The 72089-nt window shown below is 33.0% G+C and overlaps 2 protein-coding genes and 4 non-coding genes across 6 annotated transcripts; 5 read left to right on the forward strand and 1 right to left on the reverse strand.

Moving 5' to 3' along the window:
* The first annotated feature begins 6133 nt into the window (after positions 1-6133).
* On the forward strand, positions 6134-6231 carry LOC130824708 (small nucleolar RNA Z43). The gene has a single exon (XR_009046800.1). It is a non-coding gene; the product is annotated as a small nucleolar RNA Z43 (small nucleolar RNA).
* A 274-nt stretch (positions 6232-6505) lies between these two features.
* Positions 6506-6597, forward strand: LOC130824705 (small nucleolar RNA snR60/Z15/Z230/Z193/J17). Its single transcript, XR_009046796.1, has one exon. It is a non-coding gene; the product is annotated as a small nucleolar RNA snR60/Z15/Z230/Z193/J17 (small nucleolar RNA).
* Positions 6598-6804: 207 nt separating this feature from the next.
* LOC130824661 (small nucleolar RNA snoR77) lies at positions 6805-6927 on the forward strand. Its single transcript, XR_009046754.1, has one exon. It is a non-coding gene; the product is annotated as a small nucleolar RNA snoR77 (small nucleolar RNA).
* Positions 6928-8149: 1222 nt separating this feature from the next.
* Positions 8150-8265, forward strand: LOC130824683 (U5 spliceosomal RNA). Its single transcript, XR_009046774.1, has one exon. It is a non-coding gene; the product is annotated as a U5 spliceosomal RNA (small nuclear RNA).
* A 15368-nt stretch (positions 8266-23633) lies between these two features.
* Positions 23634-24391, forward strand: LOC130823346 (uncharacterized). The gene is made up of 3 exons (XM_057687964.1): positions 23634-23790; positions 23835-23918; positions 23973-24391. Exons 1-3 carry the CDS (start codon positions 23634-23636, stop codon positions 24389-24391), a joined length of 660 nt encoding a protein of 219 aa, XP_057543947.1.
* A 442-nt stretch (positions 24392-24833) lies between these two features.
* Positions 24834-31298, reverse strand: LOC130824604 (protein LIKE COV 1-like). Its single transcript, XM_057689672.1, has 7 exons — positions 30947-31298; positions 29721-29773; positions 28410-28519; positions 27178-27345; positions 26996-27093; positions 26265-26391; positions 24834-25560 (listed from the first exon to the last, which is right to left on the reverse strand). Exons 1-7 carry the CDS (start codon positions 31103-31105, stop codon positions 25454-25456), a joined length of 822 nt encoding a protein of 273 aa, XP_057545655.1. The 5' UTR covers positions 31106-31298; the 3' UTR covers positions 24834-25453.
* Between the last annotated feature and the right edge of the window lie 40791 nt (positions 31299-72089).

The following is a 72089-nucleotide window of genomic DNA, read 5'->3' on the forward strand; positions in this document are numbered from 1 at the left end:
ATATTCATCATGGCATGTGATTTTGACACCTCAAAACCTCTCTGTGTGGATGTGGCACGAATTAAAAGTCTTTACAGTTCTTCGCACTAAACACATTCTGTTGGATCAATAAAGATGGGAATCCATGTTGCATGCTGGAGGGATGCTCTATACCATATGCGCACTATCAGGTGCAACTTGATAATGTTAAAGCATATGAGTGGTACAATGCTCCTCTATGCACATGTAAACATACCCAAGTGCTGAGACAATGCAACATATGTCGGATTCGGGTATAGATCCCAAGCAAACTTTACAAATAACATTAATTAATTCATTTAAAGAAGCAAAGACAAATGTAAATAAAGTGTAAGGAGGGAATGAGATACCTGATCAATTCTCAGCAGATCCAACTGATCACAGTAGAAGCCCAAACCTCCAAACGTGTGTGTCCATGTACGCATCGCAAGCGACCATCTTGTTCCCAATGGAGCATCATCTTTTGGCTCTTGGGGAGAAGTAACAGCACCACAACCAACTGATGGTAATGACTCGCTAATGCATTTGTGTTCCTAAGCCTATAATTGTCACATATAAATGAAAAACTAATAATAATTAATTATGTGACTTAAAAAGATTCAACATGTTAACCTAAAGAAGTACTAGTGGTCCATATATCTTCTTCATGTTCTTTTTTAATGCAAGACATAACCTTTTGCATAGGTAGCCCAATGCGCAAATCCCTAGCTATATGCTTCAATACGCTCCTAGCGTTGATCCAATAAGGTAATACAGAGCATGTGGATCTCAACGCCACTCTTTTCAGTGAAAATATGACACTGATTAGGTAGAATAAGTATGCCTTGGTGTACCTCTCAATAATATTCTCCTCATCTGTACCAATAGGATCCTCAGGTGTCAATTAACCAAGTAAGCTTCGATGCATTACCTCGAGACATATCATCGCAAGGGAATTGTCCTAGTACCCGCTCACTATGTCTTGTTAGCTATGAAGTTGGTGACAACTGTGGACATGACGTGCCTCTTAATATAAAGGCGTGAACAAGGATATCCAACAAGGTGATCGTCGCCTCACCTAGTGGGAGATGGAAGGTATGTGTCTCTTTGCGCCATATCTTAACCAACCCAATAAACAGAGATCGATCAAAATGGTCATACGTGGCTTGATGAAAATCATAGAGTTTGGCTCTATGAAGATATTGGATAATACAACTATCAATCGCCCATGGATCTGAGTCGAGATGCCTACAAAAAGTGTATCTGTGTTAGAAACCTACAAATAATAAAAATGTTAGTATTGTGATTATATGTAATACTAAAGTATATGCAATATATAATATGTACATGGGCATCCCATAATTAAGTTCGCTTGTGGTCTATATGCAATATGAGGACGTTAGGGTCATTGGACCCTGGAGCTGTTGGATCCATCAAGATCTACAAAGCAATTTAATGTTTTCATTTTAGTTTTTACTGGTTATAGATAATGTTAAAGCTATGGTTATCCCATAATCATTGTATTAGACAATCCTACAAAGGCTTTAGCAAGATCATTATCATTATAAAATGCTAGTTTTATAGAACTTGTACATATGTCAATATTCATTCCTTTTCTACCAATACGTAGAAGTGTAAATAAAGAAGCTCTTTTATTCCTTACTGTTTAATTTTCCAAAAGAAAGTTATACCTACAAACAATGAACGTGAACAATTTTTTTACGTAAGCATGACACATAATCTCACTGTTTATTAAACATTTTATCACTACTTACATTCTTCATTTCTAGTAGTTCAAAGTACACCAAGCTCAGTTCAAGCACGTGTTATGTATGTAAAGTTGTAAACATGACTAGCCCATCCCGAAGCAAACCATAACAAACTATCCTTTATTTCTTGATTAATTTTTTAGGCTTATTATTCTTTTAGTTAGAGCCTGGAAGTAGGAACGCTGGGCTGATTCGAGTTTAGAGCTTGCGACTCCGAAAATTTGATCCAACTCTTTAAGCTTAAGAAGTTCCGAATTGGAATTCAATTTGCGCACATAATTATTAATTTAAGCATAAACATACAAATCTTCATTTAATTCTTTCGAGAAAAGCATGGACATTTCTTCATCATCATCATCATTGTCATTATCATCTCAATCAATCTCGCCCAAGGCAAGGTCTCGAGAGGGTGGAAAAGAAGGTAGATCAATACCCTCGTCACGAGTCAAGAGGAGGTTGCGATCGAAGAGAGCCCCTCAACTCGAATATTGCCTGACATATGAGGTCCTCACAAAGGAAAAGCCTACGAAAGAAAACAAAAGACAAAAAGCACAAGAGCTTACGAACATAACATCAACCAGGAAAACAAAACTAATCATACTACAAGCAAATAAAAATGACTAGGTTAACTCTAGAAAAAAAGTACGTAAGAAGATTAATGAGATTCACGTACGCGGATTTGTTCCTCCCACGTTCTCTTAGGTCTCCTTTGACCTCTTTTACAATCAAATATGATGATTTCTATTCTTCTCACTGTATGTTAGCCTTCTTTTGCACATGACTAAACCTCCTCAATCTATCTTCATGCAACTTTGTAGAATCGGAGCAACCCCTTGCCTAACTCTAATAACCTCATTCATGATGCTATTCATCCTGGTGTGACCACATATCCATCTAAGTACACACATCTCGACAACTTCCATCTTTCTCTCATGGGTTTTCTTAATATTTCATCCCATATTACAAGGTGGGCCTACTGCTACAAAATAGAATTTATCTTTTAGTTTAGGCGGGAATTATTTATACCCAAGTAGCTGCCTTGGTATATAGTGAACAAAAATGAATATTATATGTACACATTAAGGATAAAAGGTAGAATTAACAAAAATGATTTGTTCTTCAAGAAACCAATAAAAAATCAATTAAGAAACAAATAGATAATAATGTAGGCGATAATGATAGTCTGCAAGAAAAGAAAAATGTTAAAATGTGACATTCAATAGATGGATATAAAATATCAAATTTTTATCTTGAAATGTCAAAAAGGACAAAAAAATTATATCTTTAAGCAATTGAACTTTGTGCCAGATAAATTTACAAGTGTTAAATTGAAAGAAGATATTTGAGAGCTATGAGAGTTTTTAATGGAGGAAGCGACGATTGCAATTTAGAGAGAAAAATGGGGTACTAGCCTGAGGAAGTGATGAGTATAATAAACCCAATTTTGGTTCCTTTTATGCGTTATAATTGTTATATTTCTTTGCGGTTTTTGTTACATCGCAATCCATTTTCTTGGTTTACATCCCTTTTTGAGGAAAGCATGTGTTTATTCGTGTTTTTATAGGTTTTCCACCTTTTTTCGAGCAAAGGCGTGTTAGGGACGATGCCTAATCCTTCTGAAGTTTTGAGGAAAAACGGATCAAAGCCGAGAAAGAAATGAGGATAAGAGGTGAAAAAGAAGTCAAACCCAAGCGAAGAAGAATTCATTTAAAGAAAGAGTAGTCCATTAAATGGCTCATGGAAGTTGAAACATCAAGAAATTAATAGATCTCTTGGAAGCATGCAAAAATTAGTTTTGTTAGCTTCGAATCGATTGGTCACACGTCGAATTCGAAGTTCTAACGAAGAAGTTACGATTTTTCCAAAATGGCAACGATCAAGCAAAAATAAGCTACGAGGTCAGAGTGTTGACGATTGATCGTTCCATGTGGAACGACTAATCGTTCCCCTCAATCCATTGCCAACCAGAAGCAAAAGAAAAAGACGTTTCTAAGGGGCCTCCAACCTGCGACCCCTAAAATGCATGCAATAGCACCAACCAACTGAGTTCTCTGCATCTTATGATACTCTTGCACGCGGGCTGCATATAGATGTACTTTCTTAGGCCTAATTCAATGGATGACAATCTTCAAAACCAGAAGCAGCGAATAAAGAAGGGGGCTATACCATTTCTTTTAGTTCTTTCTTTCTCTTTTCCCTTTTTACTCTCATGAACCCCATTTTTATTTTTTTAAGTTTATTGTGTTAATCTAATATCTTCCATCAGGATTTTAATTTTATAGTTTATTTTGGTTAGATTTTCTTAATTTTATCCATTGATGGTATTTATTTGAAGCTTAATGCTACTTTCATGGTTGTTGATGATATAGAAATTTATGGTTTTTTTTTTTCACTTCTCTAATCATGTTCATATTTTGTGGGTAACTTATAATCCTTTATTATTTTAGTATTTTATTATTTATTTCTTGATTTGAGTTGATTTATAATATTTCTCTATTTTTCTTGATTATTTCTTTTGTCATGTTCATTTTTAAGTTATTGGTGCTAGAATGGTTTTATTTGTTGTTGATGATTTTGTTAGTTGCGATGTTGATTAGTGAGTAGTTATCTACGGTTAGGGGAATGGATTGATTATGGTGGATAATGGGTCAATGTTGGTTTGATTGTGAACCCAAAAAGTGGGTCACTCCGCTTATTGTGTCAAGGTCACTGAATCGCCTTTCAAGCACCAACAAGAGTTGGGTTTGTTGGAGTTTTGACTTCCTTTCAATGGTCGGAGTTGAGGGTAAGGGATCAACGAGAGTTGAACCTTGCACTCACCTTGCAGATTGGGAGTCTCACCCTTCGCCTACGAGAGTAGGGAGGGATTGACGGGTTGTTGGATATTTGTTGCCCGTGGTTCTTATTCTCGCTCACGAAAGTGAGGGGAATGAGATTCTCGAAGAGCGATTTATCTAGGATTTGATCGCTCTTCGTATTTGAATTCACACCTTTACTACTCAACAATTAACCCGAAGTAGACCCTTAACTTGTCATATGAAGTCTATTGCATGTAAGTCAGCCCCTACCTTGGTGTTTTCTTTCTTTATTTTTTTTAATTACAATCATAGTTTAAACTATCATCTAACCTTACCTTATGTTATCCCAACACCTAAAGAGGCCATAAGTCTCGCATTCCACTCCTTGTGTTCGACCCGTATGTGCTACAACATCGTGCACTTACGGTAACTCACATGTTGAGATAAATTTGTGTGAACAAGACGATAAATGAGTCTGCAAGAAAAGAAAAATGCCAAAATGTGACATTCAATAGATAAGTAAAATATCAAATTTTTATCCTAAAATGTCAAAAATGACAAGAAAAATTATATCTTGCAATTGAAGTTTGTGCCAGATAAATTTACAAGTGTTAAATTGAAAGAAGATATTTAAAAGCTATGAGATTTTTTAATGAAGAAAGTGACGATTGCAATTTAGAGAGAAAAATGGGGTACTAACTTGAGGGAGAAGAAGCTTGGCATTTTGTAGCATATGGGGTACTCATAGTTGGTGATTAGTAAGCTAATTTAAAAGTCAGCTCAATAATCTCCCGTTGTTACAAACAACAGTAATTATTAAGATGACTTTTGACTCTGTTTAATAATTGGTTGCTGTTATTAACAACGGACAATGTCTTTCCGCAAGCTCGAGTGAAAGATGCTTATATTGATCATAATATTGTTTGAACACTTACTTTTTTAATTTTTATTAAAAAGGGGTTAGATTTTGTTTAGTTTTTCAACCAGTTTTGTTTGATATCGCCGTCTTGTGTGAGACTGTTTCACCATGATATGGACCCATACAAGCATCCTATATCCTTTATATTTCAAAAAACAAATAAAAATTAGTTAAACTTAAAAAGCAAATAATTGTCGTAATTTACTCTAAACTAATTTTTAATAAATTAGAATTGGACCAACCCATATTAAGCCATCTCAACATGAGATGATCTTGATAAAAATTTGTCATAATTTTTTTTTACAGCCTAATGACTTGCTTGTATGGACTCATTTCATGATGAGATGGTCTTATACAAGACTTGCTGATGTCCCTAATCACGTTACACAATTGGGCCAAACTTTTAAGACCCGACAAAGCCCATCATCAGGAAGAAACCCTAAGAATCCTTCTTCTCATCGCTTCCTTATAAACTGCTCATCCACTCTCCATCAATCACCAATAGCATTCTCGTTTTCTCCCCCTCCCCTCCCCTCCTCCCCTCCCCTCCCCTTACCCAATTTTCCCCAAAACAATTGTAATTTTGTATCTATTATTTTTTTCGCAGCGATTTTCTAGAATCCTTCGTTTATTCAATCGATTTATTATGAGGACGATGAAGAACTTATGAAAGGTCTCGTTCGTCGTAAGTGCGATCTTTTTCGCCTTGCCGACCATTCTGGTATATCACCACCCATAAACCGAGTTCTCTTATTATCTCATCAATCCCTTTTCTGTTAATGTTTGTTGTGAATAATTTTTCTTTGTTTTTGGCTGATGATTAGACTTTTACAATAGACAAGCATATGGCTGAATCTATTCATGTTGATCACCTAATCTTCTCTCTGAGGCCTTTTTCTTCAAATCAAATTAGTTTTTTAAATTTCTTTTGACGTACTTTGATTGGATTTGGTTATTATTCAATGGATTTGATTTGTTTAAATTGGACAATTTTTCATTAAAATTAAATAGGAATGATAGTTTGAGGTCAACTGATGATTTAAATGCATAGTTCAGATGATAATCTGTGATTAATTAAATCTTATTAGTCTTTCGCTCCTATCTGATGACCTCTTGAATTAATGTTTTATAAAATTTGAATCCATATTTCAAATTTAGGCAATGATTTCAAATTGATCTCCTTGAACCGTGCTTTGATTATTCTGACACCTCTGGTATGAGAATTGCTTAATTTCAATTTTAAATTTAGGTTTTTTACTGAGAAGATTAAGCAATTTTCTTAGTCAAATCTGAAATAATTGAATGATTCGAGTGGTTATTCAGGCAACCCCCTAGCACTGTCAATTGATAAGGGAGGTGTTACTCTGCTCGTAAATTGATTCTTCAGCTCTTCAGATTTGCCGACTTTTTGGATGAAGCAAATCTAGTAAAGCTCAAGAAAATTTTATCATTAATCCTTGTATTGTTTATAATATTACCTTGAACAATTTGTTGGCGAAAAGTTGAATCAAAGAGGTTGTCTGATCGGAACTTCGATCAAGAAATGTTGGACTTATAATCGAGACTTGGACAGTTTAAAATATGGACAGTTTAAAATCCTAGTGAATAAGCTTTAAAGTAAGCCACATAAATTTTCTTGTGTATAATCTCAACAATATAATAACCGAAGGGGTGAGGAACTATATTGATGAGATTAGAGCTGTTCAAAACAAACCCGATCCGAAAATCCGACCCGAAATCGAAATTATCTGACCCGAAAAAATGTAAGTTTTTAGGTTTACCGAACCGCAATTACCCGAACCGATACTTCACTCGAACCATTTGATTATCGAAAAGGGCAAAATCGAACTCGAACTGTAACCGAATTTTATAACCGACATATAAACCTTAACCGATGTTACCCGAACTGAACAGAGATCGACCCGAGTCAAATCCGACCCGAATTATGCACGTAACCGAATGTAACCTGACTAAAACCGATTAAGATCGAACTGTTTTTAACCCGAACTGATACAAACCCGATCGATTATTAATCGAATATTTTTTAACCCGAACTGATACAAACCCGAACTGATTGTAAATCGAACTGTTATAAATCCGAATAAAATTTTCATCTAATTTTAGCAAATTAAGTCCAATTTCAGTTTTCGGGTCAGTTTTATATATATATATATATATATATATATATATATATATATATATATATATATATATATATATATATATATATATATATATATATAAAGCTGACCCGACCTGATAACCTGATCTGAAACCGACTCGAAATTAGTGGGTTTAGGTTTAGATTTTTGACCCAATTAATTAAATGGGTCAACCCGACCTGATTTGTTTATTAAATGGGTTAGGTTCAGGTTGAATATTTAAACCCGAAAAAAACCTGTTTAACCCATTTATTAAATTTAAGACGGATCAACATTTGCCAAATACTTCGTCAAACTAAGATAATACCAATTACCATGTATTGAGGGATTTGTCAGCTGAAGATGACTTTCAATAAGAACGGAAGTTGTCCCACATCGGCTAAGCGATTTGTCAGCTGAAGATGACTTTCAATAACAAAGGAAGTTGTCCCACATCGGCTACGAAAGATACTATTAAAAAAAAATCTTTTAAATCACTTTCACAGATCTCATACCAACTTATGCAGTCACGCCGTGAGCACAAAGCAAACTATTCTTTCGCCTTTTACTAAAGAATACCGTGTGCTCGTTGTATTAAGTGGCATACGTTTATTTTTGGAGGAAGCCTTTAATTAAGGTTAAATGGGTCAAATGACCTAAAATATATGTATTTAATGACCTAAAAAAAAAGTAGGTTAAATGGGTCATTAGCAAGTTGATCCGATCTGCTACAGATCAGGTCGGGGTTTCAATTTTGACCCATTAATTAAATGGGTTAGGTTCAGGTTAAGGGTTTATTGACCCATTTATATATGATCCGAACCTGAAAATGACCCAACCCGATCTGTTTGACACCTCTATCTGCTATATCTGATAAAATAATCGGTAATTATTTTTTGTAAGTAAATGAGCATACATCAATTAAAAACCTGACTATTAACTTATTTCGATATTGACCCGATCAATAGTTATCCGTAACCGATAATATACTCGAAAAATAAAGCTCGAACCCGATCTGTATCTGAAAAAACCGAACCAATTAGTAATCGATGACAACCCGAGACCGATTGACACTCGACACGAACTTCAACCGACACCGAACTGATGCTAACCCGTTAGCTTGAATAACCGATCTCTAACCGAACCGTGACTAACCGACTCGACCCGAGTGTGACCCGTTGTAACACACAGCCGAAAAATAACCGATCCGAAATGCAACCGAACCGAATAACACCCGTCCGAAACCGACCCGATCAACCGAATGAACACCTCTAGATGAGATACATAAGGTAAGTATTAGGAGAAAAGGAATATGCATAATTTAATAATTTGTGACTAGTATTTAATTTATTATAAAATATAGTTATGTAAGTTTTTATATATTCTATTGATATATTTAAGCTCAAATATTTTTATTTAATTAGATTGCTTTAAGTTGGACACTAAAGCGATTTCAATGAATTATGATGATATATAAATCTTTATATATAAATGAGTTTAATAGTTTTCCATTTGGGCTATATGTTAAAAATTGTAAAAACTTGTATTATTATAATATTAAAATTGAGCTCAACTATATTATCAAAAACTATAATGTATTAAAAACAAATCTCTTTCATCAATCATATTAGCATAGACCAAAGTGGTCTTTGTTACATTTGTCGTAACTAGATCTTAATGATTATTATACTAATACAAAAAAAATGACATAGATTATGAAGTGAATGTGTAGCATGGAAATAACATGCAATGTGATTTTAACGTGTTCACCATAACATAATCAGAGGCGTAAAGCTAAACTTTATCATAACTTTATTTCTATGTAAAACTTTATAACGAAAATGTTAATACATATGCAATAAATTGAATTTACAAACTCCCACTAAAAGTGAACATTTTCCATAGCAGAATCAACACCCATATGAGCCACAAGCACAAGAAACTTTAATAAACGGATTCGAATTAGAGAGTTTGTACCAATATGTGTAACTGGCAATTCTTTACATTGAACTCTTTCCTTCACAACTAAGATTTGAGAGTCACAAACTTTGACTTCTTCAAACTCTTATTATTATTAAAAAATTTCACAGCGGAATCATGACAAAATAACTTAAGTGGACTTAGAAGAGAATTCACTATACGCAGTCCCGTGACAAAATTGCACAAAAATCTAAGTTAGTATACCTAGTGATCTCAAGTTTATTTTACCTCCTACGTGAGCTCTTTAATATTCTAATCCTAGATTACTTAAATAACGTCCCAACATCATTGTTATGTATGCTATATCTGAACGAGTGCAAACTTGAGCATACATTAAACTTTCTACTGCCGAAGCATATGGAATATTTTTCATTTTCTTTTTTTCAAATTCATTCTTAGGGCACTAAAACAAAATTGAATTTGTCGCCCTTAGCCACAGGGGTATCTCCAGGTTTGCAATTTTGCATGTCATACATTTTCAACACATTTTTGATATAACTCTCTTGTAATAATCTGAGAATCATCTCGATGTGTACCTAATACAAAAGAGGCGTCACCAAGATCTTTCATCTCAAAATTCTTTGATAAAAAGTTCTTGGTTTTGCACAAAAAACTTATATCATTGTTAGTAAGCAATATGTCATCAACATACAATCCAGAAAATGTATTTCCTTCCACTAAACTAGTGGCATATGCATTAATTAAGCAAATTCATCTCGAAACCAAATGAGAGAATCACTTAATAAAACTTCAAATACCATTAACGAGACCCTACTTGAGTCCACAGATTGATTTCTTGAGTTTACATACCATCTTCTTTGGGTCACCCAAAATATTTGACCCAAAATCAATTCGGTAACCCGAATGAACACCTTTAATTGCAACAAGTTCCAAATATATTTTTCGTACGCTTAGTATCCATCATGATCATAGTTAACTTGAAGGAAATCTTGATCATAAAAGACTTAAGGAAAATCTTAAGGTTTATAGCATGGTTGAGCTTCGTCAAAGTATCTCACAACGGCTACGTGCTCAACCTTGTACTCATGAATTTAGAAAGTGTTTTGGATTCCCCAAGTTTTTCAATTTCCTTTTATGTTCTTGGATTTTCTTACAAGACTCTCTTTGGTCTTTCTTATCCAATTTGGCTTTGTTCCTCCCCTTTATGCTCAAAGTTATGTTTTTCGCAACTTATTCAATTTAGCTACTGACTTTGTGTTTGAAAATGTTATACAAATGACCATCCACATTACAGTTCAAAAGGGTATTGGTTGGAAGATCAAACTCATTATTAAAGAAATGTGTTCAATCGCTTCTCCCCATACTCATGGTGAAGGCAAGCTCTTAGCATTTTCTTAAATCTCGACCGAACTTATCTTCATGTTTGAAAACAACTATAGATTTGGGAACACTTGGATTCAAGCTTAAGGATAAAATAACACATTTTTCTGATTTGAGTAATTTGGTGAAGAATCGAATAGTGAAGAGGCTTCACCAGAACGAAACAAAGCTCCTTTAAGTTTGTCAACCATATCACTTGAATCAGAACTTCTTCTGTTTGGGGGTAAAATCAACCGCTTTTCTCTAGGTTACCTTGTAAAGGGAGTACGGGTATGGATTATCAATTACCTTCCCTCACCCGGACCATGCTCTCGAGTGGGATATTAGGTATGATGATAATGATCACTTGAATCAACCAAATGTAAATTTTCACTCCATCTTCTCTTCCTCCATTTCTCTAAGTCTATAAAGTGAACACTATCATTCTTGAAAACATTCTCTTACTTGTACTTTGCTTAAAATCAGGGAATGAAGAGCCACTACCAATTTTAAGAACTTAAGAACCGCTAACCACTAATAATGTTAGTGACTTAAGAATCGCTACCATTGTTTGAAGTTTTCAAGAAATTCCCAAGCCTACGTGGACTCATTTTGGGACTTGATAAAATAGTGGAATCACATTCGAGAAATTAAATAATTTAAGCATTATTTCGATTAAAAATTCTAAACAATGCATTTATCATGAAAGACTGCTAAGGGGTAATATAGAAATTAGTAATAAATAATACTTGTCAATTACTTAAGTTAGGGGGAATAAAATGTAAAGATAATTAGTATAAACAAAGAGGAAGGGAAGGGAAGGGAATTAGGATTCATTTAAGTAATAGATTTAAGTGGAGTTTAATACTTGTTAAGAGAGAATAAGCCTCTCGAATGCTTGTATACTATCTTTTGTAATCGTACTTGTTTACGATCGTTCTTCATTATACAATTATAATTACATTCCATTTCTACAAGCAGTTATTTACATTTTTGCTTTATAATTTGTTACATTCAAACATTGTGTTATTCTGCCATCACCAACATTTTCCCTATGGCTAAGTCAGTTCATGACAATTGGTATCAGAGTGGTACAGTCTCGGGAGGCTATAACGGTGTCGGAAAACCTATACTCACCGATGAGGTTTAAGGGACCGATCCTTTAGATGCATTTTTGGGAGAGGTTGATGAAGGACTTCCACCATTGATGAAGCTGAAAATGGTTGTACAATGCAACATTATTCACTCGTTCAAATTATTTTCCGTGGATGAACTCTATGAAAAATGGAGGAAAGGGATGTGTGAGTTTTGAGATGAAGTTCTTGGGGAAAAGGGAATATCAAGGCACAAATGTAAGCAAAATGGATATTAAATCCTTATCTTTAATGAAGGAAGTGAGGATGAATTGGTGGGGTCAATGAAATAGAAGATCTCAATAGAAGGAAGACAAAGAAGATAAAGAGGACAAAGAAGAACACAAGGCAGTAGAAGAAGACAATGTAGAGGAAAAGGAATCAAGTAGCACGTACTCTGAGATTGTGACTCTTGAGGTGTGTGCGATAATCGAGATTCAAGTTTCGCATCTCGAGGGTGAGAACGAAGAAAAAGATGAATAAGCAAATTCAGAAGTTACAAAATTTGAAGTAGTGGAAGCCGATGATTATACACAAATCGAGGCTCACCGGTGTTCCGATACAAGAACAACTATTGAGATTCAAATTTCAGATTTCGAGATCGGAGATAGGCTGATGAACTTCATGGTTCCACTGAAAACCACGACAACGAGATGGTTTGAAAGAGGTGAAAGGAAAAATAAACAACGGAGGAGATTGGAAAGTCTACGTGAAGGATGGTCGGAAAATCCACCGGAATCCGGTGACACTAATGAAAGACATAGCCAGCGAGGGAAAAAGCAGTCGAAGTAGAAAAGTAAAAAGAAAACGAGAATCCAAAGGACGAGGATGACATTACGTGGTGGTTGGCCGCATTTCTGGTGGTGGCGTTTCAAGATGAAATTTCAGGGACGAAGTAAGAAGCGAGTTGGGGTTGTGGGCGTGGGATTCGATGGAGGTCCTGGTGGTGGAAGTGGAGGAGAATTAGGTGGAGAAGTAGGAAAGAAAAGAGAAGAAGAGAGAGAAGAAAAGGGAAGAGGCTTGGGGGTATCGGAAGTTTGGGTGGCGACAGCGAAAAGGTGGCGGTGGATGGAGTAGTTGCTGGCGGCATCAGCGGCGAGATAATTGGAACTTGGGGTGTCGGCGACGACAGGGTGGTGTAAATTTGCTTGGATGTTAGGCAATTAGTGGTTTTGTTAGAGGCAGTAGAAAGTGGGAAGATGAGACATAAAAGGAAATGAAGGGGGTTAAGATCACGTGGGAATGGGATCCAGGGAAAAAAGTTGTTTAGGAGGGTGATGTCATTGATAATTCCATCTACTTGAGGAAGGCACATGTCGGGGGAAGGATCCGGAACCCTATTTTGAAATTTTCTGAATATGATAAAGGGAGGGAAAATCAATTATTATATGGGAGGGAAGTGAGAGAATGGGCAGTAGATGCCTGGGAAATAGTCTGGGATTTGGAAAGCAAGGTCAAACCTGTGGGTAGCCCCATCGATGATGCAAGCAATGACATCATCATTTTTGTAAGGTTAAATGGAAAGTCATCCAGTTGTGTGGCTTTTTTTTCACACAAGGAGAATTAACCATTTTGGGCTTTTTTATTCTAATTTTGACCCACTCTTTTTCAATATACCTTTTTTTCCTCAAGGCCTTACCTACCCATAATTCTTATATTTCAGTTAACGCAAACCTTTTTATCTTGAGAGTTGAGAACCAACTACTCTGTACCCAATTCAAATGTTTTATAACTCAGCCTTCTTGGCATCAGTTTGTTCTTCACTTCTTCACTTTTGACAAAGTAGAACAAGGTACAATGTGTATTCCCTGCAAAGACATAGATCATAAACCGTTAAGTTCGATAACTCGATGGTCTTTTCTCGGCAGTACCCTATGCTACTTTCCAATTGAAGCTTTGAGCAAAGTATTATTTTTTTTGCTTATGGTCGAAGTTCGTGCCAGCTTTCACCCACCTTGAGGGCAAGGTGGATCTTTGAGCGGTCGGTATGTCATGAAGGGGGTTTTGGGGTTAAGTAACTAATTAAGGGTTTCATAGTAATTACTAGTTAGTTGTTAGCTTAGGGAGCAAGCTACTTGAGGGAGGGGTTTTTATATAAATAAAGATAAAGGGATAGGGAAAAAGGTATTCATGTTGAAATATAGTGTGAAAGGTAATTAATGAATATAGTTAAAAGGTAATTAATGAATATAGTGTGAAAAGTAATTAATGAATTTACCCTAATGTGAATGCATTCAATGTAATTGTGGATGAACTTGTCTATAAATAAATATGGAAGTTCACCATTGTAAAAACTACACCAATGAGAAAAACATCTCTATCTTCTAACTTTTACTCATTCTACTTCCTCCTTATCTCTCTAAGTTTTAACACGTTATCAACACCAGCTTTACCCTTAATAATCAAGAAGGTAATATTTTAAAAAAAATCTAATTAAGCATTTTTTCTTCATTGGTACCCACAAATGGACCAACAATCAAATGGTGTCAACGTCATTATCCAAGGTGTTTCTAACACATTTTTATATTTTATAATTGAGCATAATTCCATACCCTTCACTACAAACCCAGCAAGGACTGATTTAAATCAGCTCCGACATAATAATCCCAATAATACTAATGGTCCACCAGTACCACCAACTCGTAATTCACATGCACGACCAACTAATAATCCACTAGTTCCACCGACTAATATTCCACTGGTACGACCAACAAATAATTCATCAACACAACCAACTAATAATGCCCCAACAACAACAACTGAAAATAAACCCTCACCAAGTAATAAAAGAACAAAAGATGATGAGGGAGAAACAAGTACTAAACGTTGCAAGATAAATTTTAAATGACCCATAAAATAATTTATTGGACAATGCGTCACCTTTACGGATGACAAGGACACTTTATTGCTTTTGTTATTGTTTTATTTTATACTGCCTATATGGCTGGTTAATTGTTTTTCTTTTATCGCCTAAATGGACGGTTAGTATTATTTTTATTCTCGTATATTTATATGTGCATTTTTTTATTTGTAGTATTTGCATTTATATCCATGTGCATTTTTTTATTTATCTTTTACTTTACGTATTTCTTTTAAGTATACATAAATAATATGATATATTGTACAAATTAGGATAACCCTCTATAAAATAGGATTATCCCAATTTTTTTTACCACATACCCCCTATCCTTTCAACTTTACTCTTTACATCAAAAGCCCTCCTTCTCCTTCTTCCTTCCACCGACAATGTACCACCATCACAAAAACAATCCATCTTCTTCCTCTTCCCATACTTTTAGATTTGAAGAAAATTTTGCTAAACTCAAATTATATATCTCCTTAATTATGGGTTTGGTGGTCCTTCTTGTAGCATTAGGAATTATAATAATTATGAAGAAATAATTTATTTTGAAGAAGAAGAAACAAAATGCACATGATTTTCTTTGTCATATTTTCTTTTGTTTGTTAGTGCATTTTGTATTATAAATTATACTAATATATTATGTAAATGCTATTTTTTTGCCCTCTTTAGAATTTATTGTCTTTAATTTTTTTTCGTTCTTCTCCTTGTTATTATTATTATCATTCCTCTTGTTCTTGATTTATTCCTAAATTTATTATCTACAACAAATTCATAACAATAAACCAAGGGGGAGAAATTATGAAATTAAAACATCATAATTTTTCTAATAGTTTATTATTATGAAAATATAAGAATTATTGCATTGTTATATACTTACAAAACAATTATATATTATGTAGCAAGTATTACAGAAATTACCAAAAGACTATTCAACATATTAGACTTAACTGGACAAAAATTCTTAGAATGGAAAGAAGATGCCATCATGAACTTAGAAGCTCAAGGACTTGAACATACTGTATTAGAAGTAAAAGAAAGGGATCCAATAGATGGAACTCAAGCTACCAAAATAAAGGTGGCTACAAATCAAGAAAAGGCCAAAGCCTTAGTCCTCTTGAGGCATCATATTCATGATAGCCTTAAATCTGAATATTTATGTTTAAAAGATCCCAAAACATTGTGGGACTCTCTTGTTGAAAGATTTGATCACCACAAAAGGGTGATTCTTCCACAAGCTAGCCATGAGTGGAAGAATTTAAGATTTTCTGATTTTAAGACTTTCAGTGAGTACAATTCAACATTATACCGAATTGCATCAATGTTGAAATATTGTGAGCACCCGGTGACTGATGCAGAAATGATTGAACTCACATTATCTACTTTTCATCCATTAAACATTATTCTGCAACAACAATATAAAGAAAGAAATTTCAAAAGATATTCAGATCTCAGTGTAGTACTCTCACTGGCTGAACAACATAATGATCTTGTTTGGAAAAATCATAATATGAGACCTATTGGATCTCAAGCTATCCTTGAGACACACTCTACTAAAACACATGTGCCTGAAGCACATGCTGTTGAAAATAAAGGCCGTGAAAATTATAATAATCGTAGTAGAGGACGCGGAAATTTCCGAGGAAGAGGACGAGGACAAGGTCGTGGAAATTTTAATGGACATGGTAGAAAGTTTCAAGGATTCAGCAGAGGCCACTTTCCCCAAAATTATCAAAATGGTCATTACAATAATAATTCTCGAAGGAGAAAACAAGTTGGTTATCACAATAAATTTAGCCATCAAGAAGGAAAAGAAAGTATTTGTTACAAATGTGGCATGACAGGGCATTGGTCACATACATGTCGTACTGCTAAACATTTGGTGGAGCTGTATCTAGCTTCCCAAAAGAAAAAAGGAAAAGGTGTGGAAGCAAACTTTAATGAAGCAAGCACCTCAATGCCTAATGTCGATCCTTATAATAAAGCAAGCACGTCAATGCTTAATCTTGACCTTTCAGACTTCTATTTAGATGGCGATGAAAATGATAAAGAATATGAAGAAGATATTTGAATTTTTCTTAACAATGTTGTGGTGCTTATTTAGTTGTATTTCTTTTTATATGCAATCTCCTTTTTATGTATTGATATCACCTTATGTTAATGAAATTTTATTTTAACTATCTATTTATTTAATATGAAGATATGGATCAATTTGAAAATGGAGTTAAATATCAATGCCTCCTAGATAGTGGAACAACTCACACTATCCTAAAGGACAAAGAATACTTTTCTGAGTTGAAGATGGTGAAAGCAGATGTCACCACAATCTCTGGAACCACTACACTAATAGAGGGATATGGAAAAGCTCAAATAATACTTCCTAATGGGACAAAGCTAGTAATTAATGATGCTTTATATTCGAGTAAATCTCGACGAAATCTCATAAGTTTCAAAGATGTACGCCAAAATGGTTATCATTTAGAAACAATGACCGAAAATCATACTGAATATTTATGCATCACATCTGAAAAACGCGGCAAAAAAAGCATTCATGAAAAATTACCAGCATACTCATCGGGATTATATCGCATTAATATAAAATCGGTTGAGATAAACATGGTGTCTAACAAGAAGTTAGATAATAAAGAAATGATAAATTTATGGCATGACCGATTGGGTCATCCTGGTGTGGGAATGATGCGAAAAATTATTGAAAATTCAATTGGGCATCCAATGAAGAAAATGAGAATTTCCCGACCAAATGAATTATCATGTTCTGCATGCTCACAAGGCAAATTGATAATCAGACCATCTTTAAATAAAATTGCTACTGAAACTCCTAAATTTATAGAAAGAATTCATGGAGATATATGTGGGCCAATTAATCCTGCTTCTGGGCCATTTAGATATTTTATGGTATTGATTGATGCCTCAACACGATGGTCACATGTAAGTCTCCTACAAACTAGAAATGTGGCATTTGCGAAATTACTTGCTCAAATCATTCGATTGATAAATCAATTTCCAGATTATACAATTAAGCGAATAAGGCTTGCCAATGCCGGAGAATTTACATCTCAAACTTTTAATGATTATTGCACGTCAATTGGAATTGACGTAAAACATCCAGTAGCTCATGTTCATACTCAAAATGGTTTGGCTGAATCATTGATTAAAAGACTCCAATTTATAGCAAGACCATTATTAATGAGGTCGAAATTGCCATCATCTGCGTGGGGACATGCAATAATACATGCATCGTCATTGATAAGATTGAGACCAAGTGCTTATCATAAATATTCACCACAGCAATTAGTGCATGGTCGAGAACCAAATATATCATACTTGAAAATATTTGGATGTGCAGTATATGTCCCAATTGCGCCACCCCAACGTACAAAAATGGGTCCACAAAGAAGGATGGAAATTTATGTTGGATTTGAATGCCTATCAATTATCAAATATTTAAAACCAATAACTGGTGATTATTAATGCTAGATTTGCAGATTGTCATTTTAATGAGACAATATTCCCATCCTTAGGGGGAGAGAAAGTGGACCCAAATAAGAAGGAAATAGATCTCACATGAAATGCAATGCACTTGAAAATATATGATCCAAAAACGAATGCTTCTGAACAAGAAGTTAGAAAAATTGTCCATAATCAATATATTGCAAACAGATTACCTGATGCATTTGTAGAAACAAAGCAATTGACAAAATCATATATTCCTACCGCAAATATTCCGGCACGAATTGAAATTCCCACTGATAACAAAACCACTGATAATGAATCTATTGCACGCCGGAAGCGTGGAAGACCACTTGGTTCAAAGGATTTGAATCAAAGAAAATCCAAAAGGTTGAATGAAATGACAAATGTTATCAATATTACTTCTTCAATGAATTGTAAAGAAACAAGTTTTGGAGATAGGATGAAAATCTCAGAGAAGAAGAAAATAATAATATCAAAGATAACAATGAAATTTCGATTAATTACATTTCAACTAAAAGGCAAATAAATCGAAAGAATGTTATTGTTAATGATGCACTTGCTCATTCAATCGCCACCAAAATAACACTTGATGAAAATGATATAGAACCAAGAACGATACAAGAATGTCGGCGTAGAAATGATTGGTCAAAATGGAAAGATGTTATTCAAGCGGAATTAAAGTCACTTGAAAAACGAGAAGTTTTTGGACAAATTACCCAAACACCAAATGGTATAAAACCGGTCAGCTATAAATGGGTGTTTGTAAGAAAAAGAAATGAAAAAGATGAAGTGGTCAGATATAAGGCACGACTTGTAGCACAAGATTTTTCCCAAAGACCAGGGATCGATTATGAAGAAACGTATTCTCCAGTAGTAGATGCAACTACACTAAGATTCTTGATAAGTCTAGCTGTCTCAAACAGTTTGCAAATGCGACTTATGGATGTTGTGACCGCATATTTAAATGGTTCACTTGATACAGTCATTTATATGAAAGTCCCTGAAGGACTTAAGTTGCCAGAAAACCACCAATCACGAGAAATGTTTTCCATAAAGCTGAAAAGGTCACTTTATGGACTAAAACAATCTGGAAGAATGTGGTATAACCGTCTTAGTGAATATCTCCTGAAAGAAGGATTCAAAAATGACCAAATCAGTCCTTGTGTATTTATTAAACGGACTCAATCAGGATTTTCTATAATTGCAGTTTATGTTGATGATTTAAATATCATTGGAACTCCCAAAGAGCTTGAACAAACTGCAAAATATTTGATGAAAGAATTTGAAATGAAAGATCTCGGGAAAAAAAAGTTTTGCCTTGGATTACAAATGGAGCACTTAAGGGGTGGAATCTTTGTACACCAATCAACTATACAGAAAAAGTCCTAAAAAGATTTCATATGAACAAAGCTCATCCGTTGAGCTCTCAAATGATAGTGCGATCATTAAAGCCAAAAGATGATCCATTTCGACCTTGTGAAGAAGACGAGGAGATTCTTGGCCCTGAAGTGCCATATTTAAGCGCAATTGGAGCTCTGATGTATCTAGCTAATAATACAAGACCTGATATTGCTTTCGCTGTTAATTTATTAGCTAGATATAGTAATTCACCAACAAAGAGACATTGGAGCGGAATAAAACATTTGTTACGCTACCTTCGAAAACTAAAGAACTTGAACTATTTTATAGATCAAAGCAAGATGCTACTTTGTTGGATATGCAGATGCTGGATACTTATTAGATCCCCATAAGGCTAAATCACAAAATGGATATGTATTCACATATGGAGGTACCGCAATATCTTGGAGATCCACGAAACAAACACTGACAGCGACATCATCAAACCACGCAGAATTGATCGCCCTTTATGAAACAAGTAGAGAATGCATTTGGTTAAGGTCAGTAATTTGTCACATTCAAGAAAAATGTGGGATAAACTCGATAATAAATTCTCCAACTGTAATTTTTGAAGATAATACCGGTTGCATTGAACAAGTTAGTGAAGGCTTCATAAAAGGGGATAAAACCAAACACATAGCACTAAAAATCTTCTTTGCACATGACCTCCAGAAGTACAAAATAGTAAAAGTCAAACAAATTCAATCAAGTGAAAATCTTGCAGATCTATTCACAAAGTCCCTTCCATCAAAGAGATTCGAGCAAGTTGTATATAAAATTGAAATGTGTCATCTACGAGATATCTGTTGAACTCAGGGGAGAATCATATTTACTGCACTCTTTTTCCATTCGTCAGGTTTTTATCCCATTGGGTTTTTACTGATAAGGTTTTTAACGAGACAGTATTAAATAGAAAATATATATATATATATATATATATATATATATATATATATATATATATATATATATATATATATATATATATATATATATATATATATATATATATATATATATATATATATATATATATATATATATATATATATATATATATATATATATATATATATATATATATATATATATATATATATATATATATATATATATATATATATATATATATATATATATATATATATATATATATATATATATATATATATATATATATATATATATATATATATATATATATATATATATATATATATATATATATATATATATATATATATATATATATATATATATATATATATATATATATATATATATATATATATATATATATATATATATATATATATATATATATATATATATATATATATATATATATATTACATAATTAGTATGCATTCAAGGGGGAGTGTTGAAATATAGTGTGAAAGGTAATTAATGAATATAGTGTGAAAGGTAATTAATGAATTTACCCTAATGTGAATGCATTCAATGTAATTGTGGATGAACTTGCCTATAAATATGAAAGTTCACCATTGTAAAAACTACACCAATGAGAAAAACATCTCTATCTTCTAACTTTTACTCATTCTACTTCCTCCTTATCTCTCTAAGTTTTTATAATTCAAAAGTTAATATACACTTTATATTGAATTTTACACTCATTTAGGAGATGACAAGCTTTTACTAATTGCTTGTGATTATCGTTTATAATTGTCCTTGAAGTGCATCCAACCTTTTCATGTACATTTACATTTTCATATAATTCATGACATTCATATACATTTCTCTTTTGTCATTAGTAAATCAGTCCTATGGCTAAGTCAATCCATGACAATTGGTATCAGAGACGTTCAATTCTTAGTGATCGAGGATGCGTCAGAGACCGAGGACTGTGTGGACGACATCCTACTGGAACTCATCAAGACCTCAAAACTAGCTTGAACAGAGTATTTATTTTAACGGAGGAGCTAACTTAATAATTTACAACAACATAGCACAACATGTTCTGCATAAGAAAAAGGAATCCAGACGGTCTAGCGCGAATCTTGTAAAGATTAGACACAAGATTTTGGAAAAGAAGCAAAAATCAGATGCTCTTTGGAAAAACTATATCCTAACACTACAAAAGTTTTTATAGGAGTTCATGAAAATTCAGTTGCTGTATCACAGTTTTAAGGAGAATTAATTTCCGGTGATGATAGTAAGCCGTCGTTCCATTTTCCTCGTGTTGTGGTCGGCAACTTAGTTGAAGATGAATATATATGGTTTCGGAAAAAGCAAACAAAAAAAAAGAGAGAGCAAGAAGAGACGCCGGCAATGATTATTTAAAAGGTTATCGACTGTTTTTTCGGGTGGCACAACCTATCATCAGTCGATAGGAAGGTGTGGAGTCACTGGCGAAGGTGCGGCGGCAAGGTCAAAGGAAGCTGCGACACTAAGGGCTAATGTTGAGATTGTGGAAATTAGGGATGAGAGGGGCTGGCAGAATATTCTGCAAAGCATGCCTATGACATCAGCAATGATGTCACACTACTCACAGCATTTGTCCAATTTCACCACTTGCTGACATCCATTTAAGTCCTTTATTACAATTTTTTTGAATTTTCACCCTCTGAGTACAAGGTGGATTTTTTAGGGGTCAATATGTCATGAAAGGCTGGTAAGGGATATAATAATTAATACTCCCTCCTATTCACCTTAGAAGTTCCATTTGATTTTTCAAAAATTTTAAGGAGAGTCAAAAGTAGGACCCTAAGGGTAGGAAAGAGAGTGGTATTATGAGTTTTTTAATGTAAGGGAGGAAAATTAGTATGGGTAATGGAGGGTATAATTAAAAATAGAATAAAGCTACTAAAGGCATAAAAGTCAAACACCCATACCAAAAATAGAAATGGGACAATTAAAGTGACTTGACCATAAAAGAAAATGGGACACATAAGCTGAATAGGAGGGTGTAATAAATAATACTTGTCAATTAGTTAGTTGGAGAGAATAAAATGTAAAGATAATTAGTATAAATAGAGAAAAAGGTAAGGGCACTATTATTAGTGACCTAATATTGGGTCACATGACCCAACAATAAGAAAAATAATAGTAATGGTGATCTATTTTTAGGTTGGTTATGAAAAAGGTTGGGTGAAAATGTTTAGGGATAACCCGTTCTTTTGAACAGTCACCCCATTTTTTTTCAAAATTTTGCGCCACGTGCGTTGATTGGGCCGCAAAAAGTGAATGCATCAGCCCCTGACACGCCTTGCAGTTGCATGCCACGTGGCCGCTTCTGATTGGCTATGAAAAAATAGCCGTTTTTTCCCTTTAACGACTATTTTCGTATTAAAATAATTTAAAAAAAAAAATTATACAAACGGTCATATTTTTTCGAGATCTATAAAATGAGACCCATATTGATATTTTTTGACATAACTTTTTTTTACATATTTTGTTCATATTTTCGGTATTTTTTTGGTTAAAAAAATACCAAAGTAATCATTTCAAAAATCCCAAAAAAAAAAATATGGATTCAAATAACCAAATTATGGAAGAAATCCATGTAAAAAAATTGGCTTTTCTAAGTTCAATTTTGTCTCATCCACTTCAAGTTCTTCATCTTCTGATGAAGAGAATGAACTAATACATAATATGGTTGATTATGCCTTTCAATACGCAATTCCTCCCATTTTTTCAACACTACAACCAAGGGTGAGAACAAAAAAAAATGTCGAATTCAAAGAGACCATTCAAAATGTCATTCCCAACTATTTAATGATTATTTTGCTGAAAATCCTACATATTCTTCTCGATTGTTTTGACGAGATTATTAGCCTTTAGTGAAGAACGAGGATTCCCTGACATGATTGGTAGTGTTGATTGCATGCATTGGCAGTGGAAGAATTGCCCGGCAGCATGGAATGGGCAATATCAAGGGCGAGCTGGTGTTGCAACATTAATTCTTGAAGCTGTCGCCGATCATGACCTATGGATATGGCATGCCTTTTTTGGGATGCCAGGTTCATATAATGATCTCAACGTGCTATATCGATCACCTCTTTAGTTGATTTGTTTGAAGGAAGGGCACCACCTGTCAATTTCACGGTGAATGGAAATCAATACGGCATGGCTTACTATCTCACTGATGGCATTTATCCTAAATGGGCTACTTTTATTCAGTCTATTACTGAACCGTAAACAGAAAAAGCAAGGTTATTTGCCCAACATCAAGAAGCAGCAAGAAAGAATGTGGAGCGAGCATTTGGGGTGTTGCAAGCTCGATTTGCAATAATTAAAAAGCCCTCACTTGCTTGGGATGAAGAACGACTCTTTGATATAATTACTTCTTGTATAATTATGCATAATATGATAGTGGAAGATGAAAGAGATACATATACACACTATGCTGATGGTAGAGAGTTCATGGAAGATCTCCCAAAAGGTCAATCAGAAGGTACAAGTGGATTAAATGATGACTTTGAGTATTACACAGATAGAATTGTTGATATCAATCGATACTTGGCAAATAAGGATGATGTTGAAGATCGACAAACACATTTATCCTTAAAAGATGACTTGGTTGAAAATATCTGGCAAAAGTTTGGAGAGAACCGCAATTAATGTATCATTTAAAATTTTAGTTTTTTAATTTGTGTATTTATTTTATGTATGTGCATTGTAATATTTATTTGAAGTTAACGAATTTTTCTTAAATATTAAAAAATATTTATTAAAAATTATATTTATATTTATATTTATTAACAAATATTATTTTTATTAAAAGAATAATTTTTTTAATTATAAAATAGTAGATCTATTTTAATCAAATAAAAAATTATATTAACTTTGTACATGAAAATATTATTATAAAAAATAAAGATAAATGTTAGATAAATTAAGGGAGAGAAAATATGGTGGGGTAAAAAAAAAGTAAAAAAGAGAGGATGATGACCTTTTAAAAGCGGTCATTGTTAATAAAATTAGGTTGAAAGATGAAATTTTAGGAGAGAGAAAAATTAAAAAATAGTAACAAGACCTTTTTATTTAGGTCATAAGTAAGGATGGCCTAAGGGAATTAGAATTCCTTCAAGTGAAAGTTTTAAGTGGAATTTAATACTCGTTAGGAGAGAACAAGCCCTTCAAATGCTTGTATACTATCCACTGTGATCGTTTTTGGTTACAATTATTCTTTGATATACAATTTCAATTACATTCCATTTCTACAAGCAGTTATTTACATTTTTGCTTTACAATTTGTTACACTCAAAACATTTTGTTATTTGGCTATCACCACCATTTTCCCTATGGCTAAGTCAGTCCATGACAGCATCGTGCAAAGAAAAATCTGCACTACCGGGGGTGAAATACGTTGTAATGTTGTAAAAATAAAAATATGAATCAACTGCAGGTTGATTCACAAGGGAGAAGCAGAGTAAAAAGCCTGAGCATAAACAAAATCTACTTGTAAGATTGTGGCTCTACATTGTACAAGACATCTGAGAATACATGGAAAATGAAAGAAGATACAACTTTAAAAATAATTGAATTCTGAAAATTCAGTCTTCTGATTTCTGAAAGATGAATATGAACAGGTTGCATTGCATAAAGTAGTCTTCACACATTTTCAGATTTCTGGTTCACTATCTACTAACACAGGCCATCTATAACCTGAAAAAATTGGTGCTAGCCTATGCTTCTGTTGGATCTAATTCTGTCAAGGTGACCGACAATACGTGTATCCAACGTCGACAGGATCTGTGGCATCGACATCCCACCAGACACTACAATCTCTGCAAGAACAAAATATGTACGAATGAATTTTGTTATGGTATACTCTAATAATTTGATGTTTCGAGAATTAATGACAGCATTAAAGTTTCGAGGGTGGAAGAAATATATATTATACTCCAAAAATCAGTGTAAGTACAAGGGGAACCCACCGGAAGGGACAAAAGTCACTGAAACCCCTCGAAACAAGGAAAATAAAAGGACAAACCCCAAAAGAGCCTAAAGGACCAACCAACCAATACATGAAGGGCTTGATCAATAGGCCAAGCCACACTATACAGCCAGATCACCAAAAGGGAAAAATCAAGCAAAACTAAAACCATACATGAACTAATTCAGACAGGAGCAAAAGAAAAAAGGCTAGGTCTGAGGTAGAAACTAGGGTCTTGCAAGGAAATTGTGGCACTCATTCCTTGACCAAAAAAAAAGTTAAAAATTTTGGGAGAAAAATACATATAGCTTAACAAAACTAGTTTCACCCCCCTTAATGACAAACAAACCGAAAAAGAGAAACAGGATTGCTGGAATTCTTAGAAAGTGATTTTCCTCCTACCCACAGTCCCACACAACCAAGAGAAACGCCAACGCAAAAAAGTGTAAATTCTATCTTGCACCATATCAGAATGTAAACTGGTCATTTGCAGCCATTCACTTACACACAGTGTCTGTGGAAAACATGGAATAGAAGAAGGTGAAAAGCACTTACCAATTCCTTCACGAACTGACAGGTTTGGCCTGATAACATCTTGTGAGTTAACAAGAAAGATATCACCAATGTACAGATGGTTTGTAGGAACATAGACACAGCATAGATCCTCCTCCCCAGAGTAACTCTGGCGTGTACATAAAAGAATATGAAAACACACCCATCAGAATGCCAGAACCAATTTATAATCATCCAGAATAAAGTACAAACTCTACTATTCTAATTTATAATTATGAAAACTGACAAGTGCTCCAATGAAAAAGGAAAATCTCCATATTCCCTCATTAACATCAATTCATACAATTCAGGTAATCACACCAGTAGAATCATGCAAACATTCTCTTCTGAGTATCCTAAACCATCTTCACAAGATCTATTAATGAGACAGAAAATTAATTGGCAGACAGAAGATAGAGCAAGCTCAACTAGGAAGCATGTTTTGCTCCACGTGCACCTATGTGGTAACTCAAGACTCAAGAGTATGTCCAAGCAAATGGCACATTTAAACCACAAAAACTTCATAAAATTCCTTCATTGAAATCCAAAAGAAAGCAGCTTTTAGTCAAATACACAGATCTCTAACAGCCACCTCCATAAGCAAATAAGTTCCATCATATAAATTACAAAAGGCAAAACGTCTCTCTTCCAACTTATGCAACAATTTTGGCTTCAGTATGTGACATGGATAATAAAAATGACGAAGGGACTATGATTTAGGAAAATTTGTATACCTGCAGGGTAAGAGATGATGTAATGAACCCAAAAGCATATTCCCCAACTCGTGGATGTCGAATGATGGCAACTTCTTTAAAGGCCTGTGTGTTCTGGTCTGTATAGTGGAAAGAATCTTCATCAGTATGTTGCCAAATTGATCAACGCATACATGAAACACCAAATTTAAGAAGTAGCATACCGGGAGATATTGCCGAACTAATCTGCTTTGATGCATTGTAGATGTGACGGACAAAAGGCATTCTCTTAATAAACCACTCACCAAGGCCTAAAACAGATGCCCCCAACCATGATGACATGAAGACGCCAACCAAAAATATGAATGCTATTGAAGTTACGAATCCCAGGCCTAGTAAGACGGAGAAAACAGTAATCAGAAGAAAATTCAAATTCAAGTATACTCAATCTGATAAACTATCAAACATGCTCACATTTCATGTAAGACACTGCAATTTTAAGAGGCAGATTGATATCGGACCACAAAATTGAACTGGAGTGGAAGTAATCAAGAAGCTGTATGATCTTATCATATTATTCATTTGGGAGAAGTTCCAAAATTCACTAAAACCCTCTAGGTTATATATCACTGCAAACTTTCCTAACAAAGGCTGATAAAGAACTCATAATGTATTTGTTCATACTTCTAAAGTTTGTGTTTAGCAAGTGCTACTCAAAGAGACTTGCAAGATGTCTGGAGGGAACTTGTCAAACAGAGGAGGACAAAATATACAAGTGGATAACTTAAACATGAAGGAGCAAAGGCATTAGCGGAAATATCATTTAAATTTATTATACACATACACAAGGTAATATAGAATGGACCACCAAGGTACCAAAGGAGTAAAAACTAATAAGCACAAGGCAAACACAAAGACACATACTTTCTATTGTATAGTGTGACATTCTATGCGGGTCATCTCTTCCAAACTCCCCCCCTCTATACGTATTCTTATATACAAGCAACAATTTGAGTTTCACACTCACAAACGCACAACATTATTATCAGCAAAATTCACCATCACAAGGATACACATGGGCTGAAAACCAAAGACCTAATACATCATTTGACAAGTTGAGTTGCTAAAAAGCTTAATAAAGGGCCAAGTGAGATAGGAGAAAGATAACTATTTACCAAAAAAAGCAAATGATTCAGTATATTAGGCGCACTTCTTATTTATCTGAAGCTGCACATGATATTTGCTTTCAATGGTCAATCAGAAACAACCTTTTTTGTTAGTGTTAAATGTTATCACTAACAAGGGTAAGGATGCGTACATGCGACCCCCAAACCCTACCCTATTAGGAGCCACTTAATATCATTGGGTAATGAAATATTGTATTTACGCGAAGAGATTAAAGAGTATATAACCGCAAATTTCAAATAAATGGAATTGCGTGCCAAACGAAACTTACCAAATATATCGATTCCAAGTTGAGCATAGATAGGAGAGAAAAATCCATCCACAAAATGTATGAACCACCAGGTTATGTAAAATGTGACAGCTATTGGAAAAAGGATGACACTGCAATATGACAACAAACAAAACATCAGTACAATACGGAATAATTGCATGAAACAGGGAATGTAATTTCAACCTAGATTCCTCTAAGAAAGCATGTACTCTAAGGACATGAAAAAAAAATGGTGTTCATGCATTTATACGGTTGTAGCACAAACTAATGTTATATTGAATAGAAATTTTAAAATAGTCATGGTTATAAAAGTGAAGTTAATGGAGCATGATAGGTGCCGTGACTAGAAATTTTAAATTAGACATGGTTAACATGATATTGCCATGACTTAGTGACTTAGTGAGATGCAATAGGTGACAAGCTAAGGTCTTATTACGGACAAGGGAACAAGACATAACTTTTAAGGAACAAAAATGTAGCAAAGCAAAATCCATTCTAAGGAATAATGATATTCACTTCATTGCTTTACAAAAGATGACGATGCCATAATAAATGAAGAACTAACAAAAAAGCACTCAGGCAGTTAATTACAAAGACATAATTCCTTATATTAAGATGCTACAATAGTCATCAATGAGTACCATATTCTATGATATAGGAAATCAATTACCAATGTCACTTGCACAATACTTACGTGGTCAACTTAAAACTTTGAACTCCCAATGTTTAGAAAGCTTGAAAATTTTTTAGAGGCCTACACAACGTATCCATCTTAATTCTTATGTTTATCCATAAGAGCCATCGACATCAACTGATCAATTCATCATTCACAAAACGGTTCATGAAATTATGTGCAATTGTGCACTCCTTTATGTGAAGTTATAGATTACGTTTGCAATCAAGGGTTAATAAGAAATAACCATTTTGGGATTATATAGGTAAGGCTACATACATCTTGCCCATCTGACCCAATCAAGGGGGAAGCCGCTTATTGGCATTAAAGTAATCCAACTCTCAAAAGAGACTCCCATCTAAGCCGGCTAAGGAAAGACTAAAATTTAGAATCAAAGACTTAGAGAAGCTAACTCCAAGGAAATAATAAACTAGGTACCGAGAAGTATAAAGGTTAGAAAAGCATCCCTGAATGCAAGCAATGTATACAGAAAAGGAATATCTTGGCTGAGGAATAGGCATCAGAAAGAGTTAGTTTGCAAAGTCAAGCGCACAATGTTTTAGAAAACAATAGATTTAAGAAACTTCACTAAAAATATTTTATGTATAATTCTTGTAGCAAAAGTGAACATGACTTACCATCCTGTCATAAATTTCTTTGAAGCCCAACTTCTGATTATTTTATAAAAAGTCTGCGCATTAAGAACACATACCGAGTTAAGTTTCTCCCATTTATACAAAAAATGATAATGCAACAATATTGAATAAAACACTAGACAACCAGATAGGATTTAGGAAGATCAGTAACACATTAGACCAGTTCTCCTATTCACCTACTCCTACAGCTACTTCATTTTCATAAAGGATATACTAGCATGTAATAACTTAAACTAACAATTCAAAACATTTCACTTTAATTGGTGGATAAGAGATACTATCACATATGCAATCAAAGCAGCACCCTGAAAATCAGTAGTAAGTTCCTACTGCCACATGTTCCCAATGTCTGCAGTTCAGGACAGTGCCAAATGCTAATCATTCTGACCCGACACCAATCATCTACTCCTTACATCAATGATCATCTTCCTCAAATACCAGAGTGCATACTATCAAGGAAAATTTTGCAAGAGTGTGAACTAAATTTAAGTATATTACCAAAAGTAGGCATATTAAGTTCAAGGAAGAAAAAATGGGAGCTAGCTGCTAAGCAACATGATCATGATGTTCAAAACAGCAGAACACCACTATGTAATGAAATCACCACACTTTATGCCTTAAGATAAACCTCATTGGTACTTTCAATACAACTAAAAGAGAAACTAAGCTTATAACTCCCCCTATGTTGTTTGTCAACAGTGCCACCCTACCTTAACAAATGGCACTAACTCAACCAGTATCTACACTAATTGCTCCAGCATCAGTAAATAACTGGTAAAATGGCCCAATGATAGGCAGAATCCATAGCAGTGAACAGATGGAACGAGGTCAACTTTCAATGATACTAACCCAATAAACACATTAAAACATAAAAAGAATTTACCAACAAATAATTTGTGTATCAATATATCAATCAGAGATAGGAAACTAAAAAACCATAACATCTTAATCAATCACCCATACAAAATCCTTCCATATATCATCCCTTAACTTAACTTAACCCTCTAACCTAATAACTTAAATTTATTACCCCAATACCAAAAATATCCCAATTATTGATCAATAACAAATAAAGAAACGCATAACCACTAATAAAAAATCCAAAAATCAAAAATTTCACAGGGACAAATTAAAAATTGAAAGGTACCCATTAAAATTGAAGAAAAATCCAGATAGATCAATCAAAAGAAAAGAAAAAAGAGAACCACCTCACGACCAGAATGATGAGAAGAGGAAATAGAAGGGGTAGGTTTAGCTGAATCATCATGATTAATGGAAGAATCAGCGACTGGTATGAGAAGTTCGCGATCTCTTTCTCTACTGCTATTTCCCATCACCATCGTCGTTGATTTATCATCTCCCATCATCAAATTATGTAACAGTTGTGCAATTACTCCTACTTTAATCAAAGATTTCAGTTCGTTTTCCTATGAATTGAATTGACTCAGTTGCTTGGTCTGAGAAAAAAGAGAAAGAAGAGAAGGACGCTGATAGAGATTGTGCTTTGATTAGCAAAGTTAGTTCTTAATTTCTTTTATTTACAGATATTTAATTTTTTTCATAAAATTAATCACATGATTACTAACGGTGAACGGATGTTTTTCCGTTGTTCGACTTTGATATCCCTCGTCGGTTATCTTCATGAATTTGTAGCATTTTTTTATTTCATATAATAATTTGTATTTTTATTTTAAGAAAAAATTATACCTAAAATTTAACTTTTTCATTATTTATTTTCATAAAAAAAATGAATAACTCAATATTTTTATTGATTTTCAATTTTTCATACATTATTTTTTATTTTATTGATTAATTCTCACCTCAAAAAGATTAAAAGCACTTTTTATCTCTTTTTTTATCCATTCTTTTTAATTTAAATATTTCTTTTTGACATGTAGTCTTCATTTTCATTTTTATTTTTGAGAGATTCCACATGGTAACCCTAAGGTATTGGATTTTCCACGCAATAATTCTGAGCTTTATCAAATTCTTTCTCTACGACCTTTTAATACAGAAAACATAGCTTAGACCTTGTTGTACGTTTATTTATTCGTTTCATTAGATCAAATTGCATAAATTTCATAAATTTCCTCCAAAACATAAACCCTAACTCTACCATCATGCCTCAGGATTACCACGTGAAATTTCTCTTTATTTTTTATTCTTATCAGCAAGTTTAGAATTTTCCTTCAAACTAATTCTTTTTATGGAATTCAAAGTAATGTTTAAATTGACTCAATTACTCAATATAATGTCACTTTTTTTTTAATTTTTAAACTACAATTCACCTATGCTCGGAAATATTCGAAAAAAGTTAATAAAACAAATAATATTTTCTGCCATTATACCTAAAAAAGCTGACAATGTAGCAGTTATTCTTGCCTATTTGAGTTCAAGTAAGGGACAAAAAAGACAAAGGTGGCAAGAAGAATGGTCGTTCATTTGATGGTTATATGGAAAATGGAGGATCAGGAGACACAATAAACTTTTACATTTCGGTAACTTGAGTTATATGATTAACAAATTGAAAAGGATTTTCATTTCTTTCGGTGAAGTACCACTAGTGGAAAAAAACGTATCTGCTATCCTTCATTTGCTGCGGTTTTCTTTAGACGCAACATTATATAGCAAAAAAAAAGCAAAAAAAAATATAATACAAATGTTGCGGTTCACCTGATGCCCGCAGCATATATAGCCCTTATATGCTGCGGTTTTAATTAGCCCGCAACATATAAGCCCTTATATGCTGCGGTTTTTTGTAGCCCGCAGCAAATAGCTAGCACCAGTTATATTTCTGAAAAATTAAAAACCCGTGTTTCAACGTTCATTTGCTCAAAACCCTCATGAAACAGTTGTATTCTCCTTAAACCCACTACTATCTTGTTCTTCAAGTTCTTCAATTTCTTCAAGTTCTTCAAAAATTTTCTTCAAAAACCCACGAAAATCTCTTCAAGTTCTTCAAAAACCCACGACTCTACTGTGTTCTCCTCTTCATTTCGTTCATCATCTTCCAAACCCCACGACTATGTTACTGTGTTCTTTAATAACCACCCATTGCACGAATTTTCGTCTCCATCTCATTTTAAGTTCTTCAACCCACCATTGTTGCTTTTCCTTCAAAAACCCCACGAATTAGGGCTAAGCCTTGTTCTTCTTCAAGGTATAAATTTTTAAATCTTTGTTTAAGTTCTTCAAGAATAACTTCATTGTATTTTATGGATTTAGTCTTTTCTAATACTAATTTTGATTTTGTTTTTCATTGTAGATTACATAATCCTATTGTAAAAACAAAATTATCATATCTAATTACCAATGTATGTATTTTTATATTTGAATGTGAATAATTTACTTATGTATGTACTTGAATATATGAATGTGAATAATTTTAATTAATTAGGATTTTTAGAGTAGATAGTGTTGGTTTTTATTGCCCATGTGTCAATTGTGGCAATGTATCAAAGGTAGATAGTGTTCTATCCTTAGGGAGCACATACTTCGATGTCAGTTTAGGCCTCAATATCATGTTTGGGTCTGGCATGGTGAGGAGAGAGTCTACAAAGAGAAAAGTGTTGTTGAAGATGTCAATAATGTGGCCGATGTCAATGAGGATGTAGTAGATCGTGTTGATAGGTATGAGACAGATAAAGAGAATGTCGATGAGGATGCGAATCGTGTTGATGAGATGATGGAGGTAGTCGAGGATTAGTTAGGAAAACATCCTTGTGTTTTTGACTTGTTGACAGAGGCTTCTCAAAAGCCTTTGTACCCGGGATGTACAAAGTTCACCAAACTAACAGCAGTGTTGACAACTTTCAACATTAAGTCAAAGTTCAATTGGAGTGACGTTAGTTTCACAATGTTATTAGAAGCGTTAGGTGAGATGCTTCCTGAGGGAAATGAACTTCCAAAGTCGACATATTATGCCAAAAAGCTCATGTGTCCTTTCGGCTTAGAGTACCAGAAGATTCATGCGTGTCCAAATGATTGTATTGTATCAGAATGAAAACGATAACTTAGAAGAGTGTCCTAGGTGTGGGTTATCGTGCTACAAGCGTAAAGGGGCTCGGGATGCTAAAGGGCCCCCGACTAAGGTATTGTGGTATCTTCCAATAATACCTAGATTCAAGCGCTTGTTTTCTATAAAGAAAACTGCATTAAATTTAAGGTGCCATGCAGATAGGGTGAAAAAAGGTCACTTGCTCACACATCCATCTGATTATCTGGAGTGGAAGAGTATTGATAAGTTGTATAAGAATTTTGAGGATGAAGTTCGTAATTTAAGGTTTGGACTCTGTACGGATGGAATGAATCCATTCAGCAATCTTAGTTCTCAACATAGTAATTGGCCGGTACTGTTAGTGATATATAATTTGCCACCTAAGTTGTGTATGAAGCGTAAGTACATTATGCTTTCGCTTTCTATCTCGGGTTCTAAAAAAATCTGGCAGTGACATAGATGTATATCTTGCACCTCTCGTTGAGGATTTGAGAAAGATGTGGGATGAAGGCGTTTCCGTGTTTGATGCATATGCTAATGAGGGGTTCACCTTGCGTGCAATGCTTTTATGCACTGTTAATGATTTTCCGGCATATGGCAACTTATCGGGGTATAAGAAAAAAGGGAAGAAAGCATGCCTAATATGTATCGATGACATGGAATCCACGTGGATTCCTAAGTGCAAATACGTATTCATGCACCATTAAAAGTTCCTTCCACGAGATCACCAATATCGTAAGAAGAAGAAGATGTTCAACGAGGAGGTTGAGGACCGTGTAGCTCGTCGACCGTTGACTGGTTGAGGTTTATGAACAGCTTAAGGGAGTCGAAACTGTATTTGGTAAAACAGGGCAAGTGCAAGGGGGTGAAGACTGATTATGGAAAAAAGAATCAATCTTTTGGAAGCTTCCATATTGGAGAGATCTGCAAGTTAAGCATTGTCTTGATGTTATGCATATAGAGAAAAATGTATGCGATACCATACTCGGGACTCTCATGAACATTCCGAGTAAGACAAAGGATGTTAAGGTCGTGCGAGATTGGTTTGAATGTAAGGGTATTCGTCCGGAGTAATGGGCACATGTTAAGGTGAGTAAGAAAAGAAATAGAGCTGATGAAGTTGGTGGCAGTAACAAGGGAAAGGGCGGTAAGAAGAAGATGAGTAATGACAAATTTTATTTGCCTCCAGCTTGCTACAAATTGTCCAACGCAGAGAAGCGGGCATTTTGTGAGTCTTTGTATGGCATTAAGGTTCTGTTTGGGTACTCATTCAACATGAAGATATTTGTGACCCTAAATGGTGAGTCAAAGTTGAAAAGCATGAAATCTCACGATTGCCATGTAATGATGCAAGTGTTCTTACCAATTGCAATCCGTGGAATATTGCCAAAACATGTGAGATATGCTATTACCAAGCTATGTTCGTTCTTCAACACAATTTGTAGTAAAGTTTTTGATCCCTTTAAACTTGATGCTCTTCAAGTCGACGTGATTGTAACTCAATGTAAGTTTGAGATTTATTTTCCACCTTCTTTCTTTGACATAATGGTTCATCTTATTGTCAATCTCATTCGTGTGATCAAGCTTTTGGGTCCAGTTTTTTAAGGTGGTGTTATCTTTTTGAAAGACACATGGGTGTTTTACAAAACAAAGTGAGGAATCCAGCACAACCCGAGGGGAGTATGATTCAAGGCAATGTGAGCGATGAGATTCGTAACTTTATAGCCGAGTATTTGGCCATGGCAATGCCTATTGGACTTCCCATCTCTTGACATGAAGGAAGGCTTGAGGGAAAAGGAACAATTGGCTCCAAATCGATCACACCTCCTCGAGACAATCGTCTACAAGCACGCTTGTATGTGTTGCATCATATTCCTGAAGTCCATCATTTTTTGTGTGAGCATTTAGATATATTGCACGCAAAATATCCTTGTAAAGGGGATAGGGGATTGATGCAGTTGCATAACAAGATGTTTATTGATTGGTTTCATAATCGAGTAATAAGTGAAGAACTCAAGGGTGTATTTGAAATTGTTAAGTGGTTAGCTTTTGGTCCTCGTGATGATGTCAACAAATATAAGGGTTACGATGTCAATGACTTCACATTTTGGACTGAGGGTCAAGATAAGAAGTCATCTTATCTACAGAGTAGTGGGGTTTCTATTTTGGTGTCATCTGCATTTTACGCGAGTGCCAAGGATCAAGCGTCGGTTGATGCTAAATTGGTATACTACGGGCGAGTACATGAAATATGGGAGCTTGACTACTCTACTTTCACTATTGGTCTTTTCAAATGTAAGTGGGTAGATAATAATTGACGATGCGTAAAAAATGACGACCCTTGTGTATTCACTCTTGTAGACTTAGCTTGTTTCAGTGATAGTAAGGAGCCATTCATACTAGCCACACAAGCCAAGCAAGTATTCTACATTGTAGACCCGTCTGATAAAAAATGGTCTATTGTTGTACCGGGAAAAAAAAGTATCCTTGGTATAGGTGATGTTGAGGATAAGGAAGAATATGAAGCTTTTGAAAACTCCCCGCCCTTTATCAATCCAAAATCAGTGGATTAAGAGGATGTAGATGTTGATTATATGCGTGTAGATCATATGGAAGGAATACATTTGAATTAAGTGATTCATAAGGTATGAATTTTAAAGCTTTAAAAACTTTTTTGACACTTTCGCGCATAAAGAACTTGGTTTGTTTTGCATAAAACCTTGCACACAACACTATTTGGTATATATTATTGTATTGAAGTTGGTTAGAATTGAAAATCATAGTTATATGCTAGAAATTACGTGCTAAGTTAAGATTTTAAGGTTTTTTAAGCTTTTTGGCACTTTCGCGCATAAAGTAAACTTGATTTGTTTTGCATGAAACATTGCAAACAACACTAAATTGGTATACTATTGTGTTAACATGGTTAGAATTGTAAATTATAGTCATATTCTTAATTGTTTTAATACTACAAAATTCAGACATTATTATTTTAATACTACAAAATTTAAGCACACAAAACTATTTCAGTATCTTACAATTTAGGTATTATTGTTTAATTGTTTTAATTACCGAATTACTGACAAAATTTTCTTATTCATGAATTTAGTGCGGCTTACGAGGAGTTAAATTCTTGCAAACCACCAATAAAATTTGGATGGTTTTGTCAAGAGTCGATTTCGGGTACTAAAAGTGTAAATGATCCAGATAACGTCAAAGTATACATTGAGACTGCTTTGAATAATTCCTTTGCATCTAAACACACGTTCATTCTGGCTCCATATATGGAAGAGTAAGTTTTTTTTTTGAAATTGAATATATCTTTTGATTTTTAAATTCACATAATCTCAAATTTGTTGATTTTAAATTTGCGTTTATAGTTCGCATTAGATACTTTTTGGTCATATGTCCTTTGTCAAATACTATGCACGTCTTCGACTCATTACAAAAAGCTCAAAGCCCGCCTCGCAACACAAAATTCAAAGCCTTGTTGAATGCGTACGTAATTTTATAAATTTTACCAATTTCTTTTAATTAAGTGTTATATATATATATATAGATATATATATATATATATATATATATATATATATATATATATATATATATATATATATATATATATATATATAGATATATATATATATATATATATATATATATATATATATATATATATATATATATATATATATGTATATATATATATATATATATATATAGATATATATATGTATATATATATATATATATATATATATATATATATATATATATATATATATATATATATATGTGTATATATATATATATATATATATATATATATATATATATATATATATATATATATATATATATATATATATATATATATATATATATATATATATATATATATATATATATATATATATATATATGTGTATATATATATATATATATATATATATATATATATATATATATATATATATATATATATATATATATATATACATATATATATATATATACATAAATATATATATATATATATACATAAATATATATATTTATATATATATATATATAAATATATATATATATATATATATATATATATATATATATATATATATATATATACATATATATATATATATATATATATATATATATATATATATATACATATATATACATATATATATATATATATATACATATATATATATATATATACATATATATATATATATATATATATATATATATATATATATATATATATATATACATATATATATATATATATATATATATATATATATATATATATATACATATATATATATATATATATATATATATATATATATATATATATATATATATATATATATATATAGTATTACATTATTATTATTACATGCATTGATATATAAATAGTTATACTTTTCCCATGCGTTTCAGCACAATGAAGAAAGTGCGTGAAGAAATGAGATCTATATTTAGAGCCACATTTCTGAAATGGACAGCAGTAAAGGTATACAACATTATTCGAAATACGTTTCATTTAAGTGTTTTTTGCACTTTCGCGCATAAAGTAGCTAAAACTTGGTTGTTTTGCCCGAAACTTGGCACACAACACTATTTGGTATATATTATTGTGTTGAAGTGGTTAGAATTGAAAATCATAGTCATATGCTAGAAATTATGTGCTAAGTTGCAATTTTAAGAATTTTAAGCTTTTTTGGCACTAACATCTATTTTCTCTTAGTGCTTTCGACAAGATTATAATACCTTTGATTGCGGCTACGATACTCTCAAATACATTGACGATATCTTACAATCCGTGAAGGAGGTTTGAGTCGAAAACAATGATGCTGTAAGTATTTATTACGTTCTTAAATTATAATATTATATATTTACTACAATTGGTAAAATCTAATGTTTATGTATCATTTAATTTAATATTATATTATAGGTTTTATACAACACTCCAAGGGAAACACACTCTTTGAGAGATATGGAAATGCGCGAATTGAAAGACAAGATTGCCGCGTATCTTGCTAATTTTTGTTCTTGGTAAATAATGTAATTAATTAGTTTAGATTTAGGACTTTAATTTGTATATGTACATATTATTATATATACGATCGAGAGTTTACAAAGAGATTATTGGTGATTATTGGTCATAATTGGTGATTATCATTGGATTATTATATTGTACATTAATCATTGGATTATTTATTAATAAAAAAGAAAAAAAATAATATGCTATATGCTGCGGGCATACTAAAACCGCAGCATATAGTGTTACACTATATGTTGCGGTTTTAGGAGGCCCGCAGCATATAGTCTTACACTATATGCTGCGGTTTTGTTAGGCCGGCAGCATATAGGCTTTTTTTGTGCTTCGGTTTAAAACCACAACATTTCAAATAGGCCATCTGCTGATATCAATAATGCTTGGGGCCTAAACCGCAGCATATTATGGCAAAAAAACCGCAGCAAATGAGCATTTTTCCACTAGTGTACCTATTTAGTTCATTAATAATATATCACTCTATTAGCCATATATATGCTATATTTTTTGCCTTCTCGTCCCATTAGAGGTGAAAGTTATTTGAATAAAATAATAAACCAAATCAATCAAAACCGAATAAGAATTATGGTTTGGACTTTTCATAATGGTTTTGATTTGGATTGAGAATTTCTAAATCGAAATAATGTTGTTTGGATTAGGTTTAAGCCTAGTAACAATCGAAAACCGAAATTTCAAACCGAATTAGAATAGGAATTCACTTGACTTTTAGTAGGCGATACTAAGAACAATTCATGCTCTCTTACAAGATAAGCCTTTAATCAATAATTCAAGTTTTACTTTTTCATTCCTACTTTTGCTACTTTGACTTTTAATTTTTTGTTTATGATTTTGATTTTCAAATTCAATTCGTAGTTTATATTTGTTTTTAAGGAGTAATTTGGTATGGATTGGAGTTTAAAAGTTTAAATTGAATTAATTTGGTTTGGTTTGATTTGGATTCTGACCAAATTTGGTTTGGATTTGGAATGAAAAGCAAAAAACTGAATTCAATTTGATTTATTTAGTTTTTCAAAAAATCAAATTGCAAACCAAACTTTCACCCCTATTTCTCATACTTCCCTATGACCACCTTTCAAATTATTGTAGTTCTCTAATAACCTTATCACCCTTATTCCTTACTTAAGCTCAAAATAAGCAATAGTAAAAACAAAACAAGCAATCATAAGGCAAAATAAGCTATACAAAATTGACATGATTTAATATTAATTTTAGACTTACAAAATATTATTAAATCTGTCTAAAAATATGCAAGCATATTCACATAAAAATAGATAATCATACAACATATCAATATGGGTACAAAAGCGCTCATGGAAGTACTTCCAACTCTACTTAATTCCCTTGCATCGATATATTGTATCTTCTTCTGCTTTTTAACCGACATCTTTGTTTACATTTGGTTTTGTTAAGTCTAACTGATAGAATATGCACTTTATGAAAGGAAGAAACACATTGTAAAACAGAAAACAGAAAGCTACTGTATTATTAATTGAATGAAAGGAACAATAAGGGCTCTTTATATAGGGAGAGCCAAGAAAACAGAAAGAAGGAAGAAAAGCTAGTTATTCTAACTAACTGTACAAAAAATAAAATAACAAACTAAAGTAATGACTAACTAACTAAGGAGGTAGATTACATGGTTACCCCCCCCCCCCCCCCCTACTCAAACATGGTACGTTGGACAGCATGCCAAGTTTGGAACACAAATTATTAAAATGATGAGATCTTGGTCAGCACATCGGCCAATTAATTAGTTGTAGGAAAGTAAGTCAGCTGAATAAGGCCTTCCATTACTTTTTTCCGTGTGAAGTGACAGTCCACCTCGATGTGTTTAGTTCGGCCATGGAGAACAGGATTATAAGCTATGTGTAATGCTGGCTGACTATCACAATGCAAAGTGATAGGCTTGAGGTTGTGTATACCAAGATCTTCAAGGATTTTAATAATCCAAGTGATTTTGGATGCGGTTGTAGCCATGGAATGATACTACACCTCAGATGATGACTTGGAAACTATACCTTGATTTTTTTTTTACTTCTAACAAATTGGGGAATAGCCTAAGAGAAGAAGGTAGCCAGTGACAGAGCGCTTAGTATCTAGACAAGCTACCCAATCCAAATCAGAGAAGGCTTGGAGGGTGATTTGGTCAATAGCTTTAAGGAGGATCCCTTAGTCAGTAGTGGAGTAAACATTGTTAAGGGTATGAAGTAAGGCTTGGAAGTGAAGTTGTGAAGGGTGCTGCATGAATTGGCTTAAAGTCTGGACAGAATAAGAGAGTCCATGTCGAGTATGGATAAGGAAATTGAGCTTCCCAACAAGGGACCTATAGAGATTAGGTTCTGAAAAAGGGATAGGTGAGTCTTTGCACAACTTGCTATTCAAGGGCAAGAGAGTAACCACATTCTTGAAAATTGAGACTCCAGAATCACGTAGAAGTTCATGAGCAAAGTTTCATTGTGTGAGAGCTATACTAGTGGGCGAATAGCTTACTTCAATACCAAGAAAGTAACTTAGGGTGCCAAGATCTTTGATGCTAAAGGTTTCATGCAGATGATGTTTAAGAGTGGTGATAGCTAAGATGTCGTTCCCTGTGACCAAAATATCGTCTACATAGATGGCAACAATAGTGATGAGAGCATTGATAACCTTAGTAAACAGAGAGTAATCTTGCTTAGACTATTGAAAACCCAAATGGACAAGCTCATGATGTAACCGAGCAAACCACTGCCTAGACGCTTGTTTCAGTCCATAAAGCGAATTTTTTAGTTTACAAACCATAGGAGGATAAGAGAGACCCTCTGGAGGTTTCATGTAAACCTCTTCATGTAATTCTCTATGTACAAACACAATTTTGACTTCAAGTTCATAGATTTACCAATGTTTTGAAGCCGCAACTACTATGACACATCAAACAGTAGCCATCTTTACTACGGGTGAGAAGGTCTCAAGATAGTCTACCCCGTACTCTTGAGTATAACCCTTAGCCACTAGTCTTGCTTTGAAACATTCTAAAGAACCATCAGCTTGTAATTTCACCTTATATATCCATCTACATCCAATGGTTTTCTTGCCTTGAGGTAAGGGAACAATGTCCCAAGTATCATTCTCAGCTAAAGCTTTAAGTTCTTTGGACATAGCATCCACCCAGGATTGATCTTTGGAGGCTTGTTTGTAAGTTCTAGGCTCAACCCACTGCATAGATTGATTAAGGTGTTGCTGATTTTTTGTGGGGAAGGAAGAAGCATTGACAAGGTTGCACCGGTGGCTTGTTTGACATACAAAGTCTTGTAAGTAGGCAGGTGGTGTATGGTTCCTGGTGAATCTGCAAAGAACAAGAGGATCAAGGTTTTGGGATAAGTCAATGACTTGGTTAGAAGGAGTATGGGTCGCAGGCATGGGTGCTGCTGGTAATTGAGTAGAGGAGAGAAAAATAGAAGGAGAATCATTAAAAATAGTAGGAGGTTACGTGTGAGTTGTTTTAGCAGGTTAGTAAAAAGTAGAGAAATGAGAGGAGAAATTGTGGTTAAGATGATAAGGGGAATGGTGTTCATGAAATGTCATATCTATGGACACAACTATTTTATTTGTGATAAGGTTGTAGGCTTTATAGGCCTTTTGACCAACTGGATACCCAAGAAAAAAAGCTGCATCTGCTCTTGAATCAAACTTGTTTCTTTCTTGTTTGTTAGTAGAAACAAAACACAAATAGCCAAAAACTTTCATGTACTTATGAATAGGTATCTTAACATACAACTTTTCATAAGGGAAAACAAAATTTAAACATGAAAGAGGTAATCTATGAATGATATATGCAGCTGTCAAAATGCAATCTCCCAAAATTGAGAAGGTAAATTAGATTGAAATTTTAAAGCGCGAGCAACTTCAGGTAAGTGTCTGTGTTTTCGTTCCACAACTTCATTTTGTTGTGGTGTGTAAATGCAAGATCGTTGGTGTTCAATACCATTTTGTTGATATAGGCGCAGAGATTCACCCTCACACGGTTCTTTGGCATTATCAGTACGAATGACAAGAACATGTATGTTGAACTGATTTTTAACAAATGAAAGAAAATGTTGTATAATAGTGGGACACTGACTTTTACTTTTGAGAAAATGGACCCAAGTGGCCTAGTGTGGTCATCAAAAATTGTTAGAAAATAAGTACAACTATTATACGTTGCTTTAGAGTAAGATCCCCATACATCTATATGTAAAGTTTGAAAAGGTCTATTAGTCTTTATAAAACTTGTTGAAAAAGGTTTCCTTGTTTATTTTGCTGTAGGACATATAGCACACAAAAAGAATTCTTGAAGGTAGTAACATCAATATCTGGATACAAAGTTTTAATTTATTTCAAAGATAAGTGCCTCAAGCCTAAGGTGTAAAAGTTTAACTTGTTGTAGACTTAGTACTTTATTAGTCTCTGTGGCTATCATGCAAGAATCATCAACTTTCTTTTAAGCCTTTTTCCTCTGTGTGTCTGCATAAAACAATCCATGTGACAAACTACCAAGAACTATAGTCTCCTTCATTGAGGGTCCCCGGATAACACACTTATTAGTAGAGAACATTAAGGAAACGTTTAAATCTAAGCAAAGTTTAGGAACACATATGAGACTGAATTGAAAATCTGGAACATACAAAGCATTGTGTAAAAGAATGTCTTTAGTTAATTGTATGTCACCTATGCTGGTCACTTTAACTTTTCTGCCATCAGGTACAGTTCTGTGGTGTTTAATACCTTCTACTTTTCGCAAATTTACAAAGAGACTGTGATTGGTACATATGTGGTCCATTGCCCCACTATCAATAATCCATTCAGAAGAAGTAATTTTAGAAAAAAAAAAACAAAATGTACCTGCTAGGTGGGAGGCACTAGCTTGATTAGTAGGTTCTTCTTGCAATTCAAAATCAACCTTGGGATTTCTTTGTTTTTCAAGAAAAGATAAGAGACTTTGAAATTGATCCCTACTCATACCTATGCTATCAAGATCAAAATGAATTGTATTATCCATTGGTCCATGGCTATGCACGTTAGACGCTGATCTTCTCCCATACTTGTGTCCTTGTGGATAACCGTGCAATTTATAGCACTTGTCCTTGATGTGTCCATTGCTTTTACAATAATCACAAAAGAGGAAATTGTACCTTTTGACATTACTACTTTGTCCAGATGCATTATTTCTTTGGTAATCACTATTAAACCCATTCTTGGGATATCTTCTTCTATCAGGGGCAAAAGCTAATGCTTTAGAGGAAACAAGATTGTCATTATTTTGACTTAACTCTTTTTGTGTTTGTTCTTGAAGGAGCATATGGTAAGCCAAGTTGGAGTTGGGTAATTTAGGCATCATATGTTAGTTCTAACTTGGGTATACTGCTCATTTACTTTCATCAAGAAATGCAATAGCCTGTGATCATCCTTTTCCTTAAGAACCTTCTCTGTCAATTTACATGTACATTTCTCACATGTACATGTTTGTGGAGGACTCATATTATCTATTTCATCCCACAAGGCTTTCATCTTGGTATAAAATTGTGCAATGTTCATGCCTGGTTCTTGTGTGGTTTTGAATAGTTCTTCTTTAATAGAATAAAGTTGTGTGGAACTGGTTTTACCAAACCTTTCTTCAAGATTGCTCCATATTTCATATGCAGTTTTTTAGTACATAATGCTTTTTGTTGTCATTCTTTCTAAGGAGGCAATGATCCGGCCTATAACCATGTTGTTACATCTATCCCATGCTTTTTGGGCTGTTTCTTCTGTTGCGAGTCTTGGTAAAGTGTCATCAACAAAAGCCACCTTGTTCTTAGCAGACAAAGAAATCATCATAGAACGCTTTCAATCTCCAAACCCTATACCATCAAATGGCACAGAAACCAACTTTGTGATTGCAAGATCTACAGGATGCAAATAGTATACAAAAGAAAGGTCTTAGGTGTAATCCGAAGAGGCTGATATATTCGTCATTGTGCTGAAAGAAATAAGAACAAGAAAGAAACGATAGGAATCTGGGAGAAGAAGAAAATCAGTAAATTAGATCCCGCTCTGATACTATGATAGAATATGCACTTGATGAAAGAAAGAAACAACTTGTAAAACAGAAAATAGAAAGCTACTGTATTATTAATTGAATGAAAGGAATAATAAGGGCTCTATATATAGGGAGAGCCAAGGAAACAGAAAGAAGGAAAAAAGTTAGTTATAAAATAACGAACTAAAGTAATGACTAACTAACTAAGGAGGTGGATTACATGGTTCAACACTAACTTTTACTTTACATTCGCTAGCTCTTTCTCTGGCTTCTCTTTATCATTTTTGTTGTAGGATGTCATTTTTCAACTAGTTGGCTATGTTTGAATTCTCACATAAAGTAGGAGCAATTCTTCTATTTCACCTCAACTTTATTACGCATAGAGAATGTGTAATACTTTCACCATGAGTTCTCTCCCATAGGTAGAGCCATGTATTGTACAATGAGGGTACTTGACATCACTTGAATTTTCGCTCTTGAAAATCTTTGTGTAGATGTTATGTATAATACAGAAAAAAATAAATAAATAAAATGAAGCTTGTAGAAATGCAAATAGATGATCGAATGCAACAACAGGGGGGGTGAATTGTTGTGTATTAAGCTTAAGATTTTTTCCCTAATTTTGCGGAATTATAACAATAAAATAAAACTTAAACTTACAGTGAAACCTTCTTGGCCTAATAAGAAGGAAAAACCACGACCCCCCGGAATTTCAAAATACTTACTATGTTTTAGGCAATCAATTACAATCACATAAAACAATTTGCTTCACTTGAAGCTTCTCTATTCTAGGCCTGTTTATCTTTCTCTTCTCTTTCTCTTCTCACGCTTCTCCTGAAGCTTCTCTATTCCCCTAGACTTCCATTAAGTCTAGTTACAACAAAACACTCAATTACCCTTACAAGGCCAAATTCTCAAGAGGATAAAAATTAAATAGTTGCTTTAAGAAAAATATAATAAATTAATTGGCATGTGATAGCTGAAAATATTTTTCTTAATTTTGATCTCCCTTATTGGACACTCTTGGATGTAAACTGGTTTAGGCGTAGTTCCTCCTATTTATAGTGGAACAGCCGCAACTTCCTTTGCAAAATAACTTCCACTAACTTACTTGTTCCTAAAGGAGAAGATAGTGGAGAACCAGAAATAGAACCGGTTACCATTTACTAAAAATAGGAGACGATTCCTTCAAGCTAAAAATAGCATAGGAGTTCAATGAAGACCCTAATTAAAAGGAGACCTTTTCTCAATAAAGAATAAGTCTTAGGTTATTTTTAGATGACTAAAAATAGCTTTGCCAACCAACTTATTAATTAATTAAGCAACTAATTTAACTCTTAACCGTTACATCAACTTAAAAACAGAAAATAAAATATTTGCAGCTTTCCAGCCGATGTCTTCTCCAGACTTGCAACGTAGGAACAGTGTACTGTCTCCATCTACAACTTCCGTCAGATTGTCAACTTTGGGAACAGTAGACAGCCTGTCTACTTTTAACGTCCTAAGCATTTATCTAACTTCTTGGATATTTACGACACGTACAACCTCCACGAACCAAGTCATAGACTTCATCAACGATTTTAACAAAATCGGATATTTACCTACAAAACAATCTCTAAAACATGTTTGTTTATTTAAAAGTGAAGTCATCATCAAAACCTAAGAGACCAAAAAATTCCCCCTTTTTGATGAAGACAAACTTATAAACAAACTTAAGTAAAATAGAGTAAAACAAAATTCTTAGAGCATACTAGAGATTAAAGCAACTCTAATTAACTTAGTAAATTAACTTGTTACAATACCATTTACCAAGCACTCATAGTGAAACAGTTTACTCTATATATAAAAACATAATATCAAATATGTAAAAAAAAATAATTAACAGAAATCCATATCCTTAAGTATTTAAAATGTAATCAGAACAATTAATCATATTCATAAACAAAATCAATCAAGATATTCATAAACTCAATCAGGAACGACATGAAGTTTAAACCTAGCATAACCATAGCACATTATCAGAATAACAATCATAATCAGAGTTATATCACATTAACTTAACTGCCATTATTGGAGCAAGCAATATATTATTGGAGCAACCAATATAAATAGAAAGATATGAAAACTGTAGTATTCACAAAACTTCTCTTAAGTTTGTGCAATGTCTTCCCCCTTTTGTCATCGATCAAAAAGAATGAGTATAATCAAACCACAGCACAAATATGAATATTTTGCCATTGAAGAAAATCAGAATTAGTAAATAAAGGCAAGCACCATAAACAGCAATCCAAATATGCATATTGTTAAAATAACAGACCAATATAACCAAAGAAATTGTAGCAGCTGTTTCAACAAAAGAAATACAATTTTGTACCCCAGATGGCACAAAAAAAATTGTTTGATAAATTTTTACTGATAGATAGTAAGGCCAACAAATGTCCAATTCCCATTATTTAATTAATTTGAGTTGACCATATATTAGAAAAATATGGAAAGAAAGGAAAAAAAGAAAAAAAATATAAAACTTGAAAAATGATATTATCATATTATCTTGAAAAAGAAAAAAAATAATGAACACATGCTGCTTTGGTCTGATCAATTCAAAACATGCAATCAAGAAGACATTCATAGTACGTACTTTATTAACTGTATACCTGATCCCTTCAATAATTGATTTTCAATCAAGGTTTTGTGGTTGATTTAACCTTTTCAATTTCATGATGCTTCATGGGGAATTCTTGCTATCAACTTTAATGGAGCTTGATCATACCGAGTTCCAATCTCATCTTTTCATATTGTTCCCTTGGAAGCGGTTTAGTCATGATATCTGCAACTTGCTCATTAGTGTTGACATGCTTGACTATTATATTTTTGTTTTCTACATTGTCCTTAAGAAAATGATGCCTTATATATATGTGTTTAACCCTAGAATGATGCACTGGATCTTTGGATATGCATATGGCACTGGTATTATCACAATAAATAGGAACACATTCTAATTTAATACAAAAATCTCTTAGCTGCTGTTTTATCCAAAGCATTTGGGAACAGCAAGCTGCTGCTGCTACATATTCAGCTTCAGCAGTGGATAATGCAACGGTGTTTTGTTTCTTGGAGCACCATGACACTAAACAAGAGCCAAGAAATTGTACCATACCTGAAGTACTTTTTCTATTTACAAGATCTCCAGCATAATCTGCATCACTAAAACCTTTCAAGTCATAGACATCACTTTTAGGGTAAAATAGGGACAAGCCATATGTTCCCTTTAAATATCTCTGAATTCTTTTTACTGCAGTAAAATGTGACTCTTTGCGGTTAGACTGAAATCTAGCGCATAAACCAACACAAAATGAAATATCAGGTCTGCTAGCTGTTAGATATAATAAAGAACCAATCATGCATCGATACATTGTTTGATCGACATTAATCCCATTTAAGTCTTCATCTAATCTAACATTAGTAGCCATAGGTGTATAATTAGTCTTAGCGTTGTTTAGTCCATATTTCTTAAGAAAATCTTTTATATATTTTTGTTGATGGATGAAAATACCATTTTCAGTTTGTTTAATTTGTAAACCAAGGAAGAAATTTAATTCTCCCATCATGCTCATTTCAAATTTTGTGCCCATAAGGTTGGCAAATTCTTTACATAACAAATCATTGGTGTCATCAGAAATAATATCATCAACATAAATTTGAACAACCAAAATATCAATACCTTTATTCTTAAAGAATAAGGTTTTGTCGATTTTTCTTCTAACAAAGTTATTGTGAATCAAAAACTTTGACAATCTTTCATACCATTGCCTAGGAGCTTGCTTCAAGCCATATAGAGTTTTATCAAGCTTGTAGACATGATCAGGACAAGAGGTATTTTCGAAACCTGGGGGTTGTTAAAAAAAAACTTCTTCATCAAGAAAGCCATTTAAAAAGGCACATTTCACATCCATTTGATATAATTTAAAGCTCATGAATGCAGCAAAAGAAATTAAAATTCTAATAGCCTCTAACCTTGCTACTGGAGCAAAAGTCTCGGTGTAATCAATACCTTCTTGTTGGTTGTATCCTTTGACCACGAGCCTTGCTTTGTTTCTTACAATTATTCCGTGCTCATCTAATTTGTTCCGAAATACCCATTTTAAACCAATTATTTTTTTGTGTTTTGGTTTGGGCTCTAAGTGCCACACTTTGTTTCTTTCAAATTCATTCAATTCATCTTGCATGGCTATTATCCATTCGGAATCTTTTAGAGCTTCCTCGTGGTTTTTGGGTTCAAGTGATGATAGGAACGCAAAGTGTGAACAAAAGTTTCTAATTTGGGATCTGGTTTGTGTTCCCTTATTCATATCACTTACAATCAAATCTAGAGGATGGTAACTTTGATATTTCCAAGGCTCAGGCACAAATTCTCTTGTGGGAACAAAAGCATGTTCTGGTTCATCAACTTGATTGACATTCTGTTCAGTTACTACATCAGCTTGCTCGTCTGTGAGTACTGCTGGATTGGGAACAGTCTGCTGCTCCTGATGTACTGGCAGTTCCTGAACTTGATCAGTTCTTTCTGCATCTTATTGTATTGACTGTTCACCTGCTGTTCCTTGATCTAGCATTTTCATTTCTTCATCATCGTCTTCTAGATGAGCAAGACCTATTTTGACATTGTTGACATCCTGTCCACTTGTTGAAAAGTTAGTTTCATCAAAAATGATGTGAACTGACTCTTCTACACACATTGTTCTTTTATTATAAACTCTGTAAGCTTTACTATGTGATGAGTAGCCCAGAAATACTGCTTCATCACTTCTTTCATCAAATTTGCCTATATTTCGTTTTCCATTTACGTGAACAAAGCATTTGCATCCAAATATACGAAAATAGGAAATGTTTGGTTTAACACCCTTGAGAAATTCATAGGGTGTCTTTGAAGAGATTGGTCTAATTAATAGACGATTCATAATATAACAAGCAGTATTAACAGCCTCGGCCCAAAAATTTCTTGGTAGACCGCTAGCAATCAACATGGTTGTGGCCATTTCTTCTAAAGTTCTATTTTTCCTTTCTACCACTCCATTTTGTTGTGGTGTTCTTGGTGCGGAAAAATTGTGATTAATTCCATGTTCATTGCAATACATTATAAAGTTTGAATTTTCAAATTCTTTTCCATGATCAGATCTTATGTGAATTATTTGATTATTGGTAGATTTTTTTATTTTGTTTGCGAAAGAAACATACTCATCAAAAGCTTCATCTTTGCTTACCAAAAACAAAGTCCAAGTGAATCTACTATAATCATCAACAATGACAAATACATATTTTTTGCCGCTTCGGCTCTGTATTCTCATAGGTCCACATAGATCCATATGAATTAATTCTAGCGGTCTAGAGGTAGTCACCATATTCTTTGATTTAAAAGATCTTTTGATCACTTGTTTTCCTTTAGCACAAGGATCACAAATTTCTTCCTTAAGAAATTTTATAGCTGGTAGTCCTCTAACTAGGTTTTTTGATCTTAATATATTAATGAATGTATAACTAGCATGACCTAGACGCTTATGCCAAAGTAGTGGGTCTTCTTCTATAACACTTAAACATGTTAGACTGGTTTTGGGAACAGTGTCCAGGTCCACTACATAAGTGTTCCCTTTTCTGATTCCCTCGAGCACAGTGTCTCCTGTGTCGTTCCCAGAAATTATGCATCGTTCAGAAGTAAACTTAACAGAGTTACCTTTATCACAAAATTGAGAAATACTTAGAAGATTGTGTTTTAAATTCTCGACTAAAAATACATTGTCAATGGCATGGAAACTTGACATTCCAACCTTTCCTTTGGCGATTATCTCACCCTTCATATTGTCACCGAAGGTTACCGTTCTCCCATCATACGCTTCAAGTGAGAGAAATCTAGATTTGTCACCCATCATGTGCTTAGAACACCCACTGTCGAGATACCATAAGTTGTTCCCCCTCACTTGAACGTGCAAAGCAAATTAACGGTTAGGTTCAGGAACCCAGTTATCCTTGGGTTCCCTGTCGATAATACATGAATCATATTTCTTAATCCATATGCGTTCGACATAGGTTTTATTTGCTTTCGTATGTTATTCCCTTTTTACGCATTGATTTTTCAGGTGTCTAGTTTTTCCACAAAAGGAACAGATTTTACTACTAGGAAGATCTACATAGAGCTTTTTCTTTCTATTATTCTTAACATAACCTAGGCCTTCTTTACTCTTTGTTTTAGCATCTAGAATCCATTTGGGAACTTCATTGATTTTCCCTTTTCCTTTTAAGTTCTTTATATCTTTCAGATATTTATTCTCTTCTTCACAGGATTCTAATTTTAATTTCATCTCTTGAAATTCTGTGCTAAACACGTGAGTGGATATTTCATTTACGTCCCTTCTTAGTCCTAGTAATTTGTATTGATTTATTTCAATATTAAGAATAATAAATTCCAGCTTCATTTCTCCAATGTTTCTCTCAACATTATTTTCTGATCTAGCAAATTAAAAAATCTACTTTGCACATCGATCCTAAATGAATTTAGGTAGGAAACATGATCTTTACTTGAGTTAAGGTCTTTCTTAATTTGGAGATACTTAGTATTTTGTTCATCTAATTTCTCTTGTGTCTCCAAGAGCAACTTAATTAATTTATTCTTGCTGAATTTAAATAGGTGTTTAGGAAATAAGTTAGAAGACATTACCTCCTTTTCCTTAGACTCTTCATCCTTGCTGTGATGAGATGCCATGAGACACAGATTTGCCATTTCTTCTTCTACTGGAGCTTCTTTTTCAGCTTCACTTTCGGTATAACCCAAGGCTGCGATCATAGCTTTACGAAAGTTTGTTTTGAAGTTTCCTTTCTTGGGTTGTCTTCCAGCTTCTCTTGCCTTTCCCTTGCCCTTGTCATTCTTCCATTGAGGGCAATCCTTGATGAAGTGGTCGGTGTTTCCACATTTGTGGCATTCAAAATTTGTCTTCGTGTTAGCAGTTCCTCTTTCTTTGTTATGTATTTGATTTTCATATCTGCTAAACCTAAAGAAATTTTTGAATTTTCTTGCCAACATAGCAGTCTCCTCTTCATCAGTTTCTGATTCTTCATGATCATTTGTTGCTAGAGCAAAGCCTTTATTTCGGGAACTGTCAGTTGTTCCCAAATGCAACTCGTGAGTCATGAGGGAACCACCCAGCTCTTCCAAATTAAACTTAGTGAAATCTTTTGATTCCTGGATGGCTGTGACCTTAACTCTCCAGCGTTCGTCTTGAGGAAGACTCCTAAGTATTTTCCTGACTTGTTCATCAACGGGAATGATCTTACCAAGTGACACAAGTTCGTTTGTTATATTCGTGAACCTGGTGAACATCTCTTGGATGTTTTCTCTAGGTTCCATGACGAACCTTTCATATCTGGACATCAGTAGGTCAATCTTGGAGCGCTTCACTTCACTAATACCTTCATGGGTAACTTCCAACAGGTCCCAAATCTGCTTTGCAGTTTTACAACCCATAATACGATTATGTTCATTTGGTCCAAGAACACAGTGAAGTAGTTTGATAGCAAGAGCGTTCATCTCCATCTTTTGAAAATCTTCATTCTCGTATTCAGTGATTGGTTTTGGAATTGATTCGTTATTGGAGTTGATGGTCGTCACCTCAAAGTCTCCAATTTCAATAACTCTCCATACTTGGTAATTTTCGGCCTTTATGAAGATTTCCATCCTATTTTTCCAGTAGGTATAGAATTTCCCATCAAACATGGGTGGCCTTTGCGTGGAGTACCCTTCTTCCATGCGTTCGTTCATCTTCAACATCTTGCCAGGGAACATGATACTGCTCTCAGGGTTTTCTGATCAAATGAGGAACAAAGCTCTGATACCAATTGTAGAAATACAAATAGATGATCGAATGCAACAAGGGGGGGTAAATTATTGAGTATTAAGCTTAAGATTTTTTCCTTAATTTTGCGGAATTATAACAATAAAATAAAACTTAAACTTAAAATGAAAAGATAAAAGGAGACAAAGATTTTACGTGGAAACCTTCTTGGCCTAATAAGAAGGAAAAACCACGACCCCCCAGGATTTCAAAATTCTTACTATGTTTTAGGCAATCAATTACAATCACATAAAACAATTTGCTTCACTTGAAGCTTCTCTATTCTAGGCCTATTTATCTTTCTCTTCTCTTTCTCCTTCTCTTTCTCTTCTAATGCTTTTCTTGAAGTTTCTCTATTCCCTTAGACTTCCCTTAAGTCTAGTTACAACAAAACACTCAATTACCCTTACAAGGCCAAATTCTCAAGAGGATAAAAATTAAATAGTTGCTTTAAGAAAAATATAATAAATTAATTGGCATGTGATAGCTGAAAATATTTTTCTTAATTGATCTCCCTTATTGGACACTCTTGGATGTAAACCGGTTTAAGCGTAGTTCCTCCTATTTATAGTGGAACAGCCGCAACTTCCTTTGCAAAATAACTTCCACTAACTTACTTGTTCCTAAAGGAAAAGATAGTGGAGAACCAGAAATAGAACCGGTTACCATTTACTAAAAATAGGAGACGGTTCCTTCAAGCTAAAAATAGCATAGGAGTTCAATGAAGACCCTAATTAAAAGGAGACCTTTTCTCAATAAAGAATAAGTCTTAGGTTATTTTTAGATGACTAAAAATAGTTTTGCCAACCAACTTATTAATTAGTTAAGTAACTGATTTAACTCTTAACCGTTACATCAACTTAAAAATAGAAAATAAATTATTTGCAGTTTTCCAGCCGATGTCTTCTCCAGATTTGCAACGTAGAAACACTGTACTGTCTCCATCTACAACTTCCGTCAGATTGTCAACTTTGGGAACAGTAGACAGCCTGTCTACTTTTAACATCCTAAGCATTTATCTAACTTCTTGGATATTTACGACACGTACAACCTCCACGAACCAAGTCATAGGCTTCATCAACTATTTTAACAAAATTGGATATTTACCTATAAAACAATCTCTAAAACATGTTTGTTTATTTAATAGTAAAGTCATCATCAAAACCTAAGAGACCAACAAAGCTATTTCTGTTGAACCCACTAAAGCTTTGGAAAACTGAAAAAAGGATATTGTTGTAGACTTGTAGTGCCACTTGTCAATCAATTTGAAAAGTAAAATATGCTTTGGCTTTTTTGTATCGGATAGCTTGCGGGCTAATATAAAGTAAGAAAAAATTACCTAGAATAATCCAAAATTTTCATGACTTTGATACAATTATCTCATTTATTGATTAATCATAAATAATTTCAATTTTATAGGGTATTTGCCTAGAGCAAACTCATGTGACCGGATGACCTGCTATAGCAAGTTTTATTTTTTTTAAAAAAAGATAAATTAAAATAAATGTAAAAAAAAGTTAGAAATGTTAAAATTCTTTTAGAATTTTTTATGTAAATTTTTAAAATTTTTCTCTAATTTTATATTAATTTTCAATTTACTTTTTTGATAAATTATCTACTATAGCAGGTCATCCGTATACTTTAATTTACTCTAGGCAAATACCCCATAAAGTTGGGATTATTCATGGTTCATCAATAGTTGGGATTATTGTAGGAAAATTATGAAAATATTGGATTATTCTAGGTAATTTTTCCTATAAAGTATTGATTTTCTAAAAAGGTTTTTTTTTTTTAGGAAAAATGGTCATCGTAACTCTATTGTAAAAAAAGGGAAATTTCACGTGGTGACTCTGAGTTTTTGGCTTTTCATAAATATTTTTTAAATCCGCATGGTGACCTTGAGCTTCCAACTTTTCCATGTGGTAGTGAAAATATTATGTTTTTGGTTAAATTAAGTATTTATTTCGACTAAATTTCAAAATATGTGGTAAATTAGAGTCATCACGACGTTTGTTTTTTTGAAAAGAATGTCATTAGTTGGGTAAAAATTGCATAAAGTTAACAAAAAAATTCTTTTTGACTACTACGTGGAAAAATTAAAAGATCAAGATCACCTTGTGAATTTAAAAAAAAGTTTTGTTTACTATGTTGAAAAGCCGAAAATTCAAAAATGCCAAAAGGAATTTCCCTCTAAAAAATTAATCGCTTTACTTTTTTTAGATGAATTAATCTCTTTAGCTTATTCCAAGTGAATTGGTAAATTAAGTTGTAGTCATTATTACGAATTGCAAAATTTTTATCCTATGATATTACTTTATTGTTGACTTTGTATTTGATTTTTTAAACTCATGTAATTAAATTTAGAAAATATTACCTATATATTTTTATTTGGAAAAATTACCCTGAATAATACGAACTTTCACTAATTTTCCTACAATAATACGAACTTTCAATTAACCATGAATAATACGAACTTTGATACATATTTTTCGCTGGCATACCATTTTACCTGTTACCGGTAAACTTACTCATTCCTTTTAAATTTTTTTTTTTTGGCTGATAAAACTAAGTAAGAAAAATTACTCTGAATAATACGAACTTTCACTGATTTTCCTACAATAATACGAACTTTCAATTAACTATGAATAAAATACAAACTTTGATACATATTTCCCGCTAGCATAATGAAGAAATGGGGAATTTACCGTTTCTCCAGGTAAAGAACCGGTCAGGTATGCTAGTGGGAAATATGTATTAAAGTTCGTATTATTCCTGGTTAATTGAAAGTTCGTATTATTGTAGGAAAATCAGTGAAAGTTCGTATTATTCATGGTAACTTTTCCTTTTTATTTTCATCAAAACTTACACTCTTTCTTTAATACTCCCTTTTATTCATCTTAACTGTCTCATTTACTTTATTCACTCTATCTAATGTACTTATTTAATTATTAATAATTCTAATTATGTATAATTAAAAATTATAAAAAGTTGATATCAATAAACTTTACATTAAAATGAATCAAATAAGATTCCATATGACTATATTTTAACTTATAGATTAATAATAAAATACACTTTAAGAGTAATAGATGAATAGTGTCCAAAAAGTAAATGAAACACTTAAGGTGAATAGAAGGGAATATTTCTTATTTACACATTTTTTTTTTTTTATTTCATCGCACATTTTTCTATTTGTTAATAAAATATATTTCACTTTATACCTTTTTATCCTTTACCTTGATTTCCACCAGAAATGTATTTGTTATGAACTCTATGAAAAGCATAAAATATTTTAGGTTACATAAAAATTGAAATAATGAAATCTGATGAGATTGCCTTGGAGGTTCCACCCGTTATGAACAAAGCAATATGAGTTGTCGAACATTCCATGACAACTTATGCTCCAAGAAGATTCGCTGTTTTTGTCATACTCTTACAATTCTTATATTTTTCTTCCCAATAAACAAAACAGAACGATAATGAAATTTATATCTTAATTAACTAATTGATTAAAAATTAGGGGTTTATTATAGCAAATGCTAAATAGAAAGGTTTCTAGTGTTTAAATTACATTGGCTCTGTTTAATTCACCCAATTTTATTAATTTAACTATTTTTTTTATTGATTTTAACTGATTTTTATTGATTATAACTGATTAATTTTGGCTAATTAATTAATATTGATGTTTACTGATTATAATTGATTTTACTGTTTTTTGCAAATTGCTTATTTATTTTTTTGAGGTAAGCTAAACATGGCATTATTGAGAGCATGCAAAGAGTAGATTTACATGTTCGGATAAGTACCAATAATCTACTTAGTTGAGTGATCACAATCATATTCTTAAGAAATACTTCATTCGTTTTTATTTGATATTCCCGATAGCACTATTTTATTTAAGGAAAGAGAAAATTATACATGATTTTCATGTATATTTAACTGTTAAAATATATACATGTAAGGTTTGGTTTTGTTGAATTCATCTAACGCATAAAATTTTATGCACTTTTTCTAAAGAGTTTGGCGATGCTATGCGGTATGCTAACTAGCCAATGTGCTCTACAACTTCATAAGGACCAATAGAAGCTTCCCACGTGCGCCAAAAGGGGTTACACCCTTCACAGGAGAAACTCGCAACAAAACATTATTACCGAACCTATATTCTTTCTCTGGATCAATTTCACCTAATCTTTTATCTGTAACAACATATCAGGGCCAACATAACTACTTATGTGAAGTTGTCCCGATAAACTAGACTTCTACATTGCCTTTCGTACACATCTTTAAAAGGGGCCATTTGAATAGTAGCTTGATAGTTGTTGTAAGAGAATTCCACTTGGCCTATATGCTCATTCCAAGACCCTTGGCACTCCATCCCCACTGCTTGTAACATATCTTAATATATGATTTGTTCTTTCCGTTTGTGCATCTATCATAAAGGGAAACACATTGCTATGCAATAAAGTTGTTCCCAAACTTGTTGTAGAAACTTCCAAAAATATGAAAAATAGCGGGTATCCCCATCTAACACCATCCAAGTGTGTAGTATTTTTTTCGTTGGATTATGAGGCCTTATAAAGGTACTCAATTTGTAATAGAATAGATGGATTAACTTTTATTTTTCGCAACTAATTTATTATGTTAACATTATTATTATCTCTATCAACATAATGTAACCCAAAATGAATGGAACGAACCGCTAGGGACTTAAATAGTCCTTTATTCTACTCGGGTTATACATTATTATGCATATATATCTGGGTTAAATTTACTCAAACCATTACAATTAGTATTAGAGCCAACATTCCGTAAATCGATAGAGCAGGATTTGACCATAAGGAGTGAGGGTAGAACAAGAAAAAAAGTAATAATCTTTGTGATTCTCAAAATGGGTTTTAAATAGTTTTAACGTTTAATAGCTGGATCGAATTGATGTGATTCATTAGTATGTTGTCATTTATGTGAATCAGGAAATATGGACAAAAACAAAGCACCCATGTACCTACAAACCTTTGAGGAAGACATAACTGAGACTAGTTTAGAGTTGGTCACACTATGTAGAGAGAGATTGAGAATATATATGTTTGGAGACCTCGAAAGAATGAGAGTATCCAACACTTCAAAGAAAGGATGGATATGATGCATGTTAAGGTCACAAGGGTATGCCAAGACTTGAAGACCGACTTCGCTAGGATCGCTAAAAGTTAGCAAAAAAAAAAAAACAACAAACTGACCATAATAGGTTATCGGGGGGAAGAGTGAAATAACCCCCTCAGATGATACACCCACCCATAACCCATCTTAAGTGGATCGAAGTAATGAACAAAACCCTAATTCTAAACCTGGAGAGCAGGAAATACTTTTGGTAGGAAATACTAATGACGGGGTGGTTGAATGTGAAAGGATGAGACAATGTTAGAAGATGGGGAAATGTTTTATAATGAAAATTGGGTTAACGAATATGATTTAGGAGGTGACAATGAAGTCGAAGATATGGGACCTATTTTGAGGGCCGCAGACTTTCAAGGGTGTGATAATTGGTGGTTTGGCTACCATAGTGAAATAGAGTTATAAACTCGAGGTTAATAATGATGAATCATTATATTGATTCATTGATAAGCTTTGATGAATCAACCTTTTGGTTCATAGAGTTCGTTTGATCATAAGAAGGTATTTATTAACACTTTACTTTATAAATAGAGGGAGTGTGCAAAGGGCATTCCACCCATCATAACAATAGGAAAGTGTATGAATGCCTCCTACAAATATCAAGTTTCCGAGCGATATTGATTGTCGCAACCGTATCTTCATAGTGTCCATTTTGGTGATCTACAAATTAAGGAGTTCCATTGTCGTTAATACAAAGTACAAATTGGTTTGTTTTATTTGTACTTGCATTATATTTCCAATAAAAATATGGGAGTCCAAGGTCGGCCCTGGGCAAGGGTGAGGTGGGCCTATGCCTAGTGCCCACTCACAAAAATTATAATATAATTATTGTAGTTGCTAGAATTTAAACTTAGGACATGTAAGCAAATTGATGTATGTGCTAACCACTAGGCTACACTCAATGTTTTGATTCTTAATGTGAAGCGTGTTTATTAATACTAAACCTACTTTCACTATTGCATTTTATCAAGAAGCACGGAATGCATTTGTTATGTTTCATTAGTTTTTAAATTTATTTTTTATCTACTTTGTCTATTAAATTGTGTTTAATGTTTTCAAATTCTTTATTATTTTCAAGAATTTAGAATTTAGGATAAATTTTGTGATTTTTTAAGATTGAATTTTATAAGGGCTAAACTTAAACTAATATAATAACATTTTGTAAGTTTATATATATATATATATATATATATATATATATATATATATATATATATATATATATATATATATATATATATATATATATATATATATATATATATATATATATATATATATATATATATATATATAAATATATATATATATATATATATATATATATATATATATATATATATATATGTATATATATATATATATATATATATATATATATATATATATATATATATATATGTATATATATATATATATATATATATATATATATATATATATATATATGTATATATATATATATATGTATATATATATATATGTATATATATATATATATATATATATATATATATATATATATGTATATATATATATGTATATATATATATATATGTATATATATATATATATATATATATATATATATATATATATATATATATATGTATATATATATATATGTATATATATATATATATATGTATATATATATATATATATGTATATATATATATATATGTATATATATATATATATATATATATATATATATATATATATATATATATATATATATGTATATATATATATATATATATATGTATATATATATATATGTATATATATATATATATGTATATATATATATATATGTATATATATATATATATATGTATATATATATATATGTATATATATATATATATATATATGTATATATATATATATATATATATATATATATATATATATATATATATATATATATATATATATGTATATATATGTATATATGTATATATATATATATATATATATATATATATATATATATATATATATATATATGTATATATATATATATATATATATATATATATATATATATATATATGTATATATATATATATATATATATATATATATATATATATGTATATATATATGTATATATATATATATATATATATATATATATATATGTATATATATATATATATATATATATATATATTATGAAAACTGATATTAATAATCCAAATTTAAACTCTTCCTAAAAATAAACTCAATTTTTGATTATATTTAAATAATCCTACCTATTTTATGTATCTGTCCAACATAACCAATGTCGAAATGACCTATTATTTCCGATTATTTAAAAAAAATTATTTAAAAAACCTAAAAATAAAGTAAAATAAAATATTGGCAAATCGGTACTCATTTCGTTCGAATTTTTCGAAATGCGTAAACTTATTAAAACTTATAATTATTTTTGTCTTTAATATAATTTTCGAGAGCAATTTTTCGAAATTAAAGTCTCTAATGCTATATATTAAATTTAACAAAGGAATAATCCAATCTTTTCATGATTTTCCTACAATAATACTACCTATTGATTATCCATGAATAATCCCCACTTCAGAGGATATGTGCCTAGAGTAAACTTGGGTAACCCGATAATCTGCTATAGTAGGTAATTCACTAAAAAAAGTAAATTGAAAATTGATGTAAAATTAGAGAAAAATTTTAAAAATTTACATAAATATTTTCTAAATAATAAAAAAAATCAAAATTTTTTTTAACAATTTTAATATTTCTTTCAACATTTTATTTTTAATTTATCTTTATTTTTACAGAAATAAAACTTACTATAACAAGTCATCCGGTAACCAGGTTTACTCTAGAAAAATACCCCTTATAGTTGGGATGATTCATGTTTAATCAATAGGTGGGATTATTACAAGAAAAATATGAAAAGGTTGGATTACTCTAGGTAATTTTTCCTTTAATAAAAATCATTTAAATAGTTTTGCAAAATTTTCTTTTCTTGCATTATAATGTTGAATTTTTTAAATTATTTTGAAAAAATAAATAAGGGGCCCAAAATTTATCTCTCGCCTAGGACCTTAAAATTCTTAGGGTCAGCTCTATATGGGACAAAAGGTTTCTGTTACGATAAAGCCAGATTAATACAAAGAAGACAATATCGAATCAACATGTTTATATATAGTACATATTTTGAATTTTCAATAAAGCGCTTATAATTGTTTTACACATTAAGTGTTATTTTGATAATAAGATACAAAAAAGAGAGAAATATATAGACAAGATGAAGATAAAGTAATAGTTTATGAATAAAATTTAAAAAATAAAAAATATATATATAGACAAAATGAAGATAAAAAATAAACTTATGAGTATCTTGTTATGAACCCTCCTATATTAAGCAATACTCTTGTGAAAATTTGAAAATAATAAGATTATTTAACAACTTTATTCAAAAAACAAGCTTCGTTCAAACTTTATTCCCAAAATAAGCGTCCTTGCCTCCAAACCTAGGCTTGGTGTATACTCGCACTTACTAACAGCGAAATGAAAGAAATGGTCAAAAATTTAGTCCAGGGTCAAGTCGTTGTTACTAACAGCGACATAATGGTTGACTGGTCAAACTATTAAGTCGTTGTTACTAACAGCAACTTCATGCGTTCTAAATTTCTGCTGAAGCTCCTTCTTCCTCATTTCACTTTACTTCGTTGAGAGCCCTAATAACCCACGAAAATCTCCCTCTTCTTTCCACCATTAAAATCAACTTCAATCCTTCAATTAATCTCATTAAATTCCAAGTTTATACTAACAATTAGTTCAGTCATCTTACTACATTCACTTTAGGTAATAATTTTTTGTTTTTTTTTTCTTTTTTCGAAAATTTAGGGTTTATATTTGCTCATGAAGTTTCAATTAAATGCAGGTTCATAAACTTGTAAATTACTACTTCTTGGTGATCTAAAGCTTATTAAGGTACCTTTTTATTATAAATTTTTTAGGTTTTTTGTTTTTTAAAAGTATGTCATTTAAAGTGGTCATTTATACTTAAACTCTATAAATATGTCAAATGTACTTGTTATTTGCTATGACTTTCATAATGTGGTTGTTTGTTCATGAATTTAATGTAGAAAATGTTTGAATTTAATGTAGAAAATATTTGAATGCAAACCCTAATTTTGAACAATGTACTTGCTTTCTTATGAACTTGATGGTGATGTTGATTTTGTACGTATTGTTGTAGAAATGGCTTCATTTCGTGTGACTGTTGTATGTTTTTGGAATGGTTCAATTCGATCAAGTAATAGTAATGTTAAGTATGTTGGGGGAAAACATAAACTGTTTGCATGCAACTCAAACATGGATTTGAATGAATTTAAACATCTTATATGCTCTAAGATTGGCATTGACACTACAAGAAGTACTGTTAATGTAAGTTTTAAGTATTACATGAGTGGAGATTTGTTAGCTCTTCCGGTTGAGGATGAGGAGGCTATAGATGCAATTCTTTAGTGTTATATGTAGAAGAGGTACCCCTAGGGAATCAAGATGTCAATGTTGTAGAAACAAATGCATTCTTGAATGTAACTTCTTCTTCTTCTCATACGCCCTTCCCTACCCAAGAAACCCAAAATACCATTATGTCATCTTTCTCTTCTCCTTCTAATGAACCCAATCAACTTCAAATTCAAGTCTCAAATGATGATACTTTTAACTTAGAAGATACAAATGAGCCTTGGGGTGATGTTAATAGTGAGAGTAATGAATTCGTTGAAACTCTTTCTGAGGACGATGTGGGTGTTGACGAGGAGGCTCTAGCTAATGACATGAGCTTAGGCAACATTCCAACAATCATTGCTCCTACACCTTATGCACTAGTTCCTCCTCTAGATGAACACGTTAAGGACAACTCTTGGAGGTCTTGGGCTTGTGATACAACCTACACCGATGAAGGAGAGTTTCAAAAGGGTATGATGTTTGATAACAAGGATGTGTTGTTGGATGCTGTTAGATTGTATCATATTCGTAGGAATGTTGAGTACCAAACTGAGGCTTCAAATCACACTGTGCTCACCTTGAAGTGTAAGAGAGGGCGTGCTTGGAGGCTTAGGGCTAGGTTGAGCTCCTATTTATCTTCATGGGAGATTGTTACATATAAAGGGAAGCATGGGGTTGTATATTAAGTACTAAAAATGTGTCAGCTGGACGCATTCATTTGACATCTTTTGTAATTAACAATCTTATTAGAACTTGTGTTGCTGAAGACCCATCAATTAAGGTCTCTGTGTTGCGACAATGGTGAAAGACCAATTTGGTGTCAAAGTGACCTATAAGCGGGCATGGTGTGCTAAACAACAAGCCCTTCTCTCCATCTATGGGACATGGGAAGATTCTTATCCTCTTCTTCCACGCTTCTTGAAAGTAATGCAAGTTTCTAACCCCGGGACTGTAGTTGAGTGGTTCTTTATGGAAGATAATGATGTTGGTGTGTACGTTCGTCCTAGTATTAGAACTTTCCAACGTGTGTTCTGGGCTTTCAAACCTAGTATTGAGGGGTTCAAGTATTGAAAACCCCTTATTGCCATTGACGGAACACATTTGTATGGTAAGTATCGCCATACGTTGTTAACTGCGATTGCTCAAGATGGGAACAAGGGAATCTTCCCGCTTGCCTTTGCTTTGGTAGAGAAAGAATGCTTACCCGTGTGGTCTTGGTTTATGGCGTGTGTTCGTAAGCATGTGATGCATAGTCCAGGTTTATGTGTTATTTCCGATAGACATGCGGGCATTCTAGCAACCGTGTAGGAGCCGGAATGGCAACCTCTGAATGCCCATCATGGGTTTTCCTTGTGGCATTTGTTAAGTAACTTTAACCTTCAAATGGGTAATGTGAAGCTGAAGAAGATGTATGGAAGAACTGCAAAGCGAAGACAACCACATAAGGTCATCGAGGGATTGAAGGCTATTGGTGTTGCTAATCGAGAAGCTCTGTTTTGGATTGATCAAGTTGATGATATGTGTAAATGGTCAATATGTCATGATGGCGGGTATAGGTATGGTGTTACTAATACCAACTTAGCTAAAGTATTCAATAACGTGATGAAGGGTGTACGTTTCTTTCCTATAACTACTCTTATGGAGTTCACCTTCTATCGTGTTAATGATTATTTTGTTAAAAGACGCAAGAATGCAAATGCATGGCTAATTGGGGGAAGTAAGTACACTTCACCTCATCACTTATGGGAGAGTCGATCGGGCGCTAGTCACGGCTTTAGTCGAGCGGTGGCGCTAAGAGACACATACCTTTCACCTACCTCTAGGTGAGGCTACTGTCACTTTACTTGACGTAACTGTGTTTACACAGCTTCCTATCGAGGGACATGCCGTTTGCACCTGTAACACCCTCAGAATAGGTCGGACTTTTGAAAACACCTTTAATGAAAAACATGAGCCAAAACCTACTCATGGGAGTGTTACCGCCACATCTATTTCTAATAAAATAAATGTAAGGCTTAACGACTAAGAAATAACTTAATAACTTTAAATTTAACAAAGGGTCTTACAACTTAAGAAAAGACTGAAACGTAATTTGTGTCCATATAAAATTTAAACAAACTAAGGTAAAATTTAAACTGAAATACGACTCTAACAAAAGCTATGTTTCTAGGTGATCCTCACTCTACGATTCCCACGCAATCAATAACCTGCAACATAAGAATGCAAGAAAAACAAGGGAAAAACTCCCAAAATGGAAATTGAGTAATTCCAACTCCATCCCGTAAAACGATTAAGTTTGAAAATGATTTAAAAAAAATAAAATATAATCAAATTGGAAATAATTTTAGAAAATAACATATAGCTGAGTTTGATAGAAAACAATCTGAAAAAACAATATATATAATATCACATAAACCAATTTATTAAGTTGATATTTGATAATGACAAACACATAATTAATTTTTAATTTGAGGGAACGAGAACGCCAGTAGGCCGAGGCTTTACCCCTATACCTACTTCATCAAGAGGTCGTCACCCCAAATAATTCAAGGCCAGCAGAGTAGTCTCTGGGAACCCTAGTGTGCACACCCCTTCTACTTGGATCACAAAAAATAGAAGAAAGACCAAACATCGTATCAAGTATCAGAAATAATAATACTTGTCGGCAGCTATACTAACCAAACAGGGCAACCTGTTCATCACCCATATTCTTGGATCACAACAAATATAAGAGCTTCATTTCCCTCGTGTTACACTTTATGTGATTTAATATATTTTAATAATTAGTTGCGAGCACACAAACTTATAATCAAACATACATTATACATTTTATTTTATGATCATAAATTTTTCCAATAAAAATATATCTTAGGATTATCCAACTGAAATCTCAATTTCCAAATCACCATTCTAATATCAATTGGTGGCAATAGGAATTAATATTATAAATATTTCTCTTCCAATTTAAATCGTATCTAATTTCGTTATCAAAATAATAATATAAATTTTACCGAAATAAAAATTATAAATTCAAGTTTGACAAAAATAATAGTAAATATAATTTGAGAATATATTAAGCATAACATCATATAAAATAATGTCATATCAAATCATGCACCCATTTAAACACGTTAATTATCACTTAGCACATAATACTAACGGGATAGTCCTAATTAGATGGACATTGAGAATTACCTTATCACGCGATCCTAGACAACGTATGCTTCTAATAATCTCTGTCTACGAATCCGCTGTCTACACGAGAAAATTATATATCTCAATTTAATACCCCGATCAACCCATTCAAAAAAAATAATTTGAAAGACTTCTTTTTATTTTATATACTTTATTTTAAAAAAAAAAGAATAAATTTAAACATGTAATTTAAAATTGTAAGAGTAGTATAAAAGAGCTAGGTTAAAATAACATAGTTAACTCATTTATTATAAGATTTAAAATTGTAAGGGTTAATAATAATAATAATAATAATCATAATTATTGTATAAAAAAAAAAGAAAAGAGAAGTGGTGAGTTCCAGGAACCCACGAAAAGAAAGAAGAAAGGGAAGGAGGAGAGAGAAGGAGAAAGGGAGAAGGAAGAAGGAGAAGGTGCCGGCCAGCGGTGGCTCCGGTGGCCGCCGTCGCACGCCGGTGGTATCCCGGTGACCGTCGTATCGCCGGAAAAGCTAAGGTCAGAATTAATAATTTTTTTTTTTCAAATGCAAAATGTGTAATTTGGATTGAAATTGGTAGAACAATATTATAAAAAGATGAAATTTCATACCTTAAATATCAAAATCTTGCGTTTTCTTGACTAAATTTTAAGCAAATGGGAGATGGAGGAAGTAATTTGTAAGAGAAGAAGGAAGTGTGAGTAATAATGTGAATGAAATTAAGGGGAATTGGTTTGATTTATAAGAGATAAGTGAGGTTAGTTATGAGGTTTAGAGGGAGGAGTGGGAAGTTATTGTTAATGGGGAGTTATGTTTTCTTTTTTTTATTTTTTTTTCTGAAATTTATTTATTATTATTATTATTATTTTAAAAAAAACGGTTGTTACATACACTCCCCCTTAAAACAAAAGTTCGTCCTCGAACTTAAAGTTAACTACTGAAGTTTTAAAAGAAAAACAAGATTGGACGGTTTTGATAGACTCGCATCACCCCCCTATTTTAAAAAGTTTCGTCCTCGAAACTCAACGTACCTGTTCGAACAGTTCGGGTTATCGATTTCTCATGTCAACTTCGGTTTCCCATGTGGCTTCTTCGGTTTCTTGGTTCGTCCATAATATCTTGACCAACTTAATTTCCTTGTTCCGGGTACATTTTGTTTTGGTATCAAGGATTTTTATTGGTTTTTCTTCAAAGGTAAGGGTTTCATCAAGTTCAATGGTTTCAGGTTGTATGATATGGGAAGGGTCATGGACATATTTTGGGAGTTGGGATACATGGAAGACATTGTGGACTTTTGCTAGGTTCATAGGTAGGGCTAATCTATAGGCTACTTCCCCAATTCGTTCCAATACTTCATAAGGGCCTATAAAACGAGGACTCAATTTACCCTTCCTACCAAATCTCATGACACCCTTGGTTGGTGACACTTTGAGCAAAACTTGTTCACCTACTTCAAACTCTAATGCCCTCCTCTTTTTTTGTCTGCATACGACTTCTAACGATCTTGCGCTCCCCTCATATGTTCTTGGATCATCCTTACCTTTTTTGTAGTCTCCTCAATCATGTCTGGTCCTAATCCCAACGACTCATTAACATCATTCCAACATATAGGACTCCTACACTTTCTCCCATATAGGGCTTCGTAAGGTGTCATTCCTATGCTAGAATGAAAACTATTATTGTAAGAAAACTCTACATACATCAAATTATCCTCCCAAGATCCACCAAAATCCATAACACATGCTCTTAACAAATCCTCAAGAGTCTGAATCGTTCTCTCTGTTTGACCATCTGTTGCTGGATGAAATGCAGTACTGAACTTTAGTATCGTGCCCACTGCTTCTTGTAGCATCTTCCAAAATTTGGACAGAAATCTCGAATCTCTATCCGATACAATGTCCTTAGGCACACCATGCAATCTCACTACCTCTTGAAAATACGCGTCTGCCATTTGTTGCATTGTCCAAGTATTCTTCATAGCTATAAACCTTGCTGTTTTTGTTAATCAATCCACTATCACCCATATGGCATTCTTCCCTGTTTTTGACTTTGGCAATCCAACCACAAAGTCCATTGAAATCGACTCTCATTTCCATCCAGGTACTTCTAATGGTTGCAATTTTCCCCCCGGCTTCATATGTTGAATTTTCACCTTCTGACATGTTAGACACTTCGCCATAAAGCCTGCAACTTCACGCTTCATGTTGGGCCACCAAAAGTTCTTCTTAAGATCCTTGTACATCTTATCACCACCAGGATGTATTGAGTATGGCGAATTATGGGCTTCAGTCATAATCTTAGTCTTAAGTTCCTCGTCATGCGGTATGCACCATCTTCCTTTATACTTCATTACACCATTTTCATCACTTTCGAACTCAGGTGCTTGACCATCCTCCTTCAACTTCTTCAATTTAGTTAACCAGTTATCCGTAACTTGCTTCACTCTAATTTCCTCAAAAATATCGGATTCAATCGTTATTCCATTTAATTGAGTACCCACATATCCATATTCTACCACTTCTAAGTTCATCCTACGAATCTCTTCACACAACTCATCTGCTAAAACTAATGCATTCATTGTATGACTTGACTTCCTACTCAGAGCATTAGCTACTTTGTTTGCCTTTCCTTCACAATACTTTAAATCCAGATCATAATCCTTAATGAGTTCTAACCATCGTCTTTGTCTCATATTCAACTCCTTTTGAGTGTACAAGAACCTCAAACTCTTGTGATCAGTATAAATCTTGCACTTTACTCCAAATAAATAATGTCTCCAAATTTTCAATGCAAAGACTACAGCTCCCAATTCTAAGTCATGTATGGGGTAATTCTTCTCATGCAGCTTAAGTTGTCGTGAAGCATATGCTACTACTTTTCCATCTTGCATCAACACACAACCTAGTCCATTCTTACATGCGTCTGTATAAACCTCAAATTCTCTACTTTCATTTGGTAAGGTCAGCACAAGTGCAGAGGTAAGCCTTGATTTCAACTCTTGGAATGCCGCTTCACACTTCTCATCCCATTGAAACTTAGTGGTCTTCTTCATCAAATTAGTAATAGGTTGAGCGATTCTCGAGAAATTTTTCACAAATCTCTTATAGTATCCGGCTAGACCTAAGAAACTTCTCACTTCTGTCACATTAGTGGGTGTAGGCCAGTTCATTACTGCTTGAACCTTTGAGGGATCCACCATTACTCCATCTTTTGTAATTACATGCCCCAAAAATGCTACCTTTTCCAACCAAAATTCACATTTCGAAAACTTGGCATATAACTTATTCTCTCTTAAAATCTCTAAAACTTTCCTCAAATGAGCCTCATGCTCTTCTCGATTCATAGAGTACACTAAGATATCATCAATAAAAACAACTACAAACTTATCCAAATAAGGCTGAAAAGTCCTATTCATAAGGTCCATAAAGACAGCAGGCGCATTAGTGAGTCCAAAGGTCATGACTGTGAACTCATAATGGCCATACCTCGTTCGAAAAGCTGTTTTGGCTATATCCTCTTCTGCAATTCGTAATTGATGATAACCTGATCTCAAATCAATCTTTGAAAATACTCCTGCACCCCTAAGTTGATCAAATAGATCCTCAATTCTAGGAAGTGGATACTTATTCTTCACCATCACACTATTTAAATCCCTATAATCAATACACAGTCTCATGTTCCATCTTTTTTCCTAACAAATAATACTGGGATTCCCCAAGGTGATACACTTGGTCATATATATCCTTTATCCAAAAAATCCTCAAGTTGTACCTTCAACTCTTGCAACTCGGCAGGTGTCATCTTATAAGATGCCTGTGAAATGGGTCATGTTCCCGGAACTAAATCAATCTTGAAGTCTAACTCTTTCACAGGTGGCATCTCTGGAATCTCATCTGGGAACACATCAACAAACTCCTTAACCACAGGATTCTCTTCTAACTCGTCCTCTTTCACGCTCGTGTCCTTTACATGGCACAAATATACGGGGTAGCCTTTCCTAAGATGGTTTGGAGATTTAGGGCGGAGATAAGCTTGGTCTTTGGTGGCTCGGAAGTAGTTTCTTGGTAGGTTAGTTAATTTCCCTTAGGGCCTCTAAAGGTAATTCTCTGTTTAGCACAATGGATTTTAGCCTGATACTTCTTTAACCAACCCATCCCCAAAAACGAAATCGATGCAACTAACAAAAAAATGAAAGACAACGAAAATATAATTAAAAGAAATAACACACTACTACTAAGTACTTAAAAGTACTTCAAAACAATAAACCCATTGGTCCCCACTCTCATAATTTATTTTATTTTATTTATTTTATTTTTTGTAACTAACTTAAATTACTTAAAATAATTTTACTTGTGCCATATAACCTATTTTTAATTTAAGCCTTTATCTACTTTAAATCCTAAACGACCATAAGATTTGACCAAAACAAACCTAAGCTACTGATACCTCTTTGTAACACCCTCAGAATAGGTCGGACTTTTGAAAACACCTTTAATGAAAAACATGAGCCAAAACCCACTCATAGGAGTGTTACCGTCATATCTATTTCTAATAAAATAAATGAAAGGCTTAACGACTAAGAAATAACTTAATAACTTTAAATTTAACAAAGGGTCTTACAACTTAAGAAAAGACTGAAACGTAATTTGTGTCCATATAAAATTTAAACAACCTAAGGTAAAATTTAAACTGAAATATGACTCTAACAAAAGCTATGTTTTTAGGTGATCCTCACTCTACGATTTCACGCAATCAATAACCTGCAACATAAGAATGCAAGAAAAACAAGGGAAAAACTCCCAAAATCAGGAAATTGAGTAATTCCAACTCCATCCCGTAAAACGATTAAGTTTGAAAATGATTTAAAAAAATAAAATATAATCAAATTGGAAATAATTTTAGAAAATAACATATAGCTGAGTTTAATAGAAAACAATTTGAGAAAACAATGTATATAATATCACATAAACCAATTTATTAAGTTGATATTTAATAATGACAAACACATAATTAATTTTTAATTTGAGGGAACGAGAACGCTAGTAGACCGAGGCTTTACCCCTATACCTACTTCATCAAGAGGTCGTCACCCCAAATAATTCAAGGCCAGCAGAGTAGTCTCAGGGAACCCTAGTGTGCACACCCCTTCTACTTGGATCACAAAAAATAGAAGAAAGACCAAACATCGTATCAAGTATCAGAAATAACAATACCTGTCGGCAGCTATACTAACCAAACAGGGCAACCTGTTCATCACCCTCATACTTGGATCACAACAAATATAAGAGCTTCATTTCCCTCGTGTTACACTTTATGTGATTTAATATATGTTAATAATTAGTTGCGAGCACACAAACTTATAATCAAACATACATTATACATTTTATTTTATGATCATTTATTTTTCCCAATAAAAATATATCTTAGGAATATCCAACTGAAATTTCAATTTCCAAATCACCATTCTAATATCAATTGGTGGCAATAGGAATTAATATTATAAATATTTCTCTTCCAATTTAAATCGTATCTAATTTCGTTATCAAAATAATAATATAAATTTTATCGAAATAAAAATTATAAATTCAAGTTTGACAAAAATAATAGTAAATATAATTTGAGAATATATTAAGCATAACATCATATAAAATAATGTCATATCAAATCATGCACCCATTTAAACACGTTAATTATCACTTAGCACATAATACTAACGGGATAGTCCTAATTAGATGGACATTGAGAATTACCTTATCACGCGATCCTAGACAACGTATGCTTCTAATAATCTCTGTCTACGAATCCGATGTCTACACGAGAAAATTATATATCTCAATTTAATACCCCGATCAACCCATTCAAAAAAAATAATTTGAAAGACTTCTTTTTATTTTATATACTTTATTTTAAAAAAAAAGAATAAATTTAAACATGTAATTTAAAATTGTAAGAGTAGTATAAAAGAGCTAGGTTAAAATAACATAGTTAACTCATTTATTATAAGATTTAAAATTGTAAGGGTTAATAATAATAATAATAATAATAATAATAATAATAATCATAATTATTGTATAAAAAAAAAAGACAAGAGAAGTGGTGAGTTCCAGGAACCCACGAAAAGAAAGAAGAAAGAGAAGGAGGAGAGAGAAGGAGAAAGGGAGAAGGAAGAAGGAGAAGGTGTCGGCCGGCGGTGGCTCCGATGGCCGCCGTCGCACGCCGGTGGTATCCCGGTGACCATCGTATCGCCGGAAAAGCTAAGGTCAGAATTAATAATATTTTTTTTCAAATGCAAAATGTGTAATTTGGATTGAAATTGGTAGAACAATATTATAAAAAGATGAAATTTTATACCTTAAATATTAAAATCTTGCGTTTTCTTGACTGAATTTTAAGCAAATGGGAGATGGAGGAAGTAATTTGTAAGAGAAGAAGGAAGTGTGAGTAATAATGTGAATGAAATTAAGGGTAATTGGTTTGATTTATAAGAGGTAAGTGAGGTTAGTTATGAGGTTTAGAGGCAGG

Source organism: Amaranthus tricolor, chromosome 9, assembly GCF_026212465.1.
Source record: "Amaranthus tricolor cultivar Red isolate AtriRed21 chromosome 9, ASM2621246v1, whole genome shotgun sequence".
Lineage (NCBI taxonomy): Eukaryota > Viridiplantae > Streptophyta > Magnoliopsida > Caryophyllales > Amaranthaceae > Amaranthus > Amaranthus tricolor.

What these genes read in the sequence shown, in the direction of transcription:
- LOC130823346 (XM_057687964.1), top strand. Translation starts at nt 23,634, where the DNA reads ATGATTGGTAGTGTTGATTGCATGCATTGGCAGTGGAAGAATTGCCCG. An exon ending in TGCCTTTTTTGGGATGCCAG is followed by an intron (nt 23,791 to 23,834) that starts GTTCATATAATG and finishes TCACCTCTTTAG; the next exon opens with TTGATTTGTTTGAAGGAAGG. An exon ending in GGCTTACTATCTCACTGATG is followed by an intron (nt 23,919 to 23,972) that starts GCATTTATCCTA and finishes AACCGTAAACAG; the next exon opens with AAAAAGCAAGGTTATTTGCC.
- LOC130824604 (XM_057689672.1), bottom strand. Translation starts at nt 31,105, where the DNA reads ATGATGGGAGATGATAAATCAACGACGATGGTGATGGGAAATAGCAGT. An exon ending in ACTTGGAATCGATATATTTG is followed by an intron (nt 27,346 to 28,409) that starts GTAAGTTTCGTT and finishes CCGTCTTACTAG; the next exon opens with GCCTGGGATTCGTAACTTCA. An exon ending in GTCAGTTCGTGAAGGAATTG is followed by an intron (nt 25,561 to 26,264) that starts GTAAGTGCTTTT and finishes TTGTTCTTGCAG; the next exon opens with AGATTGTAGTGTCTGGTGGG.